Here is a 71,711-nt window from a genome sequence, read left to right on the forward strand (position 1 = left end):
ACTCTTTAATACAGTTCCTTATGTTGTGATGACCCCAAACCATAAAATTCGTTGCTATTTTGTAACTGTAATTTTGCTACTATTATTATTTGTAATGTAAATATCTGATATGCGACCCCAAGAAGTCATGACCCACAGGTTGAGAATCACTGGTTTAGGGCTTAGTTGAGGCCATCCAGTGTTGGGCTGGGCAGATGCTTATGTGACACTCGTTAGAAACTAAGAGGATGCTATGAAGCAAATGTTCCATATGAACATGAGTGATGCTGAGCCCTTTGGGTGGGCTATGAGATAGTGCAGTCAGTTGCAAAGAAGAGGATAGTGTACAATGCCTCCCTTAGGCCTCAAGGAGAGAGGTCCTTTAGTCTTGAGACCTTACATTACCTTGGTTCAACCATCAACCCCACAGAGATGAGGGCAGCCTCTGAGGGAGGATGAAGTAACAGGACTTATGGCTTCTAAGAGGAGAGCTGAAAGAGAGATGTGCTCTGTCTCCATATCTCCACACCCCTGCTGCCTGGAAACCATCTACACTTGTGTGCAGCCAAAGAAACACCTGTGTGCATGGATGCAGGGGTACCATCTACACTTGTGTGCAGCCACAGAAACACCCATGTACATGGATGCAGGGGTACCATGTACACTGTGTGCAGGAACAGAAACATCCATGTGCATGGATGCAGGGGTACTATGTACACTGTGTGCAGTGACAGAAACATCTATGTGCATGGATGCAGGGGTACTATGTACACTGTGTGCAGTGACAGAAACAGTGACAGAAACATCCTTGTGCTTTGGAAAGATCTGTCACAGATTGATTTGTGCCTGCCCCCAATTCATATGCCTGTTTCCCAACCCTAAGACCTCATAGTGCTTCTTTACTTAGAAATGGAATCCTTGGCTGGGCAGTGGTGGCACGCGCCTTTAGCCACAGCACTTGGGTGCCAGAGACAGATGGATGTCTGTGAGTTTGAGGCCAGCCTGGTCTTCAGAGTGGGTTCCAAGACAGCCAGGGCTACACAGAGAAACCCTGTCTAAAAGAAAGAAAGAAAGAAAGAAAGAGAGAGAGAGAGAGAGAGAGAGAGAGAGAGAGAGAGAAAGAAAGAAAGAAAGAAAGAAAGAAAGAAAGAAAGAAAGAAAGAAAGAAAGAAAGAAAGAAAGGAAAATGGAGTCCTTACAGATATAATTAATAAGATGCAGTCATTAAAGTCGGTCTTTAACCCCATGTGACCTCGAAAGAAGAGGGCTTTGGATTCTGAGACACACCCACGGAGGATACTGGGGAAGATGAAGGCAGAGATGAGACATTGCTGCCAACTACAAAATGCTGAAGGTCACAGGGAGGGAGGGGCCTGGGATGGGTTCTCCAGCACAGCCTCAGAAGAGCCCAGCCATTGCCTTGACTGTGATGCTGGAAGACTGGTTTCCAAAAGCGCAAGGCAAAAATGTGTTTAAACCCCTCCTCCTGTGTGCAGAGGCAGCCCCCTGCAGGCAAGTGCCAAATGTCTTCTGCTCTAGTTTAAGTTGTGAGACACGCCTGAATAGCCTTTGGTCACCTCCACAGGGTTCAAAGAGAGGCAGGAGCTGGAAGAACCCTGCCTTGGGTACAGGGGAGGAGCCTGCTGTGTGGACAAAGCTAGGCTCACCCAACTTTGCATCCACTTCCTTCTTTTCCCTTGCAGGTGTCTCCCACCCCCACAGCCCTGCAAGGACATAGCGCCCCACCCCCACCCCCAGGCTGGATTCCTCTGGACCCTGATACCCTCCTGTGTCCCTCCAAACAAGCTCTTCCACTTTATTAATCACACAGCCAGTAGCTACAAGCTGATCCTTGACTCTAGGACAAGTCCTGAAAGCATCTGCATTGTGATCAACACCTTCTGTACGATTTGCCCATGTGATGGCCTTTGGCTCAGTGTCAACTGCTTGAGTGATGAGTGGGAGAGCCTAGAACTGCAGATGGAATACTGCCCCTGGCGCTCAGAATGCCCGCCAAATTACAAGAGCCATCTGCTCTCCGAAGGTGAGTGCTATGTGGAAACACACGGTGGGCATATCCTAAAGTCACATTCTCCCGCCAGCACCAGCTCCATGGACAGATTAAGGGAAGGTCTATGTGCTTGGGATGTTCCTTAGATAGAAAAACTGGAAGATGTAAAATAATTGAATAGTTGGTCTGTCCCTGATAAAGTAAGGGCAGAAACTGAGGGAGCCATTGAACTCAGCACCTCTCCCTACCCTGCTGCACCCCAAGGTGACTCTCAGAAGTGTGTGTTTCCCAAGGAAGACTGAACCGTAGCCAGGGCTACCATAGCCTGGGCTTGGAACTAGGGCTCTGCAGTTACTCATTGTGGGATACTGTCTCTGCAGTTCAGGGCCTCTTTTTGCAAAATTCAAATGGCAATGCCCCCCCCTTTCATGATTTATGACATCTGACGTGCAAACTACCAGTGCAGGGGAAAGACACTGCAGGAGAGTGTCTCCCATGGATACCAAGGCTGGGTGCAGCTGAAATCAAACACACTTAACTCCATTCCCAGGCAGACTCTCAGAGAAAATTCAGAACACTGCTCCTGAATTATAAACCGTTTCGAACTGTTTGCTGAAGTGCTGGGTACACTGGGCACATTGCATCACTGGTCTGCAGACAGAGGTGTTTACATATGTGTGTGGGGGTGGCATCCCAGGTCTGGTCAATGCCTGGAAGAGGAGGCATTACTGTTGTTACATGTGTGCGGGGAGGGTCTGTGTGGGAGCGGCATCCCAGGTCTGGTCAATGCCTGGAAGAGGAGGCATTACTGTTGTTTCCCAGCTGAGACTCAAACACCTGGAAGCTACTGAAATGCCAACAGTCATGGTCCTGCTCAAATACTGTGGCAGTTTGCTCTTTTGTTTAAATTAATGCTCCTGAGACCCTCCAGTCACAAAGACTCTTAACCCAATTGTGCATAGGGGGAAACTGAGGCTTAGAGTTGGCAAGGCTCCAACTTGGGCTTCTGTGCATGGGCTTGTTGCCATAAATGAGTTCTTAGTAAAGTTGCCAATTTTGCTTCGAGCTCTGTTTCCTTGTTGGCTTGCTTTCATATGTCACGATTCTTGATGGCTAAATTTTCCAGAGAAAGTGACTGAAAACCTGAGACTCCAGCTTCAGGATTCAGAGGCAGTACTCAGCAGGGCCATCCAGGGGACTCATTACCCATTTCTGCCTCTGAGGCCAAAAATGATTGATAGATGGCTAGATAGATAGATAGATAGATAGATAGATAGATAGATAGATAGATAGGTAGACAGGCAGAGGGACAGAGGCCTACCTTCATTTGGGGTACAGTGCATACTCACAGAGAAGTCACCCAGGTGGGCGCAGCTCCACAGCCCCACACGGCCTCCTGCCCACAGAGCAAGAGTGTTTGAAGAGCACAGCAGGCGGGTCAATATTTGTCAGGTCAGGTCCTGTCAGGAACTGACGGGAAGGTAGATAGGACAAATGGGAAAAGACCTTTTGTCGACGTGTGTGTCCTAGCTGCTGGTCCCACAAACAAGTGAGTGACCTGTGCTTCAGGGCCCCATCCTGTCTGAGGGTGTTGTGACATTGGTGACGGTCAATGGGGGCAGGGAGTGTGGGAGATGCTGGCCCTTGCACTGGGGCTTTGCAGGATCCAGCAGCCCGGGTGGTGAGACTGTGAGGAATGTGTGCCCATGCCTACTGCACAGACGGAAGCATGAGGCCCAGTGGCTTGCTCAGAAGTCACTCCAAGCCTTTGTCACCACGCCAAAGCATCCCGTTGTTTTACAGACACTTTAAATAAGTACGATCTGTATAGATCTTGGGAGGTGCTAGAGAGAAGTTTAGTATTGAAAGACTTATGAAGTGGGGGCTGGAGCAGTGGCTCAGCGCTTGAGAACAGATGCTGCCTCTGAGTATGGTTCCCAGCACCCACTTCGAGCGGCTCCCAACTGCCTCTAACTCCAGCTCCAGGGGATCTGACATCCTTCTCTGGACTCTCAGAGGACCTAACCTCATGCAAACACACCCACGCATGAACACACACAAATAGTAATAATAATATAATAAGTATTTAAAAAAAGAAAAGACCTGTGAAGTGGGATGCTGGGTTTTTTGTTTGTTTGTTTAAGAGATGGAGCAGAGGTGACTTTTGTGTTCTTGTAAGTGTGGGGGTGTGGGATGTGGGGTGTTGGGGGTAGGGTGGGGGTAGTGGTATGCCAAGTGCATATGCACATGTGTGGGGAACAGCTCAGTCTCAAAGGATGTCGTTTGCTCAGAAGCCATCCACCTTGTTTTGTGAGGTAGGGCCTCACACATTGGGCCCTGGGGTTCACTGATTGGACTATGTCAGCTGCCCAGGGAGCACCAGGGATCCACCTGTCTCTGCCTCCCCAGTGAGAGGCACAAATCACCACACCCAGCATTTTATGCGGGTGCTGGGAATCTAACCCATGTCCTCGTGCTTACAGGGCAGCCCTTTACCAACTCAGCTGCGTCAGCCTCAAGCCTCTTTGTAAGCTTTTATATTCTCCAGCTTCCTTACAGACCTTGTATCTTGACCGCAATAAAACGAATCAAATTTTAACATCAAAAAGCAGAATTCGTTTATTCTACAAGTAAATCTCATCAGCAAGGGGCATTTTTAAAGTGTGAACTACCCCAGGAGACTGCCCCTGATTCTCAGTGGGAAGAGGGAGTCTGTCTTTGTCACCCACTCCCTGATCCACCTGACTGATGCACCTTCTCCCTGGAGCATCATTCGGGGACAGCGGTGATGTCTATCCCTCTCCTCATCTTGAACAGTCTCTCACCTCCCTTCTCTCAGGGAGAGAGCAGGAAGCACTCTTAAACTCCTGCCACATGGAACCCACAAACAGCTGAGCGGGTGAAGGGGCTTGCTTGCAGCCTGTGCTCTTTGCTTTCCCACTGTGGCTGCACACAGGGTCCTGTGGGGAGCAGAAGACGGTGTGGAAGAGATGGGTCCAGGCCTGAGCTCTAGGGAGAAAAGGCCATGTGCCCGTGTTCCCTCACCTAGGATCAGTCTCTAGGGTCCCCTGACCGGAGCCCCTCCGGAGGCTCACAGGGCCTGCCCCACATTCTCTCTAGGGCTCTGGATCTGAGCCCCAGCTGCACTGACCCTCATCTCCCCGTTATGTTACCTGATACTTCCTGCCTCCTCATGCTAGTCCAGGCAGTGCTTATCTGTTCTCCATCCTGAAATATGTCCATGTCCCCTCCACAGTCACCATCGAGCCCCTTCCTCCCAGATGCTCGTGATGCTGTTACCGACCTGCCAACCTCATACCTCACCTCCCACTCCTGAAACTCTGACTCCATCAGAACAATCACTGATAAGCAAAGGAGCCCTGCTTTCTTTCGCACACACCCTGTCCCCTGCCTAGAATGCCGTCCCTGCCCCTTGTGCTTCCCAGGCTGACACCAGCCCCTACTCCTTCTTCATTCTTTGGATTCAGCCCAGATCTCTCCTGCAGAAAGCCACCCTAACAGCCTCCCTCTCCCTACCTGCCTTGGCTGTGCTAATTCTCCCTCTGGGAATGCTTGTAGCACTATCTATCACCCTCCATTTCTCGTGCTGGCTTGCAAAGTGCCTCATTTCCCCTTGGTCTGTGAGATCTTTGTGGAAATAACCTGTACCTAATTGGAGCTTGTGTCTGCTGTGTTGGCATGGGACAAGCACATGTGTGTTCTGCAAATACACACATGTTGTTTTCCACACAAAACCTCACTTTCCCACATTGATGACCTATTGAGTTCTGGAAGAGGGGGTGGCACGTTATCTAGCTGTGTACCCACGGGTGTATGGCTGTGTACATACTCAGGGTCACACAGAAAGCCTGAGTTAAACTTTGTGGGACATAAAACAAAACAAAAACTAGTTAATATTGGGGAAAATACTTGTAAGGAAGAACGGGTGCTGGCTGGGATGAGAGGAAAGTGAAAAAAGATGTGTGTGTGTGTGTGTGTGTGTGTGTGTGTGTGTGTGTGTGTGTGTGTGAGAGAGAGAGAGAGAGAGAGAGAGAGAGAGAGAGAGAGAGAGAGAGAGAGAGAGAGACCAGAGTGCCTTGTATACATGTACAAAATTGTCTAAGAACAAACTATTTATTATAACAGAAACTCACATTCTCTTCCAGAGTTATGCCTCTGTCAGTATGCCATGGTCACCTGTGACAGAGGAGGAAGGCAATGTGACTTATAGGCAACTTCTGAACAAGTGGCTTGTGATTTTGGACAGCAACAATGGCCATCCCTGTGCTGAGCAGAGCCCGCACCACCCACTGGATCCCGTGCCACACACCCACTCCATGTTATCACACCAATCTTCACAGCCATCACAAAGCAGATGACATGATCACTCTCCCCCAAACTCATTGTGCGAGGGCTCCTTTGGGCTGCAGAGAGGGGCTGTGTTATCACTGGAAAGCAAGCATGCACCACGGAGCAGAAGGGCACCCTCTTCTGCAGCCACTTCTGAGCTCTAAGTAGGATGGAGGATGCCAGGTGTCGGGTATCATGGATGCCTCTGAGGATGGGGAAGCAGGGAGGTGGGTGGTGGGCAGGAGCCAGGATGACATTCTGCATAAATAGCTGCCTTTCTCCACAGCTCCCAGGTAGGGAATCAGCTTACAGAAACATCTTTGCTTCTCATCTTCTGACCCCCTCGGTAGTCCTCCATCCTGAGCTTGGTCCCTTCTACCTCTTGCCTGCATGCTGGGTACCTGTGTTGCATGTGAGGTCCCCAGTGTCAGACCCCAGAAACAGCTCTAACCCATGTCTGTGCTCTGCCGGGCAGAGACACAAGTTGAAGCCATGTCACTGTACTTGCTAACCTTCCCAATGCCTTCCTCTCCTCCTCCTGCATCACTGCAAACTCTACAATGTGGGAGTGATTGATTCTTCAGCACACCCCAGCCTCAGGGCTGCTTCTGCCCATAGTAGGTGCTCAGTTCAGTTAAATGCCTGCAGACTGACTCATAGAGTAGGTGGTGAAGAATGGACATCCACTTAGAAATTCCAACAGCCTAGTGCCCTGGGCAGGGTGCCCACATGGTCTACAATGCTTTTTTAAATATTCCTGCACAGATAGGAATGGGCGGCCATTGTTTTTATTTACATTCTAAGGTGCTTAGGTAGCTGCCATGCAGCCGGCTCAACCATCCACCCTGCAGGCTGATTAGCACTGGAGAGCCCATATTCTGCACACCGTAGCCAGGGAGAATACCCAGCGAGAGCAATGAATGGTTTAATGGAGAAAGGAAGATGTTCCGTTGAGGAGATGCCTGGTGTGTAAGATGCAGAGCTTGGCTAGAGCAATGGTTCCTTGTCTTGCTGCTGTGACCAGAAATCAGCCTGACAAAAGCAGATTAAGAAAGCAAAGGTTCCTTCTGCTTCTTGGTTCGAGGTATAGTTCAGAGACGTCTCAGTGGCCGGAACTAGAGTCAGGGGGTCACATTGCATTCATAGCCAGGAAGAAGAGAGCAATAAATGCTTGTGTCTGGGTTTCTCCTTTATATTTAGACAGAGACCTCAACCCAGAGAATGACATCCCTCCACATTAAGCCTTTCTACCTCAATGGATGGCATCTACATAACCCCTCGAAGACACACCCAGAAGCTTCTCTTTGTTTAGTTGACAATCAGTCCTAACCATCACAGCCTAAAACATCATACATGTGCCTCTGGAATTGTATGAGCAGGCTAGTGCCTGGTGCTCTGGGTTCAGAACTGGGAATCTGTTCTGATGCTCTAGTAACCCTGGGCTCGATTACTATATCTGCCTTTAGAATATTGTTAATTATCTTGGGTGAAACACTCATGCCAGGGTTAGTCATTCTTGACATTCTGTAGCTGATGATTTTGAAGTCATGGGCCAGCCCATGCAAAATTCAAGCCTTCCTACCTGTGTTTTGCTTCCTGTCCAGCAGAGGGCACCCCACCTGACTTCCTTCTGAAAGCAGGTGGCAGTCCCCAGCGTAAGTCTTTCTGGTCTGTTTCTTTCTATGTAACAGAGCATGGGGAAGCCAGCCTGGGGTCCCTGTGTGACACATGTGGGGTGGTGGAGCACAAGTACCTCCATAAAAGGAACTCCAGCTTTGCTGGAGGCTGTATGGGACACGTCAGTGCTGAGAAATGAAGTGGCCAGGAGCCCACCTGGGACACCTGGCAGTGGGGGCAGAAGGGACCGTGCGGAATGAGGCAAAGGCAGCTCACTGGGACCAGGGCGTTCAGTATGGCCTTCAGGATACACCCGACTGTTGTCACTACAAACAGCCACAGCCAGGGAGAGGTTGCGTGCTCGAGGACTGTGTCACAGGACTGAAAAGGTGACTGCATTTGAAGAGGTCTTGACAACCCATACTGCATTGACACTCGCTATGTACCTGCCCCAGAAACCCTGTGGGCTTGCTGTTTCCATCCCTTCCCTGTTTTAGGTGGTCTTCCTGGGAAGTGTGCGTTCCTATGCAATCCTCTCCCCATTTACCTGAGTGCCAGTATCTACCTTTGCATCTCTGATGGACGATGCTCCAGCCGCAGGGCCTCCCCACTGTCCCTCTGGTACTGGCTCACTGCAGAACCCCTTAACACTCTCTTGCCTCTCCTGTGAGTGTTCTGACTGTCCTGTACAATCTCCACGGCACTTACCTGAATTTGTCACAATGTCTTTATCCACAGCTTCATTTCATCCCTATTGAATGTCTCTCTCTCCCAGCATGTCAGGAACCTTGTCCTTGAAGAGCTCAATAGGCTGAACCAATGAGAGCATCACGACTGACAACCCGGCCACTCAGAGGTGAGCCATGCCTCACTCTCAGATAGGACCCTGGTGATGGGGGTGGGGTGGGGGTCTGTGGTCACTATGTTCACGTCTCAGGTTTATTGAATGCAGTGCTGGAAGCCAGCGATAGAAGTAAGGACACAGATCTCTGTGTGCCATCATTCCCGAGAGCACTGAGGAATGGGCACCCCCCTCCCCACGCGCGCCTGCCCTGCCGTTGTCCCAGAAAAGGCTGTGTGGGAGAACGAGTGAGAGGGACACTGTTGGGGTGACCAGGCTCTATTGCCACTGGGCTCATTGAGCCTCCAGAGTGCCATCCCTGAGGCAAATGTACCCCTGTTGGGGTCAAGAGAGCCAGCCTCAAGCAAAGAAACAAGTCTTGGTATCACCCAGCAAGCACCACCTAATATATGCCTTATTTCTTGTGCATCACCAGTGTGAGACCAGGCAACAGTTCACTTCCCACCTACATCTTCGTGGGATTTTCCACTTTCCCTAGAAAGAGAAGAGATTCTGTACTTTTATCTGAAAGCAGTATCAGGAAGGGCTCGTTGAAGGAGATGACCGAAGAAGGGGTGTCTCTTGAGCGGACTATAAGCTTGGTGGTGGTGGCTGCCGCGGCTTCTGTCCCCTCTTCACTGACGTCCAGCACAGCCTTGTGAGCAACCTGTAAAAAGGGGGGTTTGGGCAGATGTCAGTGGCTCCCATAGAAGCTGTGCCATGAGTCTGGTGTAACCAAATACTGATGCTGTTTTCTCTTCTAGGGAGGAGGTTTTAGCCTGCTACCGCTGGTCAAGCTACAGGATGGCCTGGGAACCACCTGTAAGGACAAGCAATTGTTTTCCCAGGTACCTATGAGTGTTCTCCCTGGGTAAAGCTCTGCTGGGCTGATCATATCCCATGACGCTCTTTCAGCCAATGACAAAAATGTCTCTAGAAGCACATCTGACCATCACAGTCTATTATCAAATTAACGTATTAAGCCCAGGACCAAAAACCTGATGGATCTGGACTTGGATATGGATCGAGGCTAGACAGTGAATAAAGAGACCTTCTGTGGGGTGTGGGGGCACACCGGCCACCTGCCAGGCTAAGAGTCTTCAGATGCAACAATTGCTATGTCATGTGGGACTTGAATTAAAAAATTCCTCACAAGAGAACAAAAAATCTGGAGTTTTAGATCCAGACTCCTCCCCTACTTCAGGACAAACGTCCCATCCACAGGTACAAAAGGCACCTGGGCAGTGCCTTTTATTACATGGGCTTGGGAGTTCAGCTGTTGGCAGGGAAGGAAGGGAGGCCGGATGCCCACTGTTCTTACACGGCAGATATGTGGCAACAGTGTTGCTTGCTAGCAACACATTGGCTCTTCAAAGAAGCAAAGATTATTTGCTTGAAGAGGGATTATGGGTACCTGTGAGTCAGATTGTGGTGGCCATAATGGCCCAGGCCTGGCAGCCATGAGGCTCGGCCTTTCCTTTGGCCATCAAATACTTCAGCCTCTCTAGTCACCTTCTCAGTAAGATGAGAGTCCTTTGTTAGCTGTCTCTTCCAGCATGGACTTTCTTACAAACATCTCCATCAACTTACTTTAGAGACCTGCAGAAAGCGCGTCTTTGTAATTCCGGAAAAGTCAGCATTTGCGTCAAAGGCATCGCGGATCCCCATTTTGGGGAGGATAGTTTCCAGGTTGTAGGAAGCAGAAATGGAAAATTTGGGGATGAACACTTTGATCCACCTATGCAGAACAGAAAGGGAATAAATGGGGTCATGATGTCTCCACCTCTGTTTCCGTGTGGCATTTCTGGAGACTTTGCTCTCTCCAGCACATTGGTGACTGCTAAAGCAGTCCCCACATCCCAGTCCCAAACTGCCAGGCTGCTCTGTCTATGAGCCTCCCAGCTGAGCAAGCCCTTCTCTGGGGATCAGAATAAAACATGAGGACCCTATAATCAAGTAAGAACTGGAGGTGAGATGATGGTTCAGCACGGGTACCACAGTAGAGATCCGGGGTGACATCAGGAAGTGATGGTGGCTCACCCATCAGCTACATCACCTGGCTGTGCCCAGCAGGACTTCCTGAGACAAGAGTGCCATGCTAATCTCCCAGAGAGACAAAACCCCCCCAGAATGTTGTACTGTTGCTGGGAATATACATACACCCTCCCTGTTTTCTGGGAATATACCTACACCTGCCCTGTCCAATATGGTTGCCACTGGCCAAATGTGGCTACTGAACAATCTGACACATGCCTACAGCAAAGAAGGAGCTAAACTCTTACTTTAATTAATTTATTTACTTACACTTATTGATTGATGGGGCTTGGTGTCACGTGTGCAATAAATTGTGTGTGTGTGTGTGTGTGTGTGTGTGTAGGTCAGAGAACAACTTTTGGGAGTCAGTTCTCTGCTTCTAACTTCGGGATATTGGGGATCAAACTCAGGTTGTCTGGCTTAGAAGCAGGAACCTGTAACCCCCTGCCCCCCAGCCATCTCACTGTCCCTTGACTTTATTTTATTTTACTTAATTCAGATATAAATGACCGTATGTGGCTACCATATTGGATAGCACAAACGTAGACTTTGGCATGATATCTTCTCTTGCAATATTTCCTCACCACAGAGCAAACACCACCATTTATTGAGCATTTACCATGAGCCACTATCCTGTGTACGTTCAGCAACATTTCTCTCGTTTCTAGAGATGGTTAAGCTTAACTGTAGTGCTTTGTCTACATGTATAGGCTTAGTTTCTCACAGATGTAAAAGCACAAGTTGTTGGAGAGATACCTCAGCCTTCATCTGTCAAGCCCCCTTGACACCTAGGACTACAGATGACTCCCTCTTCTGCTGACCTGGGCATCTGCATTCTCTGGCTCCTTCTGGTCTACCTTCCTTCAGTCTTCCCCATACTGTGTCTTCTTCCTCCACCCAGCACTGGTGCAGAGAAGAGAAGAAATCCTGAAAGTGCCCCTTGATTCTTCAGCTCCCATCTTTATCAGTGATGTTGCCTCCATCAGAAATGCTGCCCCCCTCCAGTCTCTATGGGTTTGTGTCCCACCTGAGCCAGGCTCAGTGAACTGGGACACCACTTGACCTGGGGCAATCCCCTCCAAACAATGTATCTAGCAACCCGTTGGCCACCTAGGACCCCTGACCTGCACAGAGTTGAACATACAGCTGCCTTAATCAATGGAATAATTTACTTTCCTTAAAAACCCCTTGATAACATGTCCCAGAACACAATCAGGAACTATAGGCAATGGACCTATCTAGCCTAGACTGGTTTGAGATGCATATTAATAAGGCAAACTATGAACTTTTAGGGAGAGCTCCCTATTTAGCAACTCATATCTATGCATAATTGGGTATGCATGTGATTAAAATGAGATGCGTATACGAAGAGAGATGAACAGCAAAGAAATGATTGACTATCTGACCTAATCTATCAAGCAAAATGGGGAACCACCCTTGCTGTGCCCTTAAAAATCAAACTCTTCCTCCTCTTGAACCTCATAAAAGGAAGCTCCAAACAATCGGGCCTTTGAGTAGCCTCAGTTGTGTGGCCCACTACCGCCCTTGCCAGTCTGTTTCTTTCTGATCTGTATTATGGCTTTGCTTTGAAGAAAGTTTCCTTGCTATTTTGAAATCTATGTGGTCTTGTATGCTGTGGGATGATCTGTATGGCAAATGTGTTGCTGATTGGTCAATAAATAAAACACTCATTGGCCATTGGCTAGGCAGGAAGTGTAGGCGGGACAAGGAGGAGAATAAAGCTGGGAAGTGGAAGGCTGAGTCAGAGAGACACTGCCAGCGGCCACGATGAGAAACAGCATGTGAAGATGCCGGTAAGCCACGAGCCACGTGGCAAGGTATAGATTTATGAAAATGGATTAATTTAAGCTGTAAGAACAGTTAGCAAGAAGCCTGCCACGGCCTTACAGTTTGTAACCAATATAAGTCTCTGTGTTTACTTGGTCGGGTCTGAGAGGCTGTGGGACTGGCAGGTGAGAGAGATTTGTCCTGACTGTGGGCCAGGCAGGAAAACTTTAGCAACACTTGTATTCCATTTGAATAAGAGGCCAGGAGCCTGGAAACATCTAGCCCAGACCCTGGCCATCACCGCATGTCCATGCTTGTGGCTGGATGTCATCACTGCCCCCTTTGGAGCATTCCCCTGCTGAAAGCGAGCTCCTTCTGCTCATGAGCTCCTGGGCACTTTGCCTGTCTTCCTAGGACATTGGTCCTTATCTTACTTAAATGCCTGTTATTCTCAGTCTTTTCTTTTCTCTTCGATGACAAACACCTGAGGAGGATGAAGATGCCAGGGAAATCACACAAAGAGACTAAAAATAAATATTCAATAATCTTTTGTATCATATAATTAATTTCCTCTCTCTACAGTACGTGCAAAGCTAACAACATTGCTCTTAGCTGATGTTCATTAGGCACTTACTACTGCCCAGATGTTCTCTACCACTTTCTAAATAGTAATGTGGCTTCAGCAACCTCTAACTCCAGTGACTCAGTGACACTGTGACCCTCACTTTGCAAGTGAGCACCAAAGCTTTGATTAGTTTGCTTTCTTGCTTTCATAAACATAATTTCATAAAACTCAATATCACCTTGGCTTCTGGGGTGAACTCTGCTTGGGCATAATACCACAGTGACAGAACAGCTGTGCATTGTGGCCTTGGGTGATTCACTGTGATGATTCGAATGAGAAATGTCCCCCACAGGCTTCATCATGGAACACTTGGTCCCTGGTTAGCAGAGCTGCTTGGGAAGGTTATGGGGAAGTGCAGCCTTGCTGGAGGAGGGACGTCGCTGGGGTGGGCTTCAAGGGTTTAAAGCTTTGCCCCTCTCTCAATTCATTCTCTGTTTCATGCTTGCAGTTGAAGTTATTGTCTCCCAACTTGCTGTCATCATGCCTGCAGCTTGCTGGCATGCCTCTCTGCTATGATGGACTCTTATCCCTCTGGAACTCTAAGTCAAAGTAAATAGTTTCTTCCTTTGGTCATGGTGTTTTGTCACAGCAACAGAGAAGTAACTAATACATTTACCATCAAGGAGCCTGTTTCTGTCTGGGAAATGGGGGAGGGGGAGGGAAGGATAATGAAACTGTTTGTGTACCAGGTAATGGTGAAGTTCATGTGGTGCTGTGTGGCCACAGTACCAAATTCACCATCTGGCAGGCAGTGGAGGCTTGGTACACTATTAGTACTGAATAGCTACTACCACATTCCCCGCCCTCCACCAACCCGTCCTTGGATGAACAGCTCGTAGCAAACACGTACCTCTTCTGGAGTGAGCGGCTCCACTTTCTCAGCCTCCTGGCTGACAGGCTCTTCTCCAGCTCCCGCATCTTGCCCTTGCCAGGGAGGACGAAGAAGGCCACAGCATCCCCCCTGTAGTCCATCTGTAGCACAGCGCAGCCCAGCTCTCTGTCCACTCCAAAAGCAAACAGCTCTGTCTGTTGCATCATGGGAACGTGCACAGTGGTGCCCTCACTCAGAAGGAACGGGAAGCTCTTGATGGTGTTTGCAGCACTGAAGGGCTGTGTCCAGTTGGCTAGCATGGAGAAAGGAGAGAGGGAGGGAGTACGTCAGTGCAGAAGCAGAGAGGGCTTTATGTCCCTGCAACCTGTCAGGTGAAGACGTGGGTGGGGGGTGGAAGAGTCAGAGGGATGAGGACCCCTGAAAACTCACTTCTCCATAAAAACAACAACTAGATCACCAGGCCCAGAGTTTAATCACACACACACACACACACACCATACCATACACACCCACCCACATACATATATAACATACATATACATAAAACACACACACATACATACCATATACCATACACTCCACACACATGCTCACACACAGAGGTACAAACACATGCACTACACACACTACGCATACAACCCCCACGTATACATAGCACACACACCATCATATACTACACACATATACATACCATACACATATATCACATATCATACACACATACCACATGCCACACACACACCACAAAATACCCCACATACCACACCCACGCTTGCGCACACACACACAAATACACCACACATACCATACCCACCTATCTGCACATGTGCTGTCACATACACATACCATATACTACATACATATAACACTCCATACACACTTCCACACACACAAATACACCTCAAATATCATGCACATGCACACACACACACACAGAGAGAGAGAGAGAGAGAGAGAGAGAGAGAGAGAGAGAGAGAGAGAGAGAGAGAGAGCCAACAATGGTCAGAATCAATTGATTTATAACCCTGGAAAATCCTTAAACCCTTACAGCTAACTGAGAAACAAAATATGAAAGAAAATAAGCTGTGTCTTGCTAGAAGTTGTGAAACCTGTGATAATTCTAACATGCTCTAGTGCTAGACTATTCTCTGTTCTGTGTAGTCTTTAAAAATAACAACCAGCATTTGCAGCGAAATCAAGACAGGGCTGGACCACTTTAAAGACCTTTCACGAGTCAGGCATAGTGGCTCACACCTGTGATCCAGAACTCGGGAAGCCAGGGCTGGAACACTGAATTAGGGGCTGTCCCAGGCTACAGAAAGAGAACGTACTTTAAAACCACAACAGCCGTAGACTCATTCCCGAAGAATTGTTTTTATCTGACCTGCCTCCTGCAATACCGAAAGAATGACTTATCAAATCTGTCTGTCTTTAATCTGACTTGGAGTTCAGCCAAGGCAAATATCATTTCCCCAAGGACAATTGCCAAGGCAGTGGCAGGCGGAACTCTGAAACACCTCGGGCAGCACATAACAGCTGTGACAAATAATCCACTAACCACAAAGCTTCAGAGGACAAACTGAGAAGAGAGGGGGAAGCCCCTACCAACAAAAATGACCGAGTAATTCCCCTACATGTCCGCCCTTCCCTGAACATGATCCCAGTCTTTCAGAACTAGGAATCAAAGCCCTGTGGTGATCCGAGGAGAGTTCATCGAGACAAATGGCTGAGTCTTGATATGAATGGTCAGCTTGGTGACACCTTTACTGGCACAAGGCCATTCTTTAGCCATCCTACAGCTCGGCAGTAGTCTAGAGGGATTGTAGACTGGATTAGTGCAACCAGAAGAGAGGAACAGAGTGTGTGTGTGTGTGTGGGGGGGGCTATCAATGTGTCAAAGAACTACCATGGTGTGACGACCTGCATGGGGTCACACAACTGATTGAGATTACTCAGTGCCTAATGCCTTTTCCCTAGAGGTGTGGGAGTGTGTTTCAAATGCGATTACAGGCAAGCTCCTCACTTCCTGGCTGCCTGGAGGGTGGATAAGAGACAAGGAGGTGGGAATAGGGGGTGGGCTTTGGGGGGAGGCTGGGGGCAGGAGGAGGGAGGAGAAGGGGATCAGTGGTTGGTATGTAAAATGAATAGAAAATTTCTTAATAAAGATTTCTTAATAATAAAAAGAGATGAGACAACAGAGAAATGAACAATAAATATCTAAAGAATCAAGTGTTTACAGGAGATTTGGAAACTTCCAGCATATCTCAAACATGCAGAGGCCCCAGATATGAGCAAAGCTAATGGCAGCTTGGGAACTGTCTGGGCATTTCAGAGCTCTCACTGTCGGCAAGCCTTGGGCTGCACAAAGAGAAAATGAAGGGTGAGTCAAAGCTTTAGACTGCCTGAGTCTGAGTGTGGATGGCAGGCTGCAATATGCAGGCAGTGCCCCTCTGCGACGATTGGGAGATCTTCCAGCCAAGAAGACATCTGTGATTTCAAAGAATTCATTTGGAAGAAACAGGAAACAGTTACCACAATGAACAGCAGCAACAAGGGTGGACCCTCCGGAAGGGGGAGTGCATGTCTAGAACTGATTTACACTATTTACAGTGTTGGGCTCAAAACATACAAGGGGGCTAAGAGCACTCACTGCTCTTCCAGAGGACCCAGTTCAGCTCCCAGCTTACAACCTCCAGCTGTAGCTCCAGTTCCAGGGGATCTCACGCCCTCTTCTGGACAATGTAGGCAACTGCACTTGTCTACAAATAGTTACTGCATGACACATATATGCATACACATAATTAAAAATAAATGATAAAATTAAAAAAAACAAAAAAGGGAAATGAAAAGAAACAAGAAAGTAGGCCCCAAACATCAGGGGGTGGGGAAAGTTAATGAAAGTGTTCCTAAGGAAACCCAGATATGGCCCTTATTAATCACAAATGCCAAAGCAGCTATTTTGAACATGCTCAAAGAGCTAAAAGAAGGTGTATTTAATTAAGCATCTGCTCGCAATAAAAAAAAGATTTGAAGTCATTACACAGAGTTCAGAGTTAGAAAATATGGTAACAGAAATGAGAATGTCACTACAGAGACTCAACGGCAGATTAGAGGTAACGGAAGACAATAACCAGTGAGCTAGAAAATGTATCAGTTACGTGTATAATATGAGGAACACTAAGGAAAAAGATGGAGGAAGAGGAACAACGCATCAGACCTGGGACACACCGTCAAGCACAGCAATACACACTTTATGGGACTCCCAAAAGGAGGAGAGAGAGAGAGAGAGAAGGGAGAGGGTGGCTATGGGAAGAAGTAGCATCCAGAAGCTCCCCAAATCTGTTTGAAAAACAAAACAAAAACCTTGCAGCACAGTCAACGATTTCCAAACCCAGACATGTCGTAATCAGTCAAAAGGCAAAAGAACTTCACAAGTGACTTGTCACACTTCAGGTGGCCTCAATAAGATCCACAGATGATTTCTTATCAGAAAATGTGAGGATCGAACAGTAGTTGGAGGAAGCAAAACAAATAGGCTTTTACCTGTGCTCTGGGAGCCTCTCAGGTTGGAACGAGACAGTACCAGATCCATACAAATAAATACCAGACCTCAGTAAAGGAGAGTGTGCTGTTAAACACGAAACAGAAGCCTGGGGGTCATGTGGCCGGGAATCCTACTGTATCATTTGCTTCATTCAGAATGCCTGAAATAGGCAGGTTGCAGAGACATAAAGTAGATTGCTGGTCTCCGGGAGGAAGAGCAGGAGTTGGGGAGCAATCGTCCTTATTGGGGGGAGATGGGATCTTCCTTCTGAGGGGGAGAAGGTTCTGTGGAATTACAGAAAGTAACTGATATCTGTCTTCAAAGCTGCTGCTCATTGGACATCAGAACAGCACTCCTTAATACACTGTGTCCTGGTAAACAGCAGAGAACTAGACAGATGTGAGTGACAGTCACCTACTCCCAACCCAGCACGGCCTCGGTGAAGATGCCAGCAACCAAAGACACTGACTTGAACACTTTAAAACGGTCTTATGCTGTGTGCATGACCCCTCATTAGAAATAAACCAAACTGGGTAATACATAGCAAACAAGATAACTCACAAATGAAGAAAAGCGGGTCTGTTTCCTTTCCCTCTTTTCTGTGTTTGATGGATGTGTGGGTAGATAACTAGATTAATGGGCAGACTGGACTGGTTAATAGAAAAATGGATGTATGGAAGAAAAGTCGGATGGATGAGCTGGTGGTTGGGTAAACAGAAGGATGGAGGGAGGGAAGGGAGCACAGTGGGGAGGTGGAAATGGGGGGAAGGAACCATGACACAGTGGCACACACAGCTCTGAAGTGCAGGCACTCAGCCTTGGGCATGGTCCTGTGAGGCCATGTGTACTTAGTGATTGCCCAGCCAAGCAGCATAGACGGGCACACACTTAGTCCTTGGCAGATCTTTTACAGCAACACACTTAGGACTGTGGAACAAGGCTGGGGGTGGGGGAGGGGCAGAGGTAGAATACGAACCCAGGGCTGGATGATTTCAAAGCCCATGCTCGTACAGCTTGGGAACAGTGCCATTCATGACGGTGTCTTTGTAAACAGCTCTTGTGAGTGACAGACCAACTTGTCCACATTTCCAAACCTTTGAAACTGTTCTCACTGTAGGGATGGCATTTTAAACCGGCCTGTCAGGGACCCTTGTGACACTGCTCTAAAGTTTATAGGGAGTAGTAAGGCAGGTGCTGGTGGCAAAATACAAGCTCTTTGTCTCCCAAATAGTTCCAGAGCACATTTCGGGGTCCTCTTTCCTGAGCTCAGTGTCAGCTAGGTCTTTGGCACAGCCCCTTGCTTCATGCTAAGACAGAGATGATTGAGGCCCCATGTCAGTTACTGAATGGCAGCTGGGAGAGTGAAGTCTGCCAAGGATGTACAGGTAGCTGCTTGCAAAGCTCATGAGAACTCAGACACACCCTGCCGTCTAGGGCTTGTTTTACATACTTGTTTCCTTGACTATACAACACCAAGAAGAAAAGAAATGTAGGGCTAGGGTTGTGTCTCTGTTGGTAATAGATTTGTGTGGCACACACAGAGCCCTGGGTTCAGTCCCCATTGCATAAATGGGGCGAGGTGAACACACCTATAATTCCAGAACTAAGAAGGTGAAGGCGGGAGAATCAGACGTTCAAGGTCGTCCTTAGTTACACAGCACGATGGAGGCCATCTTGGAACACATAAGACCCCGACTCAAGAAACAAATAAACACCCAAGTAAATGGAAAGGAAAGGAAAAAAGAAAAGGTAAATGAAGAAAAGAGAAATAAAAGAAAAGAGAAACTCAACCTCACCTTTAAAGAAGATATGGTTCACCAGGACCATGGCTGTCTGAGAGTCAAGGTCTTGGATTACATCCACCACCTTCCCTTTGGTCTCCTTCTCCACATAGCTGTTGATCCGTGCCTGGGCAGTGACAGCGTTTGAGAAGTCTTCAGAAAAGACTTTTGTCCCATAAAGCTTCTTGACCCGGTCCAGAAAATTGGCCTGCAGCTGCAGCTCCTTCCTGATGAAGAGAACACTTCCCATCCGCAAGTCCCGGTCTTTGTGGCATGCATTCAGTGAGTGGACCAGGTATTCGAAGCCCAGATGGATGGTGGGCTCTGGCATGCCCATGAGATCGAAGCCAAGACTGCGGAGGATCTGCATCTTGGTGGTTGAGCGGGCCCCCAGGGACAGCATGGCCAGGGAGGTAGAGATACTCACAGGAGAAAAGAGGACATTCTGACCTGGGCTTTCCTGAACCAATCTCCGGTACAGGGAGAAGGCGAACATGGTGTTGCTGGGAGACACCTTAGAGGCTGGGTTGCTCTTCATGGAGGGAGGGCGGGGGGACTCTCTGTTGCCGGGATTGGAATTGGATAAGGACATGCAGAAGATTGGAGCAGTGAAGCCAACCCATAGGAGAACTCGGTAAAAAGAAGAGCCCATTTGGAAGGAAGGAAGTCTGTAAAATAGAAGGGACCCATTGTGGGGAGGTAAGCTGAGGCCCAGGTGGGGCCTCACACTCTTCTATGGAGTCTCCTTGGAGCCTCATAGAAATCCTGTGGAGTCAGTGCTGTGTACTTTCTGATCCTACAGTGAGCAATAAGGCCTCCTAAGGGTGTGGCTATGCAACTTGGCACAGGTCATAGGTGAGGCTCTGCACTAACTGGGGTACCAGTTAGGGCTCCATCCCAAAGCCTGGGCTTTTCACTGTTCCTGTTTCCTCCACTTATGCTTTCAACCATCAGGACACTGAAAGTGTGTTACCTTGCGAGCATGAGGACCAAAGATATGATCTTCAAAGTCAGGAGTGACTGCCAGACCTTCGGAGATGCCTCTACATTTTCTTAGCCCTTCTGGATGGATGGGGTCTTTGCCTCCCTGCCCTGTCTATCCCCAGCCACCTGCATTTCCTGATTTATGCATGCCTCTGGAAACATGGAAACCAGGGCCTGGGGCTGTAGTTCAGTGGGTAGAGCATTTACCTAGCATGCACTAAGTTTTAGGGTTCCATCCCCAGCACCACATAAACTGGACATGGTGGCAAACACCTGCAATCCAAGCACTACTGGGAGGTAGAAGTAGGAAAATTAGAAATTCAAGGTCATCTCTGCTACAGAGGAGTTCAAGTCCAGCCTAGGCTACACGAGACCCTATCCCCGCAAAAGGAAAGCAAGCCAGCCTTTAGTTCCAGCACTAGGGAGGTAGAGGCAGAAGCAGGTGGATCTTTGTGAAGCTGCAGCCAACCTGGCCGACACAGAAACTTCCAGGCCGGCCAGGGCTATATAGCGAGACTCTGTCTAAAAAAGAGGCAGGTATGTATGATAGGGTGTGTCTGTAACCCCAGCACTGGGGAGGCTAAGGCAGGAGGACTGCCATGAGCTCCAGAGCAGCCTGAACTACATAGCCAGATTCTGTCTCAAAGTAAGGGAGGGAAGGGAAGGAGGACAGAGGGAAGAGGAAAGCATGGAAGGGAAGGAGAAACCCAGAACAAACTGTTCTTGGAACTATGAGTTCCTAGTGCTTTTGAGTAGCTGGCTCCAGTCAGGGCTGCCCACTTTCCTCAAGCCTCAACTAGAAAGACATTGGAATGTGAGGAACGGGGGAGCAAAGTGTTAGAGTGAATTAAGCTTGGTCTAAATGTTTTTCCATACTCAGTGAACTGTAACCCAACTTGTTATGTAGACGGACTGTAACCCATCAGTGTAAAAAGCAGAGGGAATGTTAGCCAATCACAGACAGCCAACTGTTCAAACCATGGGCAGATCAGGTGGTCACAAACCAATCAGGCTGCCCCCAGCTCACTTGTATTTTCTATACATCACCTGGTGTCACTATGAATTAAACCTGTCCATGTGGAATTTTATTTTATTGTATTGTTTGCTTTCTGAGAGAGTCTCCCTAAGTAGCCCAGCCTGGCATGAATTTGTATTTCTCCTGCCTCCACCCCCCAAATGCTGAGATTACAGGTAGGTACCACCATGACTGGTAGCTGGAGAACTCTGAATGGTTTCTTATCTGGACCATTGCCTAATTCTGTCATTATAAATAAAGCTGATTAAGGTCTGCAAAACCAGGGCTTGAGGAGATAGCTCTCAGTCAGTGAAGTGTTTGCCTTACAAATAAGAGGACCTCAGTTGAATCCACAGAGCCCAGGTTTAAAAAGCCCAGCATGTTGATGCAACCTTATAATCCCAGCTCTGGAGAGGCAGAGACCCACAGATGCTTGGGGCTTGCTAGCCAGTCAGCCTAGCCTACTTGATGGATGCTATACCAGCAAGAGACCCTGTCTCAAAAGCAAGGTGGATGATGCTACCCATGAGGTGACACCCAGGATTGTCTTCTGAACTTCACATGCGTGGGAACACATTTGCATATGCACTCGTGCACACTCATATACCTGTACACACACACACACACACACACACACACACACACACACACACACACACACACACTCGAGATATTCAGAGTTAGATCTGCTGCCATCTTCTCTTTCAGCAAGAGAAAGTGCCTCAGTGGCAGTAAGAAGCTCCAGTGGAGTAGGACTGGGTCTACAGTAACTCTGACATTCATCACAGGCGAGGGACCCAGCCCAACCTGTCTTCAGGTTTGTTTTTGTAAACAGGAGTCAACCTTATAGGGTTAACCAAATGAGTACAGTGGGTGCTCTTTAAATGACTTCCATCATTGCGACTGCTTTAATTGACTTTGACAAATTTAATTTAGGGTGATTTTGTGCGGCGGTCATTTTAGGCATCCCAGGCCTGTTCAGTTCCTAAACCACCCCCACGACACCTATAAGAGTTCTGCTTTAACACGCTTGTACAGAGGCCCTGTGGCTTGGCTGAGATTCTGTGAAGGAGGTAAATAGAGGACTGAAAGGCAGTGTGGGATCTGGGCCAAGTCAAAGAGGAAAAGAAAACAGCACATGTTCCAGCAAGTCATGACCTTCTGAAGTCTATGCCAGAACATTCTCCTTATTTTATAACTACTTCTCTATGGTCTGGATAGCCTTCACTCTATCACCCTTTTATAAGTTCCTTACCCTCTGTCAAACTTTGCTCTCTGATCACTTACACTACAATGTGAACAACTTCCACTTATTCTTGTCATGAGAACACCTTTAAATTTCACTTCTGACTGAGAAGGAAAGACTTCACTCCCCAAACAAGAATTTAGCCAACAAGTAAAAACAATAATTTCATCAGACACAGGGAAGGGAAAAGGCAGGAGGTCCTTGCAAAGAACCACAAAAATATCCACATAGTTACTCATCTATGTCAAATCTGGCCTGATGGGATGGCCGAGCACTTCCTGTAGCATCTGATATGATTAAACTTAGAAGGGTCTGCGTGGAGAATCCTTTTACAAACTTCTAATCCTGTTTTGTAGTCTCGCATGTGTCTGTCTGGAAGTAGGGCTGTCTCTGTAAGTCACATTCTCCGGTCTCACTTCCTGGCTTCTTATCAGTCTGCTCTATGCTGACCCTAAGATGACCAAGCAGAGCTCAGTCTCTCCCTTCTCCAAGATACCACACTACAGGGTACCAGCCAAGCTCTAAACTGTACTCTACCATCACCTCTTTTCTCCCTTCCCCTCCTTCTCTCCTGCATTGTCCTGAAGGCTCTGTCCCCTCCCCTTCTGACTATGTGTCCTTCAATAGAATGGTCCCCAGAATCTCCACCATCTGTGCCTCCAGAGCCTCTTGGGCATGCAGACAAATACCCTCCGAGGGTTGGCCTCTCCTTTCCACCTCGATGCTCAGTGCTATGTCCATCTGTTTGCCCATACTTGGCAATAATAGCTGTCCACTGTTGTCAGGAGTGACTGTCATGAGCTATTGTGGGCCATGACACAATTACAGCTTATAGCAATTGATAATTCAGATGCCAACCCACCAGATGAATGATTCTCTGATGGCGGAACCCTGTCAGGCAGGGTCCACAGGGCCACAGGCTCTGAAAAACTGGTTGCTTTCATCTGTAATTTTACTTGTACAATAACAGCTATGATATCTCCCTATTACCATGCATTTTCACATAATGTGCACATGTAATCTCATGATTGCATCTCAATCTTATGGGCACACATATTTGTGGATGGTCAGAAAGATGACTTCTCATTTAGCTGTATAATTTTGATGAGTAGAAATATACTAAAATATGCTTCTTAACTAGATCTATTGTTCCATGCGACTGTTAGACACTTAGAGATCTATTCCCCATCCTTGGCTTACTGACAGGGAAAACTGGCCAAATGAAGTGTCCTTGGGATAGATTAAAGGCAGAACTTTCACAGATTTTATTCATGAGTGAAATCGCAGATGTTTGGCTTTGTTTGGATCAAAGTCCTTCAGAAGACTAGAACTAGAGTGATAGTGTATAATCAAGGTTATTAACACAAGCAGCCTAAGAAATCATGCCAACCCTTTGCTTGCCAAGTCTAGCTGATAAAAGACTTATGTCTCAAGCTTATCTAACTGACACTGCACCACCGGGCTCTGATCAGAGTCTTACTCCTGAAACCTTGAAACCTTGTGTTGCCATGGTAAATGGCTCTGCCCTTATTGCTTACCCAATGAGATGTAACTTGTATTTTCTTCAAGTCTCCTGAGGAAAGTGTATTTAAGCTAGATGGACAAGAAGCTAGGGGGATTGGAATTAAAATTGGGACAGAAAATTAGAAAACTAAACAGATTTAGAACTACAAAACAGAAACTAAAGAATCAGAGCTAAGAAATCATAAACAATTGGAACAAGAGAATTAGAGTTGAAGAAGAACAATAGACAGGACTGGAGCAGCACCCATGTGAGTTACTCCATAAACTCTCAGATTAGACATATCATAAGTTCCCTTCGCTTCTCTGTAGCATCTGACCTGAACTCTGGAGGGGGTCTTAGGAGCTGGACTCCAAGGCCCCTGTCATACTGTGAGCTACCTCCCATCAGCCTCCCCACTCCTTTGCCCAGCAGTATTGGTTCACTTCCCCATCACCCTAGTGTTCCCCACCTGACACAGAGGCTCTGATGGAAAGGGAGATGATGTCTGCATAGCGCCGAATGATGCATATGGAGCATGCATAACGGGCAGGGGCTTGAAACAGCTTCTCCTTCTTGCTTTGTACTTGGGAGCAAGAAGATATAGACTGTTCCTGACTATTCCTGACCATCGGAGAGGGGATGAAGCTGAAGAAAGAGAATATCGGCTGTACATATGGGAAGGGGCTGCCTCTGTCCCTTTGACCTCAGGCAAGCTGCTGTATCTTGCAGAAGCTCAGAGGAAGGAAGTCCCAAAGAGGCCCTTCCTGAAAAGCCTGGGGATCCTCAAGACCCCAGTCACCATAGTCTCTGAAAGCATCACCAAAGCTCATTCTGTTAGCTTTCAAATCCAGCCTCCTTCTCTTCAGTCTTCCAGAAGACAGCTGCGGTACTGCCATGTCTGTCCCAACTCTTGTCTCTCTCCTAGCCCTGCTAAGCCCTCTCCTCTGCCCTGCTGTAGCTCAGGTGTATGCGCACATCCTGCCAGTGAGCTCTACCTGTTGGGGGTGCCAGGGACACTGTCTTTCCTGGGCTTGTCCCATCTGGGCCCATCCCTCCATTAACCTGGCTTTGATCCCACCCTCTATTGTCTCTCAGGGCGATTACTCAAATGCCTGCCACCCCTGTCACTCATCACAGTGCACACCAGGCAACTTCCTTATGTGGAGCTGGCATGCCACTCCCAGTTCCTCACAGTCCCCTTGGAGCTCAGAAGAGGCAGCCAAGCTTCTGTTACACAGGCTCCTTTGCCATATGCCAACTCTCATCTGCAGGTGCCCAGCTATTCTGTCTGCCATCTTATAGGTGACCACAATTCCCAGTCTCAGGTGCTTTCTGACCCTGATTGGGTGCAGAGCATTCCATCCAACCTGTACCCTTCTCCACCTGGTGACCCAGCTTCTGTAAGGTGTCCTAGCCTGGTGGCTCTCAGCCTGGAGAAGTTGGCTCCACTGCTGGTCAACTTACTTTCTGCAGGAAGACATCTTTCCAATAGATCTGCACCCAGAAACAGGCACATGCAGCCATGTACATACACACATACATGCATGCAAATATGCGTCATTACCCACAGCCAGCCTTCCTTCCCACCCCAAATCAAAGATGGACCCTCAGTCAATAAGCTTCTTCAGCCTTCTGTGAGAGAGGATACTTTTCTCTCCATGTCCACTCCACCAGCTGCCACTCCCCTTGGCACCATCCCGGAACCCCCTAATTCCATCTTCTGTACTCAATCTACCTTCTCTCCATCAATCTGGATATCGTTTTTAAACAAGCTCAAGTGTAGTCACAAGAAAGAACCCAACAGCCAGATGCCACCTCCCTCCTTTCATGCACTCTGGTGCCGCCTTGCCCATCCTCAAGCACCCTTGACCCTGCACCCTCATTTTAAACTCATAGTCTGGCTTCTATAACCATAGAAACCTGACCCACCCAGTGAATGTGTCTGAATGTTCACCTCACCTGCCTTCCCTGTAGTAGGACAACAAAGGCGACCTCAGCTCCTGCTCCAGTCAGCCCTTAGGCAGCTGGATTTTGTTCAAACCTCTGCTCCTCCTCCTCCTCTTCCTCCTCCTCCCCTTGATGGGGTTCAGTCCTCCAGCTGATCCTTATAAGCCAGCAGGCCTCAGCTGCTGGCTGGCAACTCTTTCTTCTCTCCCACAGATCTCACCACACCCACAGCTTCATTGTGAAGAGATGCAAAGGGCAGAGCACTTTTCATCTTCAGCCAGGTCCCTTCCCTCTGAACTCCTGCATCTCTAACTGACTAGCTGCCAGCACCTCCTGATGTTACAAGCAAGTTCCAGCACAGTAGACTAAACTGAAATCAACTTTCCCAAACGGCTGCCTGATGAGAGTCACAGACAAACCTTTATCGGCATCTGCATCAGCGGTACCCCCATCCGCCAGGCTACCTGATCCTCAGAACCATCCTTGCACCGCCTCTTCCTTATTCCCAGTGTCATCCATCACCAGTCCTGTCAATAGAACTCAAGTCAAGTCATGGAGAATGAGGAAGAATCTATGCGCAGATGACTCTCAGGTAGCCTGGTGGATGGTGGTACATTGATGTAGCTGCACTGTAAGTCTTGTTGGGAAGGGCTGTCTCCCAAAAAAGTCTCAATACCCTGCCAGTCCTGGGATATCTGCCATTCAACTGGCACAGTGGAGCCTCTTCAACTCTGTCATCTCAGAGCTCCTCAATCTCAACCCTTTAATCCTATTCTGCCCTATTTTGGGATAATGTCTTTGATTTTGGGTGGACCCTATTCCTGGAGTATCTTTCTTCCAATTTCCCCCCAGTGAACTCCTATGTGTTGTTTGGGTCCCAAGACACATCACTGCCTCCAAGAAGCTGTCTTTGACGACACACATGAAGAAAATGGCTCCCGTAGATGTCTCTATGCGACCATCAGCCTGTGGGCAAAACAGTTGCCTCTGCTGTGATTTCACATCTGTGTGTTCTTGAACACTGTGTGAGTCAGGGCTCTGGCCTGTCTTGTCCTCCCTGATGACCTACTGTTTGGCCAACACTGAATGTTCTGTGAGTGCTTGTTGAACGGGTCACTGAGCTGAAATTGAATTAAATGAGCAGCTTGCCTCTGAGGAGTGGTGCTGACAGGAAATGGACGGGGAGATCAGGGTGATGAGAACTCCTTGGCTCCATCAAAGTGCCAGTAGCACAGAAAATGCATGTGTGAAGTTTGGGTTACACTTTTGTCCAAAGCAGAGGAACTGAGATTGGACTTATAAATTGGTATAAACAGACCCCCACTCCCCACTCCACCCCTCCAAAAAATGAGTAAAAAAATGTGTGGAACCACTGAGATGCTAGGAAATGATATATTCAAGTAAGACCATCCAACTGGAGAGCCTATGGGAAGCTGAGAGATGCCACATAGTGTCATTGACACTGAGCTAATTGTGGTTTAAAGTTGCACTAGACTAATCCTAGAGCTCAACCACGTGCCTTGATAAGACCAGACAGCAAAATAGTAATGTCACAATGGCCAATATTCAACCCCAAATTTCTAGACAGTCAAAGAATAGTGTTGGTGTAAAATCATAACTGTGCTTTACAGGAAATGTAAAAATCACTCACTCTTAGCTATGGCCAGAAAAGACAGATCTAAGTGGCCCTGAATGACACCCTCCACCATGGAAAAGGCTACACATTATGGTCCTGTCAAAAAAGAAAGTCCCAAATAGTTCACATACCAGTGGCTTTGTGGGAGCCTTGACTAAGCTATAAAATGAGAAAATCTGTTTTTATGAGATTCAGGTATTTGTCACAGTCTTAGTTTTGGAATTGGTAGAGGGCTGAGGTCTGGCAAGATTAGCTGTGCATACCAACTGAGTGGGTAGCAGGATATAGAAGCTGATAGCAATTGCCTATTAAAAGGGACTATAAATAGTTGGGGATAACTTTGGCCCCTGATCCACAGCATTCCATTTCTCTACAATCATGATGCTCTAGTCACCCTGGGTCAAGCCCTTGAATATGCTATGGCTTCTCCACTGAACTCTGGTTCACAATAGGAAAATGTTACTTGATGCCAGAAGAAACATGAGGTGACAGGAACAGTCCCAGTCATGACTTACATCAAGGAATTCACAGGCAGGATTTTAGAACAGTCTCTTAAAGTATACCTTAACTTTTTTTCATGAAAATGGATTTTTTAACAATATATTTTGATCAGTCTCCCCTCCCCTAACTCTTCCAAGATTCTTCCTATTTCCCCAAGTACCCAAATCCACGTTTTCTTTCTCTCCCTCACTAGAAAAACAGACATCTAAAAATGATAAAAACAAAATAAGATAAAATAAAAACAAAGGATAGAAGAAAACAAACAAACACCAGAAAAAAAAGAGTCAAGAAAATACAAGAAATATATACAGATGCAGAGATGTACACATTCACACACAGAGAAGTCCCATAAAAACAAAAAAAAATGGAAAATATAACATAAAAACAAAAGACGTGTAGTAGGAGGAGCTCAGAAAAAGCATTATGAGACAAACAAGCAAAACCAAAAAGATCTCCAAAAATATCATTGACCTTGTTTTGTGTTGGCCATCTACTGCTGGGCACGGGGCCTGCCCTTATGAGTGATTTGTATACACAGTGAGACTCCATTGGAGAAAACTAGTTTTTCCTTTGCAAGTTGTTATCACTTGGAGGTAGATAGGTTCTGGGTTAGGGATGGGACCTTGTGTCCACTTCCCCTCTCAGTTCTGGGATCCCATCTGGTTTAGACCCTGGGCATTCTGCCTCAGTCTCTATGCATCATATGTGTGTTAGTCCTTTTGGATCTAGAAGGCCTTGCTTCCCTGGTGTCTTCCAACCCCATTGGCTCTTACAATCCTTCTGCCTCTTCTGTAGAGTTCCCTGAGCCCTGAGGAGAGGGCTTTGATGGAGACATCACATTTAGGACCAAATATGCCAAAGTCTTTCACTCTCTGCACATTTTCCAGTGGTGGGTCTCTGTATTTGTTCCCATCTACTGTACGAGGCGGCTTCTCTGATGATGTCTGAGCAAGGAGAATAGTACAATGAACTATTTGGTTTTCCCCTAGATCCATGTCCTATCTAGTCTTAGGTCTTTGGCCACCTGAGCATGGGTGTCAGGCATGGGTCCCATCACATAAGTGGGCCTTAATTCCAATTAGAGAGTGGTTGGTTACTCCACAAGCTTTATGCCACTATTGCCCCAGCATATCTTACAGGCAGGACACCATTGTAGGTTGAAGGGTTTGTAGCTGGGTTGGTGTTCACCTTTCTCCTCTGGTAGCAGCAGAGTACCTTCCAGTACCATGAACACTAGTCAATAGGTGTGAAGACTTGAGGTAAGGCACCACCTCAACTGCTTCATATTCAGTGAATCACACAGATGTTATCTCAAGCAATAGGGCCTTATCATCAGTTTGTGGAGAGCAACCTATAGCCTTGGCTATAGCCTGGGTTGTTTGGGGGTTTCCATGTTGCCCATTTTACCAATAACTCAATTAGATGTAATCCATTCCTGGCACTGGAGGCTTCATTTGGTAGCAAGAGATGTTTTGTTGGGATTCCCCTGCTATTTGGTGATTCCATTTAGACTTATGTCATATATGTGTATATTTCAGGAAGTTTCTACTGTGGCAGGTATCCCTCAAATGGCCTTAGTTTCAGCTCCCCTTCCTCCCTCCCCCTTTCCATTTAATCCTCTCATTCCAGTCTCCACCCACCACCTCCCCTCTGTCTCTTCATAACTATAAATTCTATTTCCTCTCCCTTGGGAAGTCCTTCCTCCCCCCAGTAGTCCCTTATTCTATACCTAATCTCTGCAGTTACACAGATTGTAGCCTGCCGATCAAAGACTTAAAAGCTAATATCCACATATAAGCAAATACATACCATGTTATTGGTCTATTGGGGTCTGGGTTACCTCATTTAGGATGATTTTTTTTCTAGCTCTATCCACCCTTAAAATATATGTAACAGGGAATATATTATAGCATGAGAAAAAGATATAAAAAGAACCAACTTGAACCTCTTGAGAGGATAAATTTGATATCTGAGAACAGAAATTTATAGTGTGAACTTAAAACAGTAGAAGAAGATCGATGAGCTTGGAAACATGTAGATAGATGGGTCAGGAGAAATGGTTCAACAGTTAAGGACACTTCTTATTCTTGCAAAGGACCAGAATTCAGTTCCCAGCACCCATATAGGGTAGCTAATAGCAGTCTGTAACTCCAGCTCCAAGGGATTTGACGCCCTCTTCTGGCCTCCTTGGGATCTACACACATAGGCACATACACACAGAGAGATACATTCACTTAAATAAAAATGGAATAAAACTTCTTTTAAAAGAAAGAAAATGTATCAGAAGGACCAGACTGGCAAAGACTGTTAGCTAGCTAAACAAACAAACAGTAAAAGTGCCATGGTGATCTCGTACCACATAAGCTTGTGGGGAAACAGGAATTGTTAACATGTATAATTGGAGTCCTGGATGTGAAAGGGGAGAGGATATAGAGAATAGAAAAAAATGGTCGAAGAAATCTGTGTGCTTTGGTAGAAAACTGTATGTGTTGGTAACCCATGCTTTAAAAAATGTAATAAAGACATAAACGTAATCAACACAAAGAAGGCAGCTCTGCCATTTCTTTCCTACTACATGATTTTCGACTACTTCCTTCCCATGATTCTCTGACTAGACCCCCCCCACGTGACATCCTCCTTTCCATCCATAGCTACAGCTCAGGCCCTCCCACTGCAGTCTTTTTGGACCACATAGTCTGCCCCTCCCATACCGACACCTGGAGCAAACCTTGGCTTTTTGCCTCCTTATGTGTCTGTCTTCTTGGCTACAATGTCTAGACATTATGTGGGTTCCCCAGAGCAAAGGCATAATGAGCACATTCTAGAGATGAGGGGGAGAGAAGGAGATGACTCAAAGAGAGTGTGAAGGTGTGGATGGTGTGGGAGGGTAGGGGGAGAGATGATGGGAACCCTAAGTGCCAGACATGTTGACTTGTCCATTCTTACAACTGATGTGTAGACAGGAAGTCACCTTGAAGGGTTCAGGGTTTCCCAAGTTTGGCTAATCAGCTTCTCCTCAGTATACAAGTCACCACACCTCACCCAGAAGCACTGAATCAGAGTTTCCAGAGAAAACTAGGAAAGACCTGATGCTAAGGAGTGAAGGTGTCCCCCTATCCCAGCTTCTATTCTTGACCCAGGAAGAAGTTCATCTAAGCTCACCTCCAGCACTGGGGTCTCAGGGCCACCTGGAAAGCAAAGGCCTATTTTGTCTGCAATCCCTAAACCTAATCACAGCAGAGCAGTGAGAGAATAAGGGCCTACCCAAGGGTCATCCCCTTGAGATTGCTTCCGGTCCACCCTCCTCCATGAAGCCTTTTCAGTGATACCAAGGTGAAAGGTGTCTAAAATCATCTGTCCTTGACTACAGTTACCATCCTCACACACTGTGATGTGTCTACTCCACTTCTGATTTTATAAAGATGTTTTCTCATTCAGAGTTTGGAGATAGGTTTGTGCTAAGGTAGTCCAGGCTGCTCTTGAACTAGAGACCCTTCAACCACCCAAGGGGTTATAGATATGTGCTGCTGTGCCCTTTTAAAATACGTCTATAGCAGCCAGTCATGGTGGTACACACTTTTAATTCCAGCCGTCATGAGGCAGAGGCAGGTGGGTCTCTGTAAGTTGGAGGCCAGCCTGGTTTACATAGCAAGTTCCAGGACAGCCAGGGCCACATAATACTGAGGCTCTGTCTCAAAGCAAGCACAAAGTAAAATTTTAAAAGTAAATAAATAATAAACTATGTCTACAGGCTGGTGAAATGGCAGGTAGGGGTATTAGCTCACAAGCTTTGTGACCTGTAGTCAATCCCTAGAGTCCATATGTTAGGAGAGAACTGACTCTTGTAAGTTGTCTTTTGACTTCTACAAGTGCATTATGGCATATGTGTGCCCCAACACACACACACACACACACACACACACACACACACACACACACACACACACACACGAATAAACATCGTAAAATTTTTTAAGTTTGGCTATGTCTTTATCCATTTCTGTTTTATATCTGTGTATTTACCTCAACAGGGGAGCAGAGTGCTACTTCAAGGCTGAACCTGAACACCACTCAGCTAGAAGCCTCTGCAGCTGAGGCCACTGTCCCCACTGTGGAGCTGCCCAGTGGGAGGTGCTCCCCAGAGCTTCCAGTGACTTATAGCAGTGTGGCTCACTTCTTAGTCTTCCCAGTGGCCATCTCACTTCTAGCAACTGGGGACAAACTTGGGATGAGATGAGGAAGGGCTTGGGTCTTGACAAACCTCCAGGTCCCAAAGAATTCTCTCTGTTGTCTTTTCCACATGGTGGGACAGAAGAGATTTCTGTCCTGAGATGACCTTCATCCTGGAGGGACACTTGTATAGGACTCTGTGCAAACAAAACAATCAGCTCCCTGTGTGCCAGGTCATGAGACCTTGAAGCAGTCCTGATGGTCACTGAGACTAAGGAGGTGCTGTATAGATATGTGACCATATGTCACCTGGTCCCCGATAAAGGCCCCTGATGGTAGATACTGAGAGCCCACCTCTCAGAGAATACCAAGGCAGTCATATGACTTGCTGAGCATCCCATACCAAACAGATGGCCCATCTGAGAGTTCAGCTTCATCTCATGTGACTCTGGGGCCTCCCATGCACCTTCAGCCCCTTCAAGGCCCTGGAGATACCCTTGTGGTTGTCATCCATTATATCACACACCCTGGATGGGCTCCTGGAGCAGAAGGATGGATGCTGATGATAAAACTGGTGAGACTCAAATAATGTTCACAGTTCACTTACTGGCGTAGTACCGATGTTTACTCCTTTACTGTGACCAGTGTCCTATAGTTATGGAAGATGAGGGCATTAGAGGAAGCTGCTGGAAACCATGATTACCTTAGTGTTCTATTGCTGTGAAGAGATGCCATAACCACGGTAACTCTTCTAAAGGAAAACATCTCCTTGGGGCTGGCTTACAGTTCAGAGGGTTAGTCTGTTATCATCATGGTGACAAGCATGGTGGCATGTAGGCAGACATGGTGCTGGAGAAGAAGCTGAGATTTCTACATCCAGATTGGCAGGCAACAGGAAATGAATGATCCACTAGGCAGGGTTGAGCATCTGAGACCTCAAAGCCCCACTCCCTAGTGACACATCTCCTCCAACAAGACCACACCTCCAAATAGTGTCACTCCCTATGAGCCTATGGGGGCTATTTCCTTTCGAACCACACCATGTCTTAGCTCCATCACTTTCTGTAAACCCCCAAACTTAAAAATGTATCCAAGGATGCAGTATAGTGGTAGAATACTTGCTTAATACATACAAGGTGCTGGGTTCAATCCCTAGTACTGCCAAAGATTAAATATAAAGATAAAAGAAGCTCAACGGTCAGGCACATAAGTAAGAAAAATGCTTCCACCTTGGCCCAAGGCCCAGTCATAGGGTCTACCTTTGACCTCCAGAACCAAGATTCTCCTGTTGTTTCTGTCAGATCACATAAGTAGGGAACCTGTTGCCTACATGTAGCCCTCCTGCTGGAACAGGCCCTTCCAGATAGCAAATCCCTTAATGGAGAAGGGCTACAGGCAGGGCAAGCTGCTGTCATCCTGGATGAACTAACCAAGCCTGTTGTTCTTCTAGACATGACCGTGAGACTTCTCAAACACCTGCCTCGGCCAGAAACACAAGCAAACACGGTGTCTCTCGGTCTAGTTTGGTGACACCGGCTGATCTCTCCCCTCCTTCGTCCCCACACAGGGATCTTTACAGGACCTGGGTCTGCTAGCACTCCCTGTCCAGCTGACCTCTCCCCTCCTTTGTCCCCACACGGGGATCTTTACAGGACCTGAATCTGCTAGCGCTCCCTATCCAGACTGAGGCTTCCTACTTCAGACTCCACCAGGCTGCAATGCCAGCCAACTTGAAGGATGTTTCCACTCTGTACCCCTCTCTTGAACCTCACCCCTTATCCCAACCTAAATTCTAACTGTTTCTGCCCATGGCATGGAGCCTCGTGATGAAGTCCTATGACCTCTGTGATTTCCTCAAGGAGGAAGGCTCAGCTTATGGCCATTACTAACTTTATGACAGCTTTCCTAGGCTAGACCTGCAGCACTGACTCTTTTGGGTGGAATTTAATCTGCACATGTTCTGTTGTTGCTCTGTAACTATCCCAATATAAATGAAGGTATTCTATACAGATTCTTGGCCCCTTCCTTTGGCTATCAGATTATTGAAGCAGGGGACTCCATGACATTGCAATTCCCTAGGAATGACATGTTGGGAGAAGGAAAAGGCTGAAGCCTATTGCCAGCCGTAGAAGGGGCTTGTGTCTAAGCAGAGAGATTTCACAGTTCTGAAAACTTGTCAGAGACAGACTGGAGCCCAGACAAAGATGGGTCGGGGGGGGGGGCATGCCTTCACCAAGACTATTTAGTTATATGTGCCTCTTTCCCTATTTATATTTCCCTGTATTCTGGAGTCAACTGTCAGAACCCCAAAGATGGACTTGGGAGAGTCACCAAATCTCTTTATCACTCTTCCCAATGTGGCCACATCAAATAAATCTCCCTTTTCTGCTTTCCATCGTTGCTTACTTAATCAGCACATGGAGGATGGGTGACTAACTTTTTAGAGCTGTCAGGGCCCAGGCTCTGACCCTAACAATTCCATTAAGAACCAGTTCACCTGGGTCCATAAACTGTCCCACGGCTTTAGAAGAAATTAGACAACAGAGATTGGTAAAGGAAACCAAGTAAGTTTCCAGTTTGGCTGAAGTAGGGAGAGAGACTCCCCGCTTATCTCAGCCCTCTCAGGAGCAGAGTTACAGTTTTACAGAAAACAATGAAATAAGAGTTAGTTCATACAAGGGTGTTAATTCAACTGTGAGTTGATCTACGAGAACCCCCACCCCAGCAACCCTGGCTGGCACTAGTATCTCATCCTTTCTCTGCCCCAGCATGGAATACCTGGAGGAGCTGCAATTCCTTGCTGTGCACTGTTTTAGTGTGATAACCCTCCGGAGGGACACCAAGTCTCTCTTCCTCCAGGGGCCATGCTTTCACTGTTGATGGTGGTGTAATTAATTTCTGTCTGTGATAAAGTTGAATTAGTTTTCTATGTATGACTGTGAGATTATGTCTTTCTGTTTAAATGATTTTATTTATTTTAATTTTTATTGCATTGATCAGAGAGAGGTGATTGGGGCTCACCGCAGCACGCACATGGAAGTCAGTGAAAAATATTGGTGACTCACAGCCACCTGTAACTCCAGCGGCAGGGGATCCAATGTCTCGGCCTCCATGGGCATCTGTACGAATGTGCAAATACCCTCTGCAGGCACATGTACTCGTGTGCAAATACCCACACGTGCATGGAATGTGAACGCATGCACGTGCATGCGCTCACACATGCACATATACACACATGTACACATAATTTAAAAAATATTTTTAAAGTACTTGATGTGTGCCCAAGAGGAATTCTAGGGATTATTGTGGAGATGGGAGAGTAGAAATTTATTAGAAGAGGCCCAGGACAGACAGACAGACAGACAGCAGCATGGCTGGGGCTCTGAGGACAGAGTTCAGGTCCCAGCACCAGAGACAGACAACATGGCGGAGGGCAGGGCTCTGAAGAGAAGAATCAGGGCTCACATGGCAGAAACGGGGTCTCTTCATATGCTTTTCTGAGGATAGGGGAGATTTCACAGTACAAGCCTGCAGCCAGGTTCTCTGATTCCCAGGCAGGAGGAAGGAAAGGGATAGGGGACAGGGTATGTGACCACCAATGGCCATTTGACATAATCCTCTTCCCTATGGGAGAAACACTGGCTTGGGGAAGTCTGTTAGCTAGAGACTCATAGTCTCAGTGGGGTGCCTGTGGCCACCTGTGAGGAGGAGGGGCTGCTGCAGGGACTGCAACCAGTATCTGGACTCTAACATTGCATTCTTACAGTCCGAGGACAACTTCTTCTCCTTCTACCATGTGGGTCCTGGGGATTGAACTTGGGATCATCAGCTCTGATGACAACTGCCTTTACCTGCTGAGCCATCTTGCCAGTCCCAATTTTATTTTATTTTTGTTTTTTCGAGACAGGGTTTCTCTGTGTAGTTTTGGTGCCTGTCCTGGATCTTGCTCTGTAGACCAGGCTGGCTTCGAGCTCACAGAGATCCGCCTGACTCTGCCTCCTGAGTGCTGGGATTAAAGGCATGTGCCACCGCGGCCCGGCCCCAATTTTATTTTTTAATACGAATAATTTTAAAGATAGAACTTGTCCAATAACACAGTTAGAATGTTTTGAACTCTATGAGGTGGCAAAAAAATCTGTGACATTCTGAATTTTGTTCTTTTTTTCGAGACATGGAGTCTGTGTCACACCTCCCCATCACCTCTACAATGAGAAGAAACAACCCACATGCTACAGGATGCTGGTTTCCTGAGCTGTGGTGCTCAGACAATTAGATGTCAGATATTTTCAACCTGGGGTGGGGAGAGCTCACTGGGATGGACCACAGCCCATCGTAAGTCAAGGAACGCCTGTAACACAAAAGAGGAAATGGTTCAGTCAAAATTGTGCGGGTAGGTCAGAGATGAGTGGAAGTCGGGGAACTGAGTGTGAATGGTGTACAGGCTTCCTAAAGCACAAAAATTGTCTGGACTTTGCACACCTGTTGTAAAAGCTGAGCATCGCTGTGGTGACCAGCAAGGCAGGGAGCTCTCTCCTGGGGCCTGACTAGGACATTAGGAGATGCAGGGGATTAAGGTCATGTGGTAATCTCCTCCCAGACTGTGCTTGGGCAGGTTCCCCCACTTCTGGTTTCGCTGTGTCGGGTACACTGTCTTGGTTCATAGTAGACGCTCAGTTGGTGCCTGCTGATTCAGTGTGCCTGGATGAGTGACTGTTTGTCAACTGGAGGGTTTTCTGAAGCCAGCCCTGTGGCTGCACAAATGGGGAATGGGAGCCCAGGCTCAAGCTACACAGGGACACAGGACAGAACACTGGGACTTCCCACTGGTGGCCCTCCCTGCCAACACATCAGCCTCCCACTCCCGGTGCGTCCCACAAAAAACGACTTCAACCGGGGCAGGTGAAGTTATGGGCTGAGCTGGCACAGACAGAAAGCCGGATTCCTGGCCTGGCCCCTGCATGTGCCTGGAGAGATGCCCAAAAGCTGTGCCAGGTCTTCATGCATCCCGTGGAAGGCATGCTGGATTACACTGGGATTCTGGTATCAGGCATGTACATTCAAAGAGCTAATCTCTGTCCGGGTCAGCAGAGTGCAGGCATCATACCACTATGTGAGCAGCACCCAGGGCCAGCCATATAACAAACTTTGCATTGTGGATCATTTAGCTATTTAGGTAATGAGCATCCCCTGCTAGATCATGACCCCTCTACCACCACCATATATATATATATATATATATATACACACACACACATATATATATATACACACACACACACACACACACACATATATATATATATATATATACCATCAACACATCCAGCCAGCCACTTTTGCCTGCTCAGTTAAATGTCTTCCTTATTGCATACCTTGTCTATATTTTGCCTCTCCAACTAGTTAGTTCAAAGCCTCCATGAGGGTGAATATCTTTGTAAATTTTTGTTAGCTGGTATAATTTAAGTTCCTAGAACAGTCCATGACACAAAGTGGATAGATGGGTGGTTGGATCAGTGGGGGGGGATGATGACTAGGTAGATGGATGGACAGATGGATAAATGGATAAGTGCTTGTATGGATGGAATGGTCAAAGGATTGGATAGGTGAATAGATGGACGGATCAATAGGATGGATAGGTTTGTGGGTACATGAATGGGTGGATGAATAGATGGGTCAAAGGATGGATGTATGGATCAATGAGAAGAATAGGTAGATGGTCAGGTGGGTAGATGGATGAGTGAATGGATGGATGAATGGAAGAAGGATAAATAGATGGGTCAGTGGGATGGATAGATTGGTGTGTAGGTGGATGGATGGGTCAGAGGATGGATGATTGGGTAGATGGATGGGTAGGAAAATGAGTGGATGGATGGGTTGATGGACAAATGGAGAGTAAGAATGCTCACAGGACTTCCATTTGATCCCAGCTTTGTGGTTTTCTAGCTGTGGAACCTCGGGAAGGTTATTTGGTCTTCTTAAGCTTGAGTTTCCTTATCAGTAACATAGAATGGTTTCATCATGGAGGTTGGTGAGTTTGAGGATCGATGAGCACACCCATGTGGTGTAGGCTTTCAGAATTGACTAAGAGGTGTCGATTACATCAAAGTCAAACCCACGGATTTACTTGCTCATTCATTCATGAGGTCAGCCAGTTCACAACCAGGTGGGCTGGGAAACCTTTGAGAGGGAGGAGCTGGCTTTTTCTGGAAAGATGAGTCAAGATCTGAAAGGCAGTGGGGTGAGTAGCACCCAGGCAGGGTGGGATGGCTTGAGTAGACACAGGAGGTGCCTCTGCAGATGCTGTGAAGAAGTAGGCGGGCCACTTCCCAGGGGACAGACTTGCCATGACTAGCACGGGCCTTCCGTCCCAGAGAACAGGGGAGACTGGGTGACGGCCAGCTGTCTGCAAATGGGTGGCTGTGTGGCAGTTGCATCTACATACTGAGCACACACCTTGTAGCATGTACTAGTCTGGCACTCGGATGCAAGGACAGGTAGCCAACTGCTAGAGGGTCACCTTCGAGGCACAAGTTTGCTAGCATTGTTCCCCTCTGTGGGAAACAAGGCCCCCACCTATTGTTCCTGTCTCATTGCCCAACTCTTCCTGCCTATTGCTCTAGCTACTTGAATGCTGTTTTCGCTCCTCACCCATGCTGCTGACTGCAGGACCTTTGCACATGCTCTCTCCAATGCTTGAGTGGCTCCCTCTTCTCCTACCCTCACTTCTTCCTTTTTGAAAAAAAAAATTTAAACATACGAATTTTATAGTGAAGAACAAACGTGACTGTGAAGGTAAGAAACTATATTGAAAAATACTTAAGATAAGCAACAATCATTTTTTAAAGTCAAATGTTCAGTTTGTTTGGAAGACAAATTGGTATCTTGTCCCTTACTATGCTGGAAAAACATTGTAGTTTTAACTTCTTTTCTTTCATTTTTAAGATGGTATTGGTGTACCCAGGGCCTCACATTTGCTGTATAAGCACTGTCACACTGAGCTACACACCAGCCCTGTAATGGGAATTAGTAGCTATAGCTGTGGCATTCTCCAGATGTTATATCCCTGGGGAAGCCTTTCTGAGGTTCCCAGCTAGGATCAGACTCTCCTGCCATGCTCTCTCAAGTACCCCAGTCAGCCTTTCTTATGGCTAGTGGAGACTGCAAACTTGAACTTAAAGTTGAATGACAACATATAGATATGAGTGTGGCAATTTTCCTCGACTAGACAGTAACTCTGTGTGGCCAGGAGCCAGGTCTATGTGCCTCAGCCACCAGCCCACAGTGTGCAGCTCTGAGAGACCTTGTGGAGCACTGATTGATTGCGGCTCACTCGGAAATAGGGGACACTCAGACCCACCAGCCACGGATGAGCATAGAAGTGAGCAATTTCCTGGGAGAAAGGTTGTGTGGGTGATACTGAGAAAGAAGATGAAATCCCATGAAGACGTCATAATGAATGGGCACTAGTGGGTGAGTAGCAGCATTAGAGGGTAAGTAGGAATGTGAGGAGGAGAAGGAGGAGAAAGAGGTAGGGAAGGAGGAGGAGGAGGAGGAGGAGGAGGAGGAGGAGGAGGAGGAGGAGGAGGAGGAGGAGGGCATTTCCAGGGGAGTGTTGGGGTAGATATTTAGAAATCATCTTCCCAGGAAGCCTCTGGCCATCTCAGAGGCTGGAGAAGATGACAGAGATGGCAACCCTGGGTCTCACTGTAGAGTTCCACGGGACTCTTCTAGTCAACCTGGTCCCTAGAGGTATCTGTCATTATTTCCCCCAGGACATGCATTGGCCCTGGCTTCAGCCAGGCCACCCAGACTCTGTGGCTAACCTGGCTGTGCAACATCCCCAGCACCAAGACTTACACGCCATTATGTTGTAAAGAGCTCACACGGAGCTCAGCCTCTGGTCCACTGGCTTCTTCCAACTCCCACCTGATGCAGGCTGCAGGAAAACGTAATGGAATTCAGCTACTATCACAAAAGCTACTATCTGGAAAAGTCAAGGACTTCTCCAAAGGTCAAGCCATGGCTTAAGAAGTCTTGGTGATATTTTTAGCTCATATATATATATACATATATATATATGTAAGCTGGTTCCTAAAATGATTTTCTTGTGTGCTTCCAAGAACTCCTAACAGTGTGTTTATCTAAAATGCCTATCAAGCATCCAAAGCCAAGCAAAACAACACCTGTCTCCTAGGTCAGGCGATAGCTTTATTTCTTGTGCAATTTAGGGTGAGACCCTCCTTTCTTACACAACATTACTGATAGACCCCTAACTTCTTACCTAACCACTTCTAGGAATGTAGACTGAGCACACAGATCCTCTTTTTGATGTACTAACCGGTCGTTAGCACTCAGTTGACCTCCTTCTTTACCACTCCCATTTTGGGTTGTAAAAGAAAGCCTGACAGTCACTGTCTGAGGAAAATTCTTACCCACCTTTATGACCCCATAAGAATTAAATCCTGGTGACCTTGCTCAGCCGGAGGATCGCTATTGCCTGGGTTTATAACTGGATTCCTGAGAGACTTGGGGAGAACGGAGAGAATAAGGAGACGGAGAGGAGGAGAGAGGCAAAAAGAGAACGGAAGAACTAGATGGGTAAGAACTGGAGAGGAATGGACTAGATGGGAAGAACTAGATTGAAGGCCTAAAAGAGAGTTCTAGAGGAACAAGATGGAAGATGAGGAAGAGCCAGATGGGGAAGAACAGGATGAGGAAGAACAAGATGAGAAAGGAGATGGGAGAGGACCTAAGATGGGAAAGAACTAGATGGATGAGAACCTAGATGGGGCAGAACTAAGATGAGAGAATTAAGATAGAACTTAGAGGGGACAGCAGATAAATGTAGAGACAAATCAGGCAAGAAAGGAGCTAGACATGAGAGCAGAATAGAAGCTCGTAGAGAGAGAACTGACACAGAATAATAAAGTGTATGAACTAGGGAATTTTGTGTATGTAGATTCATTTCTTTTCATCAAAGATTAAATTATCAGCTGGTTGCAGATTCTTCCAGCACCCTGGGAGGGGACTATCGAGGGGCTGGATCCCCCTAGTTCCCGATACCCACCCTTACCCAGAGGAGCTGATGACTCTGTAACTTTGGGCTCACAGGCTTTAGTCCTTCTCAGATCTCTCCATAGGCCTAGTCTCCAAGGATCCTCACCCCACAGGGTGGAGGATGGAGGAGAGATGCATGCTGGCCTCTTAGCGGCTGGAGCAGAGATGTAGAGCAGCCAAGAGCTTCCTACTACAAACTCCAATTCTGCTGCCCAAGGCTTACTCTAATATCACCGGAAGCCACCTCACCTCTCCAAGCCTCCTTTCCTCCATGGGCTTGCTCATTTTGGCTGCCCATTGGGCTGTAGTGACCAAAACAAGAAGGGCACAGTGTTCAGAAAACTGCTAGGCAGGAAGTGGCAATTGCTGCTGCTTCATTGGTATCAAGACAAGTCTGAATGCCCCTCACCCAACACAGCAGGTGCAGGCCATTATAGTCAGAGGGAGAACAGCATCTTTCTGCTGTCCTGCCCGACATCATTGGCCTAGCCCTTGGTGCCCCCTAGTGGCCACAAGCAGATCCTGCGGGGCCAGTTTTATGAGACTGGTAGAGACCTGCCTCTCTCAAAGGTTCAACAGTAGAATCTGTCTTTGGCCATAGGCCCGAGGAGCTCTTGGGTCTGAAAGATATCAGTCAACAAAGCTGGCAGTGACTCCCATCTTCTCCCGAAGGCAGCCTTCTCCTAATGCTGCACAAGGGGCTGGGCCACTTCCACGGTGCTCTTAGAGGCCTGGCTGGGCGAGCAACCCCACCTGGACACCCTGGGAGGAGGGCCATGTAGTACGTATGCCAGAGTTCCCAGCCTGAGACTCACACTGGAGAATGAATTCTGCTAGGGATCGGTTCTTGTTTGCTTACCAAAGCCTTACCAAGGAATAGTGCAAACCTCACTCAAAAAATGTACGCAGGGGCTCCCAGAGAAGACGTGTGGCTTCCTGAGTGACACCTCCTTCTCAGATGTGAGCCCAAGACTCTCACTCAAACTCTGTTTACTTTCTGTGGCCCCCGCCTTCCACGAAGTAGCTACCTGACAGCCAGCAGATGTGTGGGGGAGGTGGAGTTTATTAGATCGCAGACACCCCCTGCCTGGTGGGGTGAAGGAGGTGAGGGGACACTGGGGGTAGGGGTTGGCATTTAGTCCAGGGATGCTGATGGGTTAGGGAAGGGATTAAGGTGGATACAGAATTCAAAGCCCTGAGAGCCAGCTGGGCTGCTGGCTCAGGTAGCCGGGGGACATTGTGACTCTGGAGGATTAGGCTAGAGTGTACCTGTGGCCTCCTCCGTGTCACATGGGTGAAATGTCTCCATCCCTAGGAAATGGGAGAGGTCTGAAGCCAACAGAGAACTCCCCTTTATTAACCACTAGGGTTGTAAATCTTTGCCAAGAAGATCATGGAAGGCAGGGACTTCTCATAAAGCATCATCAGGAAGGGGCTGTTCAGCTTGATCCTTTGTGGGGTCTCCATGGGCAGTGTCTGGGCTCCAGAGCCTGCAGCTCCTTCCATGCCCTTCTCATCCATCTTCAGCTCAGCCTTGTGCACAGCCTGCGGAACCAAGAGACAGTCAGGGGCTGTCGGGCCTCTCAGGGGCTATGGCGGGCCGAAGGTGGGAAGCCCAGAGAGGGAGACACTGTAGCCGAAGTTGCCCAGCAGTCAAGAGGATGGTGTTACCTTGGAAGTGAGGGAATGGGGAAGATACAAAGGGGCTTGCTGTTTTCCCTGATTTCAGGGGCTCACCAACAGTGAGGAGGCAGAAAGGGGCTGTGACATCTTAGAGCCACCTGGTAGGTAGTTGAGCACCTGTGCCATATGCTCAGAGGGCAGGATCCTTCCTACAGTCCCCTACCACAGTTCCCCCCCAGAATGACTTGACTCCCCTCCCTTACTACACTTAGCACCAGTCAACTCCCCGACCTCCCACATTGGCCACACCCTCCCTCAGATGGACACTCCCCTTCAGTAGAGGTTTGAATGAGAAATGTCCTCAGAGTTTCATGTGTTTGAACACTTGGTCACCAGTTGGTGGCCCTGTTTGGAGAGGTTCACCAAGTGCAGCCTTGCTGGAGGAAGCATGCCACCTGGGATGGACTTTGAGGGTTTAGAGTCTCACCCCACTTCCTGTTCTCACTCTGTATTCCCGTATGTAGATGAAATGTGACCAGCTAACTTCCTGCTCTGGCTGCCTGCTCTCATGCCTTTCCTTTTAAGGACTGTCCCTCTGGAACCACAGACCAAAATAAACTCCTCTAGAAGTTGCTTTTGGCCATGGTGATTTATCACAGCAACAGAAACATAACTACTAACCCCATTTTCTCCTGTTTGTGAAATCTTGTCCTTCTATACCCTTTTAATCCCCAAACTGGGTGGCTGAATATATAAAATATCTAGTTAAATTGTCATTTGTGATAAGCAATTATGTTCAAGTATGAATATGCCCCCATGCAATATTCTGGACATACTTATGTTACAAAACAATTATGCATTATGTCTCTGAAATTCAAATTTAACTGAGAGTCTTATATTGTGTCTGTTGAGTCTGAAGACCCCATCGACACGGTCCTCTTTTCCTGTCCTGATAAGCAGGGTGCAACCTTGCTGCAGACCCCAGCCACTGCCTGTCTGTCTCTATGATGCACTTTCCTCCTTCCTTCTTAGGAGCCCGTGAGACCTTAGAGAGAAGGTTCTGGCCAGCCTCAGACTGGTTATGGGTCTGATCAGTGTCCCAGCACTCGATCCCTAAGCAGAGCATTGAATCGAATTTCATTATAGACCATTCGAGTGACGATTCTAGTTTTGGAGATTGGAATCAGAGGCTAAGGGGTGGTTTGCCTGGGCCCACAGGGCTGGCTGCTCTGACAGCAGCTCTGGCTGAGGCTGCATGAGGACTCCTGTGTAGGAGGGGACAGTGGTCCAGCCAGGTAGCTTACCTCTCCCACTTTCAGGCTGCGATGAGATGAGATCCTCGTGAGGTCACCATGCTCCTCAAATACTTTGCTGATGCCCAGGCGGGAGAGAACCTTCTTCATGTTGTAAGTAGAAGAGACATGGAGCTTGGGCACCCACACATCTACCACTCTGGAGTAGAGAAGGACAAGGGTAAATGGAAGGACTCTATGATCCTTCAGAATGGACTCCTGAAAAAGATGGTCAATGAGACCTTTGTCCTCTCAGCATTGAGGCTCACAGGTCTTTCTGTCCTTGGAATGAGAAAGGCTCAACTCTGGGACTCAAGACACCTCATACTCACTGACTACATCCTGCTTCCTGCCCTGCCTGCTCCTGAGCACTCACCCACTAGAAACATCCCCATGCTCCTTCCCCATGTTCATGATCTCTCTGTAGCAGAATTGCCTGTGCTGCGCCCTGAGTCAGTTTAGACCCCTACAAGTCTGCTGCTAGAGACAGCAAAGCCTAAGACCTGGAGCCAGTTGAGCTGAGTTCAAGTCCACTCTGCTTCTAGAATCCTCATAACTGGGGCAAAGGATCTTGGTTTTCTGAGCCATGCACATGAGGAGGACTGACCTGTGGTCTTGGGTCCCCTTCTCTACCTTTACTTCTGACTTGCTGCAGAATCTGGCTTGCTACTGTTCATAGGCCTGATCATTTCCAAATATACCTTTCTACTTACTTATTCATTCAACAAATAGTTTTTAAGCGCCTACTACACACACGATGAACAGTACAGGAAAAGCCCTTGCCTTTGCCCTGTGTTCCAGCAGGGAAGATGGGCACTGAAATCAACACTAAGAAAAGCATAGTGTGGGTATTCGCAAATACCAGTAATGTGTAAAGAGGCAGGAAGTATAAAGGAAAAGGGGAAAACAGATCAACTTGTGGGAATCAGGACTGCTGGGGCTCAAATAAGAGGTTTGGGCCAACCCTGATGTGGAGTTGGGCAAGCTGGATTTTTCTCCCTGAATCAATAGGGAGCCATGGCAGGATTTTGAGCAGAGGAGTGCCATGGTCTTGATTAAGATGGCTCTGCTGTTCTGCTTAGGATACACTTTTGGTGTTTGATACCGAGGACAGGCATGGTTACTAGGCGATAGACAATTGACAGGCAGTTTGTGTGGGAACCTCAGGGATGGAGGCAAGAGGTTGAGTCCTAATTTGCTCCAATATGGGGCTAATGGAGCTTCCTAACACATGCAAGAGGAGTTGGGCGAAACTGATCAGTCATGACCCAATGGGTCAAGCTTGAGTTAATGGAGGGTGGAGTTGCCACAGAGACAGGTGTGCCTGAGTGGATGTGGGGAGGTCTTTCTGAGCATATGGAGACTAAGATCCCAGCAGATGTCCAGGGACTCTCTGGGTGAGTCAAAAGGAAAAGGACTCTGGCATTTGTGGGAAAGGGAATTGGGGCTGAGGATAAGGATAGTGTCGTGGTTGGTATAGTGTTGAAGGCTCTGTGCCTGTGGCAGCTACCAGAGGGTAAATCTGTATAGTAAAGAGCTTGAAGACTGAGCCCCATGGCATTGGGCTCTAAGGTAGGGGCGGGGGGAGGGGAGTCAGCAAAGGAGAGTGGCAAGCAGAGCTGTGCCACATGGGGGTGCCCTGGGAGGAGAGGGTGTGGCTGGCCAGTGGGAAAGAAACACCCAGCTGCTCACCCTGGTCTCTGAGAAGAGGAGAGTGCAAGCACCTGGCCAAGTGAGTTTGAGGAGGGGTATGAGGCAGGGCACAGAGGTGAGAGCTTCAGGGCACTCGCAGTGGAGAGAACCAAGGGACTTGAGTAGTGAGCAGAGCCCCTGAGAAGGGTTAATAGCATCAGGGGTTTCCCTCAGGCCAGAACAAGGGATAGGCCTACCAGCATGGGAGTGAGGGGTGGGGAGGGCATGCATATGCCTCATGTTTGTTGTGGAGAAGCTACTACTGTGTGCTGTCAGTTATCCTAAGCCCCCCCATCCCCCACCCCATGAGGGTGACTGAGTGGCAGGAAGTGTAATAGTGCCCTTCTGTCCATTGGTCAACGACTCCAAAGAAAGCACAGACATTAGCTGATGTCAGGAAGCAAAGAGCAAAGCTCTAGAGAGATGTTCCTGGGTAGTAAAAGGACACAGCATCTGTACAAATATGGAGACTGTAAAAATGTGGCAAGACTTCTGTGCTTGTCAACGACAAGGCAGAACACACAGGGCACATCAACCGATGGACGGTTCTTATATATGCACAGTGGTGTTTTTACTAAGCTGTGAGAATGAAAGCATCACATTTGCAGGAAGATGGACGCAACTGGAGGTCATGTTAAGTGAAAGAAGCCAGACTCAGAAAGACAAGTATCTAAACCTGCCTGAACCAACTATGTGATGCATGCCTGTCATCCCAGCACTCAGAAGGTAGAGGCAGGAGGAGCGGAAGTTTAAGGTCATCTTTGGATGCATGGGGAGTTCAAGGCTAGCCTGGGTTACGTGAGATCCTGCCATAACAGACTGAGAAAGAAAAAGGAGGAAAAAATCCAAATATTAAATGTTTTCTCTTGTATGTGGCACTTAGACTTAAATATGCACGTACATACACCTATGTGTATGTATATATTTATAACATGGAAGAAAAAGACCAAGAGAGACTTGGTCCAAAGGGAACAGAAAAGGGAATAAGAGAGAGTAGTTGGGGAAGGAAAAAGAAAATAGCAAGTTTTTTCTCAAATACAGAATCTAGATTTGCACACACATGCACACACACACACACTCATAATGTGTGTGTGAGATGATATCAGAAAGGTTACTATTTGGGGGAAGAGGGAGGGGACCAGTGCATACATATGTAAGTATACACATATATATATGTATATACACAGATGTATATACACATATATGTATATACACATATAGATTTGCATGCATGTATGAGAATATATACATATGTATGCATTAAAATATCATCATGGAACTTATTATTTTGCATGCTGACTAAAAATTAGTTTAAGATTTTTCAATGAAACCTTAAAGTTAAAACATGGAGAAGCAGTATTTTAGACCAAACTTAAATAAAAAACAGTTATCTCCAACATCATTCATTCACTTTTTATACAGAATTTATGAATAAGAATTTTAAACATGAACAAGAAAAACAAACCTCAGGCTGCTGAAGATGCAGTGAGGCAGGGAACTAAGGGCAAGCACAGACCCTGAAGCTAACTGATGGGAAGGTAGAGGACCCTTGATGCTAACGGATGGGAAGGTAGTGGACCCTTGATGCTAACTGATGGGAAGGTAGTGGACCCTTGATGCTAACAGATGGGAAGGTAGTGGACCCTTGATGCTAACTGATGGGAAGGTAGTGGACCCTTGATGCTAACTGATGGGAAGGTAGAGACCCTTTGGTGCTAACTGATGGGAAAGTAGTGAACCCTTAAAGCTGACTGATAGAAAGGTGGATATTTCAAAACCCCAGCGGCTTTGTGCCTCTCGAAAAGGAAGCTTTCTGTTTCCTCTGAGGAAAACCTGAGCTTTTGCTCTGGAACTCTGGGCAACAGGCTTCAAACTCTGTGAAGACTCTGCCTTTAGTGTGCAGGCCAGGCTGGAGGGCCTTGGTGCCTGAATTCCAGATGTGTTCTGCACTCTTGGAAATTGAGAGTGTTGGTGGGAGAGGTTAGACATGTACCTGTTGATGTGGTCCCTTCTCTTAGAAAAGTGTTATTCTTCAGCCTCTCCTAGGCCTTCCACAGTGGGAAGGGGCTGTAGAATGTTCAGCCAGTCTCCTCCTTCTCCTCCTTTACCTCCTCCTTCTCCTCCTCCATTGCCCAATAAGGGAAGACAAAGATTTCTAGGCTTTACTCCCTGTCTGTACTTCAAAATAACTTCACGACTACCTGCTAGACCAAATGGGCTTGGAAAGTAGGGATGCTGGCCTGTTGTGTGTGTCCTGATGAAATGAAGTGTTCTCTTTAGCAGATGTGGGCAAGTCCACTACCCTGAAAAGGGATGAGAGTCTCTGATAGAAGGGGGGGACATTACTGGTGTTGGCTACTTCAGGCCCAGAAGGGGTGGGACACAAGATGCATCTCTGCTGAGAGGGTCCCTTTGTCCCTTTGATACCCCAAGTGTCCATCCTTGGAGTCTCCATGTGTAAGATCCCATCATACCTCTTCCTTCCCTCAGCCTTGAAGCTGTACTTTAAATGCCACCTCCTCTGTGAAGCTCTCTCTGATTGTCACCCTCCAGCAAGACTCTATTCTCCACACTCCCATAACCTCAGTGCACCAACTTCAAAGAGCCCGTTTCTCACCAGCTCCTGGATTTATTCCCAGGCTCCTGCCCATCTTTGCAGAGCCCCAGGGAGGGCCTAGCTGTGCACGAAGGATTGAAGAAATGAAGAGCGTGGGAGAGAGGAGAGGAAGAAGCAAGGGTCTCTGTGGACCAGGCTCCGACTTTACCTTTTCGAGAGCAGGCTTTTCCATTTGGCGAAAATGTCCACCTGCAAGCCCTGCTCTATTTCCTTCATTTTGCCACTGTCGGGGAGGATGAAGGTGGCCGTAATGTTTCCTCGGTAGGGCATCTCCAGGATGGTGCAGGAGAGCTCGCTGTCATAGGCCATGTCATACATGCCCCCTCGGAACATCATGGGTACCTTCACGGTCTTGCCTTTCTCTACGAAGAACTCTTCCTCTTTGGTTTCTTTTGGATTGAATTCATACTGCCACCTGGCTTAGGATTGAAAACAGATAAAATGGCACAAGTGCCCAGAAGAAAATGAAGGGGGAGCAGACCCAACTGATCCCTGGCCACCATCCACATGGGTTCAGAGGGAAGTGATGGGGTGTTGAGGAAGGGCTCATCAAGTCCTTCTCCTCCATGCCCGAAAGACCTCTGTGGGGTGGACACAGGCCCAGGGACCCAATTAAAAGAGCCTGGGACTAGTGTGGCAGGGCTGTGAGGGGCACAGTACATTACCCTAAGGCCAGCTGCCCCCTGAGGCTGAGACAGCCACAGCTGTATCTTAACAGAGCCTGGATTGCAGTTGCGGGGGTTGTTTGGTTTTGTGAGAGTGTAAATGTTTAAGTTGATATTCTAAAGCTGTTCTTGTGGGGGGAGAGGGGGTTAGAAAACCTCAGGGACAGTGTGCTGTGGGACCTTGCTGAGGAGCTCTGTCTGCATCCTTCCTTTTTCTCTGTCTATTTATTGCTATGAATGTGTGTGTGTGTGTGTGTGTGTGTGTGTGTGTGTGTGTGTGTGTGTGTGTGTAGAGGTCCGAGGTCAATGTTGTGCATCCTCCTCTATTGTTCTCTACCTTATTCGTGAGTCAGGACTCACTGAGTCAGAAGTTCACTGATTGGCCAAAGAGCTCTGGTCTCTGACCCCCTACTCCAGGGGCTAGGGCTATAGACATGTACCAACTTGCCTGGATTTTCATATATATGCTGGGCATGTGAACTCAGATCCTCATGCTTGCAAAACAGGGCACTTCTACCTGCCCCAGGATCCTTCTGTTTTTATCCAGAGACTGTCCTGACATTGCACACAAGCTCACAGCTGTATAATCTCAAACCTGTTATCCTCAGAGCCTTGACGGTCATCTCCCTGAGTCCAAATCCAGGCTTTGCTGCTCTGAAAGGATGATCGTGAACAAGTGTTGTGATCTCCCTGGACTTGAGTCCTTAACTTGTAGGGCGGAGATATTAGCAGGCAGGACAAAGCGCTGCTTGGGGCTCAGTGGCTGTGTCTGGTGAGTGCTGAGTGAATGCTCCTCACTGTTGTCACTGCCGCCTCTAATGGTGACATGGAGCTGTCCCAAATTCCCCCTCATCCATCTCTGGTTTGGGAAGACTGGTTTTAGGCTGCCACTGTCCACTTTTCTTTCCCTCACTAGTCATCAGTCTCTCTACAGAATGTGGGGTCCGGATTTGGGACCACATTGCTGAGCTGAGTGATGGCCTTGCCTGGGCTGAGGAGTGTCAGCCTCTGGTTTTCTTTCTTTTTTTTTTCTGCTTTTCTATACCCCATATATGTGTGTGTATGTGTTATGTGAGATCAGGTGTTGGAAAACATTCTTCCACATTCTTTTTCAGTCTTTCCCTTACACTTAGGGAATCTCTGAAGACTGATAAGGGGATGAAGGTATCAACCAAAATGGCCACCACCACCACCATCATCATCACTCCATCCCCGGATGACTTCTCATTATGAAGCAGAGTGCATAGCACTAGGCTCTGGAGAGGTGGGTTCCAGTTCTGAATGACTCGTTTGGGAACTTGGAGTAAATAATCTCTCTCTCTCTGTCTCTCTCTGTCTCTCTGTCTCTGTCTCTCTGTCTCTCTCTCTGTCTCTCTCTCTCTCCAATTTTCACTTTTCTTTCTCATCTAAGAAGCAGAGACTCCAGCTTCTAAACCAAAGCATGTGAGCACAATCAGCCACAACACACACACACACACACACATACACACACACACACACACACACACACACACACACACACACACACACACACACACCAGGAGTAATCTAGACTGCAAAGCTCACTTCCCAACGTTTCTGCTCTGAATCTCAGTAACTCCTTGGTGAGTTATGTATCTTGGTGGTCACTTTACAGCTGGAGGGGGCAGAGTCCTGGCTGGTTATTGACACGGGGATTCAGACTCACAGAGCAAGCAAAGAACGGGGTCAAGTTTCTAACCCAAGTCCCTCTACATTCTCCACACCGGCATGCTCCTAGCCTTACCTCGAAAGTAAATATAGTTTGCAAGAAGCATCACAGTGCCCGGGTCTATGCTATTGACCAGGTGGTTGATTATGTTGTGGGTTTTCTGACTGACATAACTGTTGATTTCCCTCTGGGCAGTTTCCAAGTTCTGGAAGCTGGTGAGCACCATGTCCGCATCATACACTGTCTTAGCCAGTCTCAGGAATCTCTTCTGGGGCTTCAGCTTCTGGTCCATAAACAGGGCATTGCCGAGATTCATCTTTAGGTCCTGTGTCTCTCGGTTGAGCTTGTGGAGAAGGTAGTAGAAACCCAAGTGCATGTCCTTGTCTGGCATCTCCTCGAAGTTGAAGCCCTGCTTGATTTCCTTCAGTGTGGAGTTCTGGGCCCCCAGAGACAGCATGGAGAAGGCGGTAGAGATGCTCAACGGAGAGAAGAAGACGTTCTGCTGAGGGCTGTTGGCAATCAGTTTCTGGAGTAGCTTGAAGCCAAATTCCATGTTACGCCGAGCAAGTATTCGGGCATCTTTCTTGCCCCTCCACTCTTGGACCCTGATTGGAGACCCATACATATCTGGAGGGTCTCTGACCTGCAGGAAACCTTTCACAGTGAGAAGACCTGCCAGAAACAGGCCCAGGCCCAGCAGGAGGTTCATTGTCCTTGGATATTATCCTGTTGAACAGCAGATCTGAGGTTAACATGGGAAAAGAACCCCACGGCCTCTGTCTTATTCACCAGGAATACTAGGAGAAGACTGGCTGTGGGGTATGTAACACCATTGTTGAGTGCTTTGAGATTCCTGACAACATGTAATCTTTGTCATCCCCCTAGGGACTCGAAATGATTGTCCCCATGTCCTAAGTGAGAGGCCTGAGCATAGATCACCGTTGCCAATTTAATTTTTTTGCATTTATTTATTTATTGTTCTGGGCATACTCACACATGTATGAGCACTCATGTGCGCGTGCATGTGCATGTGTGCATGCATGTGTGTGTGTGTGTGTGTGTGTGTGTGTGTGTGTGTACAGACACACACATTAAAACACATATGTGCATATCAAAGGACATTTTGCAGCAGCTGGTTCCCTCTTTCCACCATGTGGTCCTGGGGCTCAAACTTAGGTCATCAAGTTTGAGACAAGTGCCTTTATTGGCTAAGCCATCTTGCTGGCCCACTACCCTTGCTTTTGAGCCCTTCTCTCTTATCTTTGTGTGTGTGAATGTATATATGATGCACATGAACATGTACACAGGTGTGTATATTTGTGTATGAGAGAGATCAAGAGAGGGGAGAGAGAGAATTCATGTGTGTGAGTGTGAGCACATTTGTCCCATGGTAGACATATAGATAGATAACAAAGGACAACTTTGGGCGTCAGTCCTTGCCTTCCACCAAGCTCTCTTGTTGCTCACGGCTGCATAGGCCAGACTAGCTGGCCCAGCAGCTTCTGGGGATTCTCCCATCTCTGCCTGGCATTTTGCCATAGGAGCACTGAGATTAAAGATATTTCTTACTGTTCCTGGCTTTATGTGGGTTCTGAGGATTTAAACTCCGGTCCTCATGCTTGTGTGGCAAGTGACTTACCCACTGAGCCATCTTCCCAGGGCCTCCTTTATCTTAAGGTAGCAATGTCTCAATGTCTTTGAGGACATTCTACCCTCCACAATAACAATACGCTGAGGCGTGGGTGTGTGACTGAGAACATGCCAGCACAACACTTCATCCTTTGGCTACAACTGTTTCATGAGTGAGAGTGGGACTCCACTCAAGTAAGTCAGTGATTTTCCTGGGGGACACGGAGTCCCCTTAAGAGTGATTGGTTTAGCTGGGCGGTGGTGGCGCACGCCTTTAATCCCAGCACTCGGGAGGCAGAGCCAGGTGGATCTCTGTGAGTTCGAGGCCAGCCGGTCTCCAAAGCGAGTACCAGGAAAGGCGCAAAGCTACACAGAGAAACCCTGTCTCGAAAAACCAAAAAAAAAAAAAAAAAAAAAGAGTGATTGGTTTAATGACATAGCCCCAAACCCGAATCTGGCCATGTCTCCCACAGGTAGATGGATAGAAGAGAGATAATAATGGAAAAAGGAATGAGTTGCAACTAACGACATCTTGAATCCCTGAATCAACCTTTACCTGGTACCTATCTGCCTCCGTTTTTTCAAACCAAGACAATAGATCTCCATTTGGGGGTTGACTGGTTTGAGCTAGCTTTGGCTTTCTTGACTAATTCTCAGAAATCAAGCTCCCTGTAGAGGACCCCATGGCCTGCAGGAAATGAGTGGCCTCCAGAGAGGAACCTGGGTCTTCAGCGAACTCTCCCTCCTATCATTTCTAGGAGAGGAGAAGGGCCAGTGTCGATGGAGAGAACAGCTAAGCCAGCCTGGCTCGAGGCCTGCCTCTCCTTTCACTGACCCCTCAGCCCCTGCATCCCCAGTGACACTGTGAACTTTCAGGGACAATAACTTCCCTTCCTGTTTTCCTTTCATCTCTAGCCTTGTGTCCCCATAGAGCTGCCCAAACCACGGCATTCCAGAGCATCTGTTTTCTCTAGTCAAGCCCTCAGTGATTTGGAGGGCTAGTAAAATACAAAGCAAAAGCAGGCCCCTGTGTCTATCTCTGACGTGCCACAGTGTTTCCCTTTAATTCCCACTTTTCAGAGTCTAGGGCCCATGGGGAATGGTAAATCCATCAACAATAAAGGCTATCTATCCCTGGTGGTGTGAGATGGGTCCCTAGATTGGAGCTGGAGGCAGGACTCCGCTGAGAGCTGTCTTAGAGACAGAACCTGTGGAGAAGTAAGGGAACCATGACGAGAGGAGGGGACAGAACAAGGATGCCATCCAGGTACCAGCCAGCCTTGGTCTGGTCCCAAAGCAGAAGCTTAAGAGGTTCTGACCCTTTGGGCAGAGTTAGACAACGGGTGGCTATGGTCTGTTCCCAGGATTCAGGATGTGACTTACAACTTCCTGAGACAACTGGCCCCTTTCAGCCAGCAGAAAAGGAGTCGTGACCTTCATAGTGGCACTGGCCACCAACAAGGTCTGCTGCAACTAAGTCCTAGGATCTGGCACCAGGTATGGTCTTCCAGGTGACAGATGCTGGCACAGCATATGTACCCAGAGTTCTCCAGTCCCAGGTTTTCCTGTAGAGAAGGCCCTATGGATGTAGCCTTCAGCATGGTAGAGAGGTATCTGAAGAGTTTGTGGCAGAGTATTGGAGAATTCGAGTAAGCACTGCCTGTTAGGTCTTGAATCTGGAATGTTCCCTTGGGTTCATCATGATTTGAGCACTTTGTCCTCAGTTGGTGGCCCTGTTTGAAGAGGTTGTGTGTTTGGGGAGGTTTTTGGTTTTTTTTTCGAGACAAGGTTTCTCTGTGTACCTTTGGTGCCTCTCCTGGATCTCTCTCTATAGACCAGGCTGGTCTTGAATTCACAGAGATCCACCTGGATCTGCCTCCCAAGTGCTGGGATTAAAGGTGTGCACCTCTGCCGCCCGGCAATTGGGGAGGCTTTGTAACTTGGACTTGATGTTACCACTAGTGGGTAGACCTTCAAACCCATCTCTGCTCCTGATACTACTCTCTGCTTGTTCTCTCTCTCTCTCTCTCTCTCTCTCTCTCTCTCTCTCTCTCTCTCTCTCTCCTCCTTCTCTTTTCTTTCTTTCTTTTTTTTTTTTTTTTGAGACAGGGTTTCTCTGTATAGTCCTGCTGTCCTGGAACTCAGTCTGTAGACCAGGCTGAACTCAGAGATCCACCAGCTTCTGCCTCCTGAGTGCTAAGATTAAAGACACGCACCACCACACCCAGCTGACCACCACACCCAGCTGCTCCCTGCTTTCTTATCCCACAAGATCTGAGGAGGCTTCACCTCAGGCTCCCGTGACCATGAACACCCCAGTGCCTTTCTCTCCGTGATGGACTAAAGCTGTGAATGAAAATCAACCATTCCTTCTGGCCAGTATTTTGACACTCTACAAGAAACATAACTGATGGGTTGTCCTAGTACCCATTCTTATTTTAGCTGCCTACCCATCTCCCAAGGACTGTGTGCACCCCAGGGACCAGGTTTCTGTCTGAATTCTAAGGGAGAATCCAGTGGAAGTAATCTCAACTCCCCTGCTGTGGTTGACTCAGGAGATCATCCTGCATCACTCAGGGCAAGTACTGAGACGGTGACTGTACCCACCTGTGACTCCAGTGGTCCACTGAGAAAGAATCCCAGAGTCGTTTCTTGGTATGTGTTTTCTTTAAACACCTTAATCTCTCCCAAGAATCCCATTTGGTAATGATAAAAATTAATTTGCTATTAGTGAGGGGCTGGGTAGAAATAGATTAGGGAAGAGAAATGATAAGAGTCCTCAAAGATGCTTCAGAGAAATTAAAGATAATAGGACTCATCCCAGTGGTGGTGACACACGCCTTTAATCTCAGCACTCCAGAGACCAAGATCGATCTCTGAGTTCCAGGCTAATCTAGTCTACAGAGCAAGTTCCAGGATAGCCAGGGATACACAGAGAAAAACAAAACAAAACAAAACAAAAAACAAAAAAACAAACAAAAAAAAAACAGAAAAAGAAAATAGGACTGGAACTCAGGATCCCATGGGCTGGGCTGTTGACGCAGGTGCCCAGGATTAAAATAGAGGCTTGTGTTACTCAAAGCAGACTTCCACCCTGTGTCATTACCCAATGCTGAGAAGTGGAAAAGTTAAGACATGTCACTCACACCGCCGACAGAAAGTTCTCAAGAAAGGATCTGCCAACCAGCTTGGGAGTCAGGGCCATGGGCGAGCTGGCAGGAGCTGGGTGCGAGTCAGAGCAAGCAGGACAGAGACCTGAGCCAGCCCAGGAAGGCAACTGCTGGCTAGATGCTCTGTCCCAGAAGCACTCCCTGCGATTCCCACTCTCAGCCAGGCTCTCTATGGAGCTCCACTGCTGGGCCCTGAAAGGCTCTCTTCGGTGCCAAGTTTCAGCAGTGAGGACTGGTGAGAGAATCATACACCTGGATGCTGGGCCTCCTTCTTCTACCGATGTGTTCTGTCAGTCCTTGGGACATCAGCATCCTCGTGTGTTAAACAGTGCTGGTTGGGGGAGCCATAATTTGATCTCTTCCCCACAAGACGCTATTGCCCAGCAGCTGCCCCACCCATCAGGACACAGTCACATGCTGACCACACCTCCCACCTCTACAAGCCTATGTGTGACACTGCACTATGACCCCCTCAGGCCTCCTGCCCTTCCCTTCTTGGCCAGCCCTGCCTTTGACCTTTTTCTCCAAAGCAACCCACACTTGTCCCAAGCTTTCCATCCATCTCCACAGGCCCTAAACTGACCCAAATTTGTCAGATGGGTGAGATGCCTAAGCAGGCTATTTTTTTTTTTTATTCTGGCAATTAAAATAGTAGGGCAACTGGTTATTTCCCAATAAATTGATGGGCCAGCTCTCTTGAGTTGAGTAACAATTTGTTGGGTTGTGGGTTGGAATGTGTGTGTGGTTCTTTCTGTGTCTGTTTATATCAGTGTGTGTTTGTTATCAAAATAAACCAGAAATATATAAATAAAAGCAAGAAAGAGAAGATAGGCACTGAAGCCTGTGGGACACACAAGAGACAGGAAAAGCCAACAATGGTATTTCAATTCCCTAGTTATTCACATCCCACATTATCTGGGAAAACAGTTTTCTCTTCCTATGAATAAACTTACCTCCCACTAATCCCAGCCACGGAGGAGCCACTGGGTCAAGTTACTTCACTGGCTTCAAACCTGTATGTGTGCAGTCCCTGCTGGAGGGTTCTCAGGCTCAGCCAAGGCCACTGCCTCCGCCTCCTCCCACACTGGCAAAGCCACAAGGAAGTGCAATGGCAGACATATTCACTTTTTCCTGGTGATGCACATCTTTAATCCTAACACTTGGAAAGCTGAGAGGCAAGGAACTGCAAGTTCAAGGCCAGCCTGAGCTCCATTGGGAGACCTTGTCTATGTAAGTGTGTGTGTTTGCTCATGTGTGTGTGTATAAATGAATGTATACACTCCCCCCACCTTGTTTTTAGTGTCCTGGTGGGCTCAGTTCCTGTGTATAAAATGATACGGTGTTGCCTGCGACCTCCACACATCCTCCTGCATATTTCAAATCATCTCTACATTCCCCACAACTCCTACCCAGTGCATATTCTCTGGCGAGCATCACCACACTGGCTGGTTTAAGCAATACAAGGGGAAAAGAGGTCTGCATATTCACTGCTGGTGGCAATGTTGTCTGCAAACATTTTTTGGTCCACGGTTGGACAGATCAGTGGGTGTGGAACCTGTGGGCACAGGCACCAACTGTGTGTGGTACTGGTGAATTTGCAAACAGCTTTCCTGGTTAATAGCAGATGGTTGGAGAAGCTGGTCATAACCAGAACATGTGCACCTCAGGCTACCTACTCAGGGCAGGGATTTGGAACCACTCACTTTGGAAGAGGGGCCCTACACCTACCTACCTCTCTCCTAACACTGTGCCATGTCGTCATGTCTTTCCTTGATGAGGCTAGCTGGCCTGCTAGGCCTTCAGAGACACAAACTCATGTGGCTGCTTCTGACAAGCCTCCACCCATAGTATCTCGAGCTTTAAGCACACTGCAGAGCTCCCCACTCTGTGGAGGCATCCCATGTTGGCTGCCTACCCCAAGCACCCTTCTTTCCATGTCTAGAGGACCCTGCACCCTCTGAGGCCCCAGCTGTCCTTGGATCCTTCCTGGTGTTTCTCGGTCTGCAGCACTTGGATCTGTCCAGTGCTCTCCCCTGAGCTGAGAGATTCAAAGGATCCTTCCCAAAGATGCACCAAAGTACCCCAAAGCGGGGACCAATAAGACATCCTGGACATGCTCTAGGACCCACTGATAACGTTTTAAGATAAAATTACCTAGAGGCATTAGCAATGAAGTTATTATTTTTCAAAGCGAGTTTAGAACTAAATGGTAAGACATCGTTTCCAGCTGCCAGAAGGAAACCCCACAAGAGAACAAATGCATATTGCAATGTGCTTAGTTCTTCCTGGAAAACAGAGGCCGAAATGACCCCCACTTACCAATTTGTCCTATAGAATCTTGTTTTCATTCTTCTAATACATAGTTTGTTGAGTGCTGAATGTAAAGATATACACCTGTAATCCCAACACTCAGGAGGCCAAGGCAGGAGGGTAGACAATTCTAAGCTAGCCTGGGCTACATATTAAGATCGTGTGTGTGTGTGTGTGTGTGTGTGTGTGAGAGAGAGAGAGAGAGAGAGAGAGAGAGAGAGAGAGAGAGAGAGAGAGAGAGAATGCTAAGCAAGCAAGGAAGCAACATGTTTCATTTTCTCCAGGAATTTGTAGGTTGATGGAAGCTGCCTCTGTCTTGCCCAGCTGCCTTAGCTCCTTAGCTTGGGGCAAACAGAGCCACCAAGACTAACTGGGACCAGTCAGAGGGCAAGGTGGACTCTGAGTAGGAGGGCTGCCTTACCTCTGAAGATCTCACATCCCCCCACCCCCAGCCCTTTTTCTTCTAGAAAATTCTCAGAAGTAGATTTTCATGGAAATGAACCAAGCTTCCACTGTATCTGCCCAGCACTCCTCTAGGGCTGCTCTTACACACATTAGAATACCCTAGAATTTTCTTCCAATGCACATGGGCTAGAGAGCACAATACCCTTCAGCCTCTCACCTCTGGAGTCAACCTCATGAGGAGTAGACTATCTTTCCAATCTTTGCAGAAGGAGTTGCATACTCACAGTGCATCCAGGCGCCATCCACAGGGCCAAAGGGACCTGCCTGGCTTGCTTTATTATTTATACCTCCAGGGCCTCCTGAAGAGGCCGAGTGTGACCAATTGAAGCTGCTGTCGGAGGGTCGGCCGATGGGCTTCCAGGAGCGGCGGCCACACCACTTCCTCTGAAGGATCCTCCTCATCTCCAGAGCCTAATCACAGCGTGATATGTGCAGACCACGCCCACTGGGCGGGAGCTACCTTAACACCGACCACTCATATCTTTTGCAACGTTTTAGTTTCCCAACCAGTGTCTGGAGATTGGGAGAGTCAACAGGTGGACCCGCCTTTGGTATTGACATTGAAGAGTCAACCCCCAAATCACCTTTGTCCTCCACCGTAGAGGTTGAGGGCTGTGTGATTAGGGGGATCATTCCTTTGCCTTCACGCCTTTTATTTTGCTATTTTTCACGCTAGTCGTCAACTCTGGTCCTGTAGCACCCATGAAGATCCTTTGGAGGAGTGGTCTGAGGATAGATGAAACCACATGCATCGTTAACAGGGATCAAACACCTCGATGGTTGATCTTGACTGTCAACCTGATGGGACTCAGGAGCACCATGGGACTAAATCTGTGTAGGGTATTTGTATTAGATTAACTCAGGTGAGAAGGCTCACCCTAAATGTGGGCAGTAGCCTGTAGTGAACTGGGGTCCTCCATCGGATAAAAAGGAGAGACTGAGCTAAGCGCCATCGTTCTTTCTGCTTCTGCGTGGGTAGCCACCTCCGGCTGCCATGACTTCTTCCCCACCATGGGCTGCACCCTCCTCCCACTGTGAGCCAAAACAACCACTTCTTCCCTTACGTTGCTTTTGTTAGGTGTCCTGCCACAGCAATGAGACACATAACTAATGTAAACACACGTGCCAAAGTCTGGAGTCACTCAGGAAAGTGACTCCGTATGTTTCTGTCACATATTTGTTGAGACTATGCTTGGGTTTTGTTCCCTCGTTTCCTTTTCTGCAATTCCCAGATTCAGTACTCCTTGGGGAGTTAAATTCTAAACACTTAGAGTAAAATGAAATTCTTCTTTCCACTTTTCTCACTTCCACCAAGTCACGTGGGTGATGTCAGCACTTTCCAAAACCAATGGTCCTGGTTTGGAAGTGCAACGGGCCCACGGGTTAATTTCTAGTTCTGCTAATGAGCTGCTACATACAGCGGAATCATTCAGGTTTTCCTTTCCCACAAAGTGACGATTTCCAGTAACTGCTGTGACCCTGACAGACTTGACTCTTGTCTCCAAGGCTGTGCTGAGCAGGCGGTAATCCAGGGAAAGGTTTCTCAAGAAACCATTCAGCTATGAACTGAGGTGGTCATGACTGGTCACTGGGGCTGTGGGTACCAGGGAATGTGGGACTCTGTGCTTTCAGCACTAGAAAGATGCCCAAGCCACCCCTCCCCAAGGAAGCTAGGACTGCCTGAGGATACGTGTTGGAACCAGACACAGCATGTAATCTGAAGAGACAAAGGTCTACTCATGCTGCAGATGTGTTGGATGGAGAACAGGGTGTGGCCAGGGCTGGTGGTCCCATCTTGGCAGGGGCTGCAGAGGCGGAGACTGAGAGCTGTTGAGGTGGATGCTGACCCAGAATCAGCATCTATACTATGGCTTTGGGAGGGAAAAACCCTGCCCACTAATGACAGGGTGAGGCCTGTGTGAGTCCCATGGCCACACCTGCCCATCTTCTCTAGACACTCTCTGTGCTCCAGGCCAAACTCCCACAGGAGACACATAGGGAGAGTCTCAGGTGAGAAGACCCACTGAGGTTTAGGTTGCACTGGGGGTGACCTAAAGTCAGACAGTTCTCAAAAGCCTCAGCAGATGGAAAACCAACCTCTTCCATTAGGAGGATACTCAACCATTAGAAGTCTAAGACCTGGACTCAAGGCTGCCACCAATCACACATATAACATGACCCAAGGGCTTGGACATGGTGTCTATCAGGGGTTAGAAAGATGCAAAAGACTGTTCAGCTGGGGCCATTGCTAGACACTGATGGCTCAGATTCACTGGCCTCACAGGACTGTCTTGCACAGGGATAAAGGGATCACAAAGAATTCTCAGTCTCTCCCTTCCTCCTTGGTTTTCCTAGGCAGACCCCACAAAGAACCTCTGAACATTGAACATTCTAGCTGTGAACTCCAAAGCTCTGCTCTGATGAAAACATAGGAGAAGACAGAGGCACAAGCTGGGTTTGTTAAGGACCGAGTAGAAGAAACTCTGAGAGGCTAAAGAGTAGAGGAGGCACCTGATCCCAACTGGAGTGCTGAGGACTGCTTCACAGATGGGGTGAATGGAAGTTATCCAGGTGAAAACTTGGGGCCAAAATAGCTCATCAGAAGTCAAGCATCCACAGCAAAGTAAGGGCGTGATCTAACTGTGTCAAACATTGGAAATGCGTCTTTGATCTTCTAGTTTCTTAGTTGCACATGGGGAGCACTCCATCTCTAGAACAGCAATCTCTACTTCCACCTCTGCAGCCCCCACCAGGGTGGAATGACCAGCTCTGGTTGGAGCCTGACATACCTGCAGCATGGGCAGAGACCTCAGTCTTTTGTGGTCATGCTCTGCCCTGGGAGTTTCAGATGGGATGTTCTCCAAACATGCTTCTGGAGATCTGGACTGAGCAGGTATGGGATGAGGCCCGAAATTCTCCCAAGGGCCATGATGCGTATACATGCAGGGTAGAGAACCTTTTTTCTCTGTAAGAAAGTTCCTCCTGGTGCCCCCAAAGCCATCTGGAAGGGACATCATTAAAAAACCCCAGGGCTTAGGAGATGGCAGAGTCGGAAGGTGTTTGCTATGCAAGCTTGAGGACCTGAGTTTAAGTCCTAGGACTTATGCTTTTAAAAAGTTGGGAATAGCAGTGTGCTTGTAATTCTGGAGTTGAGGAGGCAGAGATGGCCAGCCTAGCCACTCAAGAAGTTCCATGCCAATGAGAGACCCTGCCTCATAAAAACAAGACAGTGCAAGGGATGTGATTCAGTTGGTAGAGTTCTTGCCTAGCATATGTTAAGCCCTGGGTTCAGTTCTGACAAAGTTAAATGTGGTGGTGGCCTTATAATCTTAGCACTCAGAAGTGGAGGCAGGAGGATCAGATCTGTGTCATCCTTGGCTTCACGGGGAGCCTGAAGCCATCCTGGGCTCCAAGAGACCCTGTCTTTGAGACACAAAGTAGTTGGCACAGCTGAGGTTGTCCTCTGATTTCCATTTCCATGTTTACATGTATATGGACCCTCTCTCTCTCTCTCCCTCTCCCTCTCCCTCTCTCTCTCTCTCTCTCTCTCTCTCTCTCTCTCTCTCTCTCTCTCTCTCTCTCTCTCTCTCTCTCTCTCTGAGGCAGCAGATAGCTATAGAGCTGTTGAAACAAAGACAGAAAGACACAGACAGGCCCACAGAAGAGACTAGAGAACAGGGGAGCAAACAGGAGTCACCTGCTGCTCAACTAAGTCACCATGTAGCTTGGTGTGAGGAAGAACTGGTCCCTGGAGGGACAATGCTGGGAACTCAGCATCCATATGGGGTAGAGTGATCATGGCCTTGGTCCATGATACACATATACAGAAACCAAAGGAGAATTCCCAGGTCTATCACATGGACCCTCATGAGACTGATGGCAACCAGTAGTGTCATCCAAACCCCCACAATGTCAAGACACTCAAGCTTCTAGCAGAAAACGTAGGGGACTGTATTATGGTCTTGCGCTAAGCAAGGACTTCCAAATAGCGCTCAGTGAGCTCCTAAATGGAACTGCCTTAACATGAAGAATGTTGGTCTGGGATGGGGAAATGGCTCCATGGGTAAAGTGTTTGCTGTGTGAGTGTGAGAACATGTTCAGATCCCCAGCATCTCATATGGATTAGATGTGGAGATATGTGCTTATAATCCTGGTTATGGGATACAGGATAGGTGGATCCTCAGGGTTTTGGCCAGCCAGTCTATCCAATCAGTGAGCTCCAGGTTTGGTAAAAGACCTGACAGAAAACACACACACACACACACACACACACACACACACATACACACACACACACACACACACACACACACACACACACACACACACACACACATTTATGCACACACTACAGAAAAACACACATAAACAACTCTGTTCAAAACCACCTGAGAGAGGTCAGAGGTGAGCCAGACCAGAGAGGAGGTACTTACAATGCAGTCTATGATAAAGGACTCATGCCTGATGTGAACAATAAGAAAAAGAGAACACTGGAAACAGGCAAAGATTCGGATAACTACTGCGCAGCAGAAGATAGTCAAATGACCAGCAGGCGGCTGAACCATTACCAGGAAGAGGAAAATTGAAACCACAGGAAAGCCGCATCACACACAGAGCTCAGAAGGATTGACAGGGCAGCGGTCGGGCAAGGGGGACCCTCCAGTGTGGGTGGGGACATCACTAGGGTTTGGGAAACCGCTTGGTGGAGGCCATTCAAGCCAAGCCTTCACTTTCCATATGACCTATACATTGCACCCTAGGGCACATGCTCAGTGGCAAGGAGGGTGTGGGGTTCATAAGAACACATATAGCAGCCACCACAGGTCCCCGAATTAGCTCCAACTTAGAAATGACCCAAATGTCTAGTAATGGGACTGTGGGGAGAGAGACCCAGACCACAATTTCCACTTTCTTGGGTGACCCCAGTCTTTGTTGCCCGCATGACCCCCGCAGGTGACACTCAAGATGGGCAGTCATAGAGCCAGTGACCAATGTGACCATGGTGTATATGACACACTGAGAATAAATAAAATAAATAAATAAAACCAGCTGGAAGGCTATCAGGTTAGAATCAGCTTAGTGAAAACGTTACTTGATTCACGGATTTAGGCTCCAAATGGGGAGTTGAATCAGTCAATGACTTAAATCAAGTGATTAAAATTAATAAATTTTTTTCAAAGAAAATTGAGATTTTAAAAGAAATCATCAGAGCTAGAGAGATGGCTCAAGAATTAAGAGCATGTACTGCTCCTGCAGAGAACCCAAATTCAATTCCCAACACCCATGTCGGTTAGCTGACAACTGCCCATAACTCCAGCTCCGCGGCTGGGGAGTGGGGTTCAGTGCTTCTTCTGGCCTCTGCAGGCATGGGTACTCATGTGTGTGCATGTGGAGTGTGAAAGCACACATATAATTAATAATACATTTTTCAAAAAGCAATTTCTAATAAGATCCTGGATTATCCTGAAGTTTTAGAAAATGTTGAAAATCTTTCTAAATAAAATATGTTAGTAACTAAAAATGGAGTAAGACATAATTTTTTTAAGTGGGAAGCATTCTGCAAAATAGAACAAAATCTCATTAGGTCAGGGCTGCAGCTCAGAGGTAGAGCAGTTGCTTAGAAGGCACCTGTGGGGAGTGAGCCTACAGCTCAGGGTAGAGTACTTGCCAACATGGTGGGAGACCCCGACTTTGATCCCTAACAGTACCCCCCAAAAAAAGTCACATCCAATGCATTTCAAAGAGATCTGGATAAAGAGAGGAGGAGGAATCTTTTTCTGATGTTAGAGTGAGAACAGACTCCCTGAGGATGTGACGCCAGCCAGATGCCGTGGAGAAGGCCGATGGACCGTGCTTCTGTGATGTTTCAAACGCATTGCAGCAAACACCAGTAACAGTGAGTAACTAACTGAAAGGGATACGGGAGACAGAATGCTTGTGTTCTCAGCCACAGCCGGTCCTTGTGCATCAGGGAGAACCTCCAGGGTCCACACAGGCGGGCTGGGAAAATGCAGCAGGCACACTCAGAAGGTTGTGAGGGGCCACTCTGGACGTTCTACCCATCCTGCCCTCCTTCTGTCCTTCCTGCCTCTGCAGAACAAGGCAGTCTCCTGGGCTTTGTTAGTGGGCATGCTTGCTGATGGCGTGTTCTAGTTTCACCTGGACTGTGAGTTGTGTGCAGTAGACCCATTTCCCTGTGAGAACACAGGTTTCCTAACCAGGTCTTCAGCAGACTCAGATCTGCATCTGAAGCCCTTGTTGGGTCCCAGACTCTGAAGGGCCATGAAGAACAGCTGAGGCCACAGCATTTTGGGGACCAGTTCTGATCTATGTGACTCCTGCCTGAACCCCTAGAGCTAGGCATGAGGAGGACATGTGACCAATGTCTACATGATTGCCTAAGCCCTTGGTTCACTCTCTTAAGACAATCAAACCAACCTACTAATAGACGGATGGAAGGATAGATGACCATAATGACAGACGAATAGCCAGATAGACATGCACACATGCACATATGCATACACATATGCACATACTTACCGTGAGCCCCAGGCCCTCTTTTCCCTCAGTTCCTCTTTCTCAACTTCCCCCCAGCCCACACTGCTCCCCACTTCTTAACATTTTTCCTTTCTGTTCTTGTCCAATGGCCTCTAGTTTCTAATGAGTTCCCTCCCCAGTGCTGTAAGCTTCTGCTGACTTGCCCAGCCTGCCTATGCCCCTCCCTCCCCTGGTCAGCCTGGCTGGGTGGCCCTGTGGGTGCTACTTCTGCTTAGCAACAAGGCTGGGAGTTCCTCATTCTTCAGAGAAGCCCAGTCTCCTCCTTCCACCCGCCAAGTGCATGGAGCTCCATGCTAGGTCCGTTCAGGTGCTCTACAGAGCCATTAAAGGGGTCTGGTGTGCAGAGTCCAAGTGCTTGGTACTCTGAGTCTCACAGACAATGGTGAGAGCATGCTGTCCAGGAATCAACCCAGGTTCCATGGTTCCATCCCTGAGATGTCTTTGAGGCAAATCATCCACCCTAGATTCCTTTCTGGGGACAGGAGTGGGTGTTTACACAGAGGTTTACCTCAACCCAGCCCCACCTCCCAAGCGCATCCTGAGAGCCTGCAGCTGAGCTGGCCCCAGTCCCAAACTCTGGGAGGTCCTGAGCCTGAATTGTAAGACCCAGGCACTGAAGACCACATGTGTCCTGTGGCTGAGGAAACTCTCCCCTGTCCTGGTTTACCCATCTTTATAGTGGGTAACAGGGAGCTGCATTAACTTACCTGTGTAGCCCATCGCGTAGGCGTCTTGATGTCAACCATTTTCACTTAGAATAATACAACCCAAGCCTGTGCTACCTGGCACACTAACCAGGACAAGATTCTAGGAGAAGAGAAAAGCAGAGGGTGTAAGAACAGAATTCTTGGAAACCATAATATGGAAGAAAAGTTCAAATAGAAATAAAAAATCACTAATTCAATGTTTCATTGTACTTTGAGATAAGACTATCAGTTGGAGTTCAGCATTATGAACACACACATACCACACACTACACACACACACACACACACACACACACACACACACACACACACACATCACACACATTCCCCCACATTCCCCCACACATATACACCACACATACACACACACATATATACACACACCACACACACTTACACCAGACATATACACATACCCCCAATGCATACACACACAAACACCCCACACATACATCCCCCCACATTCACACACACACCACACACACATACCCTCACACATGAACACCACACACATATATATACACACACATCACACACATACATACACACACAACCCCCCACATAAACACACACACACATACATACACATATATACACATACACACATCACACAAATTCATACACACACACCACACACATACATATACACATATCCCCCCACATACACACACATCACTCACACACATACAGCACACACATATACCAGATAGCCCCCACATCCCCTCCACACACATCCACACACACCCACACATAATATACACATGCACACCACAAACACACACACACACACACACACACACACACACACACACACACACACACATATACCACGCACATGCATACCCCACACATATACTTCCCTACACACATGCCTACCCTCCCACACACAACCCACCCACCCCACATTTAATTCTTAGCGCTCCATGAGGGCGGGGTTATTGCCTCATTATACAGATTGGAAAATTGAGGTTACTTAGAGAGAAGTCTGTTGAATATTTTTGCTTATTGCATGGTTAATGAAGGGAGTTCATTCTTCTGGGACTATCAGAATGCAAAATTCAATAATTAAATGGTTGGGGGTGGAGACATGGCTCTGTGGTTAAGAGAACTTGCTCATCTTGCAGAGAACCAGGGTTGGTTCCCAGCACAAACATGGCAACTCACACTTGTTGGGAACGTCTGTTCCAGGGGACCCAACACCCTCTTCTGGCCTCTGTGGTCACCAGGTATATGGTGCACACACAGGCACATAGCTCATACACATAAAATAAAAATAAATGAAATCTTCTTTTAAGTACTAGAAGAGAACATTTGGGAGAAGTTGAGGGAAGTCCTGAGTATCCTCACACCGTGCCATGAAGCCACTACTGTTAAGCCCCAGGCACCAGTCCCATCTACAGCCTTGTCCTGGTGGGTGTACCGCCTGGCAGGGGTTGTAGGCAGGCACCACATCCCACTCTCTTTAGCAATAGTCCATGTTCCTCTTTGGAGGCCATGCACTGTTCCCCTCTACTGACCTCTCATCCCCTCTTTCCTTCCACAGTGGCGAAATGAGAGCTGACGTGTGTATTGAGATCTAAAGTGATGGTCAACCAGACATGTGTAGGGCAGAGGGAAAGAGCCCAGGGCCACCTCCTCTAAAATATCACAGACTAAGGAATGCACAGGCACTGTTGCTATGCCTGAAGTCCGGTTAGATCCCTCGGATACCCCAGTGGGGCAATGCCTTGGTCACTTAGGCAAGCAAAGAGGCCTTCTCCGAGGAGGTCGCACCTGCCTGTCAGTATGAAGTCTGAGACTCTCCTGCTGTACCCTGGCTGCCCCAGCAAGGAAACTGCTGGAAGAAGTGTCCTTGTCAAAGTCACGGGAAGTATAGGACCCTAGAGGCCTCAAAAAGTACTCTATGTACTCACAAACTGGGATGGAAGCAAGGGTGGGAAGGAACCAACAGGAAGGCAAGGGGAGTGGAGCCAGGCCGGATTCCCAGCAAGGGGAATCCCATGGTGCTCATGTGCTTAGGAAGTACAAGCGGGGTGGGGGGGTGGGGAGGGGAAGCGGGTAGGACTTCCCTACCCAGCCACTCAGGTGTCCTTCTCAGGGTCATCCTGCGACACTGAGGTGGCCAGCAGTCTCACAGTCTCATAGCAGGTTGACTCCTATGCTGCCCGTGTTGAGCCACCTCACCCATGTGACCACACCTCTCTCGTGTCTCACCGTTTCCATTTATTTAATGGGATATATGACTGAAGCACCTTCCTTGTCCCCTCCAGCAAATAGTTAGCAATCCTGTCAAAGGCCATGGCCCATCTGAAGGAAGCAAATTAAAAATAATTAGTAATAATCGCAGTAACAGCAATAATAACTAATTATGCTGGTAATAATGAGATCGAGAGGGTGAGCTAGCTTTACTTACCCAAGTGACACACTTCGTCCAGTGCACATACTCCTGCAACTACAGTATGTCTGTCTGTTCAGTAGACCTGGGGAGGAAGAATTACATTCTATCCAATGGGATATGTGCGGTGACTAGCAAGAAGGCAGGCCGAGGTCTGTATATAATTTGGTAGCACTGACTGTCTTCTGGCTAGATGACCCTGACTAGCTTCTGAGCTACAGGAGAGGGATGGAGGAAGAATTTATCTCTGTGGACCTCAGGCCAGAGGAGGAAGTATCAGAGAGACTCATCCCACAGGGATGCTCCAGGCACCCCCTAAGGGACCCTGAAACCAGCACCAACAACTTTACAGGGAGGAGAACTCTTGAGTAGGGTGTGGTGGCACATCCTGTAACCCCAGCCAGCACTCAGGAGGCAGAGGTCAGAGGATTGTGAATTCAAGGTTCTCCTGGGCTACACAGTGAATGTGAGTCCAACCTGGGGTATACCAAAATCTTCCACCCACTCACTCCAGTTTAAAAAAAAAAAAAGGAAGGAAAGAACAAAGGAAGGGGAACTCTACTCGCAGTCATCCCATGACTGGAGAAGGAAGACTTCCTTCCTCCGTGTTTTCTCCTGCAGAGGTGGCGGTAGCAGGCAGGAATAAACCAAGCTGGCACTGAGAAGTAGGTCACCCCTGTCTGTGAAGATATGACTAGAAACGCCTCTGTTTGGTGACACAATACCATCCTTCTGCAGGGGACTGACTGCCTTGAGAACCTGAGAAGAAGTGGAGGAAAGTTTTGTTGAGAAACTCCGCTCCTTGAAAACTAAAACGCAAATGACTTGCATCAGGAAAGAAACCAAAGATGGCAGAGATCTGAGGCATGGAGGAAAGATTTGGGTTGTCGGAAGAATAGAGGACAGAGAAAGCGAGGGGTGGGGGCAGAGAGCTGCATCTGGAGTCAGTAATCACATAGGCTCTGCCACCGCTCTGTCCCAGCTGTGTGTTCTTCTACTAGGGACTGCATCCCTCAGGACCTTGATTTCTTCACCCAAGAAATTGGGGAAAGGCTTGAGAAATCCCAGCTATGAAGCTAGTGGCTGTGGAAGGGATGGTATGAACCACAACTACCCACACACAGGCCGCTCTGCTGCTTGAGAACTTCACAGGCATCTGAAAGGCCCAGAGTAGCCACTTGTGTTTATTCCCATTGAGGAGGAATTTGGATATTTTTTAACTATTTGTTTTATTTTTATTTAAGTATATGTCTGTGTCTGCATATGTGCAGGTTCTTGTGGAGGCCAGAAGCGGGTGTCTGATTCCCTTGAACGGGAGTTACAGGTGGTTAGGAGCTGTCCATTGTGAGTGCTGGGAACCAAACCCAAGTCCATTCCTCAAGGAAGAGCTCTTAACCACTGAGCCAGCTCTCCAGTCCATGATTAAGAAAAGCAGCTGGATGTGGGATGCAAGACTTTAATCGCAGCTCCCAGCACTTCAAGACCAGCCTGATCTACACAGTGAGCTCTAGGGCAACCAGGGCTATACAATGAGACCCTCAGAAAATAAACAAATAAAAAAGACAAAGAAGTACAAGATGCTCACTGGAGTCTACAAAATAATAAGTGCTCAGTGTAGAGTCAGTGAAATACTCAGGTGCTCAGTGTAGAGCTCATGAGGTGCTAAGTGCTCAGTATGGAGTCCATGAAGGACTAGGTATACTAGGTGCTTAGTGTGAAGTACTAGGTGCACTAGGTGCTCCATGTGGAGTCTTTGACACTAAGATTGAAGTCAGCATCCTCCAGGCTGACAGAAGAGATGGGAACTTGGGCCCAGAAAAGAGAAGTGAGAGCAGGCTGAAATTCATAAGCAAGACGTGGAGACTTTTAACTGGGGCTTCAGCTCACGTGGAAGGAGATGGCACTGATGGAGAGGGACCAGACTGCTCTCAGGCACAGACAGAGATGGAAGTTTGTTGCCCACAAAGATGGGCTCACATTTGGGAACTTCTATTTTCTGTGAACAAGGTTTAAGATGTTTCCTTGCATAGTGTTCAGGCTTTGAGGTAGCTGTTCATTCAACCCAGGCACTGTAGATTACATCACAGTGTCATATAAGCATCCTTGTCTGTCGGCTCTGGGATTGATGGGTAAGGCAGAGGGACTACAGGAGCCTTAGCTGCTGAGAAAGCACAAGAGTGAAGGAGAAGCACAGGATAGCTCCAGTGGGCAACAGAGCAAATTCACCTTGTATGACAGCCTCCTGCAAAAATACTTCAAACGACCAGCATGAGTGCATGCCGAACCCAATAGAGTCAGACAGCAGAGGGGGCGGGCAGCAGGAAGACGGAAGCCAATCCCTGTGCCTCCTTTTTGCAACCCATCTGTAGATATCTGGAGACTCCCACAAAAGCATGACATCCAAGTCCCTGCAGAGTAGCCCAGGCCACAGTTGGACCCTCACTTCAGAGGTGTCCTCTATACCGAAGACGGAAGGAAACTAGTAATGTTCTGCTCAACTGTGTGGGCTTCAAAGTGGGGGACTGCTGTGGAGACAGAGTCTCAGCTAGCCCATGCTAGCCTACAGCTAAGAATGACCAGGATCACCTCAACCTCCGATGCCTAGAGTGCTGGAATTGGAGAATACTGGGATTACAGGCCTGGGCTGGAGCACTCCATGGCCACTGAATTGGCTGCTTGTTTTTGTCGTGATCATTGTCACGTAGAATTTTAATGACCATTGCAGGGCAACTCTGATGATGGAATCGCTTGTTTGGGGGCAGCGACTCCAAAAGGCTGGAGTCTGGAAAGCTGAAGGTTTCCATGCACATGACCCTCTCACCGTCCCACACCCTCCTCACCTTCCAATCATGGCTGCCTCTGCCTAGCACACTATGGCAGCCTGCAGCATGCCGGACCTGGGAGGTAGCTAACACAGTCATGTGGTTTGAGTTGGATGCCAGAGCAGGTGGGTAGCCTCAGCCAGGCCCTGGCAGCAGTGACTCACTGGCCAGTGATGACTGAAAGGGAGGGAGAGTGGTGTTCGGAATCCACGGGGAAGGGACAGACTGGCAAGGTTGGCTGGGCTTGGGTTCTTGGAAGGTGGCTTTAATGGGCTTGACCTGGGAACTCAGGGTGGGGTGGGGTCCCTGATATCTGAGTCTATGCTGGTGTTCAGGCCTGGGGTCTCTAGGTAGAGCCACTGTCTGCTCCCAGGATATAGCTCTCTGGTGGCTGATGGATAGATAGGACAAGGTTGAGGAAATCCTGAGGAGTGGGATGACAGCTGGTGTCACAGAAAGGCCAGTGGTGGTTATTTTGTGAGGGTCTCTGTAACAGAGAGGTGTCGGGGGAAGGAATTCAGTCTGATAGGACATCAGGATAGAATGAGAAAGGCAGAGACTAGGTCCCACGACAGAGGAATCAAGGTGAGCAGCGGGTGGGGTTACCTGCTGCT

At 47.9% G+C, this 71,711-nt stretch overlaps 2 protein-coding genes across 2 annotated transcripts; both read right to left on the reverse strand.

Annotated features, from left to right (window-relative positions):
- Window positions 1-9,264: 9,264 nt before the first annotated feature.
- On the reverse strand, window positions 9,265-20,054 carry LOC128110517 (serpin A9-like). Its single transcript, XM_052738209.1, has 4 exons — window positions 19,418-20,054; window positions 14,096-14,369; window positions 10,389-10,536; window positions 9,265-9,465 (listed from the first exon to the last, which is right to left on the reverse strand). Exons 1-4 carry the CDS (start codon window positions 20,052-20,054, stop codon window positions 9,265-9,267), a joined length of 1,260 nt encoding a protein of 419 aa, XP_052594169.1.
- Window positions 20,055-42,818: 22,764 nt separating this feature from the next.
- Window positions 42,819-51,750, reverse strand: LOC128110518 (serpin A12-like). The gene is made up of 4 exons (XM_052738210.1): window positions 51,117-51,750; window positions 48,835-49,105; window positions 44,390-44,537; window positions 42,819-43,007 (listed from the first exon to the last, which is right to left on the reverse strand). Exons 1-4 carry the CDS (start codon window positions 51,748-51,750, stop codon window positions 42,819-42,821), a joined length of 1,242 nt encoding a protein of 413 aa, XP_052594170.1.
- Window positions 51,751-71,711: the final 19,961 nt, after the last annotated feature.

Source organism: Peromyscus californicus, unplaced genomic scaffold (assembly GCF_007827085.1).
Source record: "Peromyscus californicus insignis strain IS unplaced genomic scaffold, ASM782708v3 Scaffold_15__1_contigs__length_86483966, whole genome shotgun sequence".
Classification (NCBI taxonomy): domain Eukaryota; kingdom Metazoa; phylum Chordata; class Mammalia; order Rodentia; family Cricetidae; genus Peromyscus; species Peromyscus californicus.

What these genes read in the sequence shown, in the direction of transcription:
- LOC128110517 (XM_052738209.1), bottom strand. Translation starts at nt 20,054, where the DNA reads ATGGGCTCTTCTTTTTACCGAGTTCTCCTATGGGTTGGCTTCACTGCT. An exon ending in AGCCGCTCACTCCAGAAGAG is followed by an intron (nt 10,537 to 14,095) that starts GTACGTGTTTGC and finishes TGTTCTGCATAG; the next exon opens with GTGGATCAAAGTGTTCATCC. An exon ending in GCTTTCTGCAGGTCTCTAAA is followed by an intron (nt 9,466 to 10,388) that starts GTAAGTTGATGG and finishes CCCTTTTTACAG; the next exon opens with GTTGCTCACAAGGCTGTGCT.
- LOC128110518 (XM_052738210.1), bottom strand. Translation starts at nt 51,750, where the DNA reads ATGAACCTCCTGCTGGGCCTGGGCCTGTTTCTGGCAGGTCTTCTCACT. An exon ending in AAACTATATTTACTTTCGAG is followed by an intron (nt 49,106 to 51,116) that starts GTAAGGCTAGGA and finishes TTCAATCCTAAG; the next exon opens with CCAGGTGGCAGTATGAATTC. An exon ending in AAAAGCCTGCTCTCGAAAAG is followed by an intron (nt 44,538 to 48,834) that starts GTAAAGTCGGAG and finishes TCTCTACTCCAG; the next exon opens with AGTGGTAGATGTGTGGGTGC.